The following is a 72,089-nucleotide window of genomic DNA, read 5'->3' on the forward strand; positions in this document are numbered from 1 at the left end:
TTATTTCTTCAAATAGGTTTGCAATTCCTGCTCTCTCTCTTCTCTTTCTGGTAACCCTATATTGCAGATGTTGGTATGTTTGATATTGTTCCAGTGGCCTCTTAAACTATTCTCACTTTTTTTGGATTTTTTCTTGTTGCTATCCTGATCAAGTGTTTTCTGCTACCTTATCTTCTAAATCACTAATTCAATCCTCTGCTTCATCTAATCTACTGTTGATTCCCTCTAATGTATTCTTCATTCCAGTTATTGTATTCTTCATTTCTGACTGGTTCTTTTTTGTGATTTCTGTATCAATTTTTATGTTTTCTATCTCTGTGTTAAAGTTCTCACTGAGTTCATTTACTCTTCCCCTAAGTTCAATGAACATCATTAAACCAGTATTTTGAACTCTACATCTGATAGATTGCTTATCTTCTGTATGTTGAGTTCTTTTTCCAGAAGTTTGTTTTGTTCTTTTGTTTGGAACATTTTTCTCTGTCTCCTCATTTTGGCTGCCTCCCTGTGTTTGTTTCCTATGTATTAGGTAGGGCTGCTATGTCTCCTGGTCTTAGTAGAGTGGATTTATGTAGTAGGTGTCCTGTGAGGTCCAGTGCACAGTCTTCCTTCGTCACTTAAACCAGGTGCTCCATGTGTGTCCCTTGTATGGGTTATGTGTGCCTTCCTACTGTACTTGAGACTTGGTTGTTGTTTGCATATCAGTGGGATGTATTGACCCCTGAGCTGGTTGGTTATGAGGACTGGCTGGTGAGGAGCTAACCCTACAGAGCAGAACTTGATTTAGTAAAGCTCTGATGCCTGCTGAGTCTGCCCTTTAGGTGTATCATCTTCAAATGCAGACCCAGGTGGTGCTCCAACTTAGTTTGAAGCCAGCCACCAAGAGTGCTGACTCCTTGGCCTTCTTGGGGTGGGGGGAGCTCTGGTTGCATTCTGTATGCATCCCAAGGCCACCTGGCAAGAGTCACCAAGCAATCTGCTTGGTGCTGGGTTTGGAGATGGCTTGAGAGACCAATCTGCAAACCAAGGCCCGTTGTTGCTAGTGCTGGGCTTGGGGCTGCTCAGCGAGAGCTACAAGGCACACTGAGGCCAGCTACTGCTTGTTTGGGTTTTGCAAACTTTTGAAAGATTTTAGGAAAGTCCACCGTATGAGCCAAGGCAGGCCATTTGTATGGAAAAGCCACTGGAGATGGGTTGGGTGGGTGTGCAAGTTGAGAGGGGTGGGGTCTCAGAGAAAAACCAAAGTGGGGCAACCAGTGTTAGCCGGGTTGATGGAGACTCATATATGGTGGCCTCCTGCAGCTACATGCCAGGAGAGGGAAGGGCTCAACAAAAAACTGGATTCTACTGGCACTTCTGTTTGAGAGAAAGTTACCCTTCCAGTCTTCTTCCTGAAGCCATACAACTCAGTTCCTCCCTTCTCAAATGTCTCCAGCCTCATTCAACTGCTGCCCTAGTGCTCGAGCTCAGAGCAAATGAATCCATCAGTGAGTAAGTCTGTGTGCAGGCCCTTTAAGAGGAACATCTGCAACTCCAGCAGCCCTCTATTTCACTCAGCCACAACCTCTACTGGTTTTCACTTCCAGAAATTGTGCAAACTTCTCTTCCCAGCACTGAAACCCTCAGCTGGGGAGCCCAGTGTGGGTCTGGGACCCCTTGCTCCTCTAAGAGGACCTCTGCAGACAATATATCCCTCTTGATTTTTAACCACCACATGTGAGTGTGGGACCAGTCCATTCCACATCTCCTACCCTCCTACCGGTCTTAAGGTGGCCTCTTGTGTATGTCCCCAAGTGTAAGACTTCTGTTCAGCTAAACTTCAGGCAACTTCTAATGATGATTGTTCTATAGTTTAGTTGTAATTTTGATGTGGTTGTGAGAAGAGGTAGGCGCAGGGTTTACCTACTCCACAATCTTGTCAAGAATCGGTAGAATGGTACATTTTTTACCAAGGATGAACCTACATTGATAGATCATAATCACCCAAAGTCAATAGTTTACCTTAGGGTTTACTTGTCATGCTATACGATACATTCTATGGGTTTGGACAAATGTAGAATGAAATAAATCCATCATTATAATATCTTACAGAATATTTTCACTGCCTTAGAAATCCTCTGTGCTTTCTGTTTATCTCTTCTCTCCCACTCTGCCAGTAGCCACTGATATTTCTATTGTCTCCATAGTTTTGCTTTTCTTGAATGTTATATAGTTGGAATCATATAGTATGTAGCCTTTCAGATTGGCTTCTTTCACTTATTAATATGAGTTTAAAATTCATCCATGTATTTTCATGGCTCAATAGCTTATTTCTTGTTGTCACTGAAGAATACTTCAATGTCTTGGATGTACCATAGTTTACTTATCCATTCACCTATTGAAGGACATCTTGGTTGCTTTCACATTTTGACAATGATAAATAAAGCTTCTGTAAATATTTGTGTGCAAGTTTTCGTGTGGACATAAGTTTTCAGCTCCTTTGGATAAATACCAAGGAGGAGGATTGCTGAATCATATGGCAAGAGTATGTATAGTTTTGTAAGAAATTGTCAAACCGTCTTCCAAAGTATCATTTTGCATTTCTACCAATGAATGAGAGTTTCTGTTACTCCACATCCTAATTTGCATTTGGTGTTGTTGGTGTTCTGGATTTTGGCAATTCTAGTAGGTACATAGTAGTATCTCATTGTTGTCTTAATTTGCATGTCTCTGATGATATGATGTGGGGCATCTTTTTTGTCAACTGTATATCTTATTTGATGAGCTGTTTGAATCTTTTAACCATTTTCAGCTGAGTTGTTGTTCTCTACATTTTAGAGGTCTTTTTGGTCTAATATTTTCTCTTACTCCCTTCCAGGGTGCTGACTGATGAAGCGAACTCTCCAAGGAGATAGCAAACTGTATTAATGGCTTAGTGGTGGTTTCAGATAAAGTACATTGGAGAATGCAGCTTAGATCTGAAGATTTTTTAGATCTAAGATCTGCATATTCATACTGGGGCTGTGTTCAAGCTGCAGATAAGACTCTGTATCCACTTACCCAGTTAGCTGCAAGGACAAGCCTGCATTGTGCACTGTACTCAGTGGGAACTACTGTAGAATGGGACTATCAAGGTGGGCTTACTGAATGGCCACAGAAGTGAAAGTAAGCCTGTTTGTACCTGAGAGCTCAGGGGGTCACAGAAAAAGGTGGCCTCCTTCTCTGTTAAGCAGAGTCCTTCAGCAATTAACATGACAGATGGAGGGAGGTGCACAAGTTTCCTCACCAGTAATATTCCAAGAGGACAGAAATATTGGTGAATGTATCCTTCTTTCTGGGCCAATGTGAGATTTTGTAAAGAGAAGAGATTTTCCTCCACAACTCTTAAGTTTGAGGTTTTAAAATTGAGGAGACTATAATGGGAAGGCCAGAACTTCAACTGAGTCATCTAATAAGAGAAAGTCACAAATTCGAAAGCTTTCCCCTCAAAATGTCATCAAACTCTTTGATTTTACTATCGATATAATAATATAATGACAACTTGGTTTAGCAATGCTTTAACAAAGCTTTTTCATATTCTAAACATTCTATCCTTGGAAATTCAATCATGTATTTCAGTATCTCTGCAGTAAGAGTATTTGCTCACAGCAGAAACACTCTATTGCTTGTCAAATACCGTGGTTGTCAAAGTAAGATCTGGACCAGCAGCATCAGCATCACCTGAAAACTTATTAGAAATGTGGATTCTTCTAGCTCAGACCACTACTTAAGAAACTCTATTGGGGAACAGCCTTCCAGATGGTCCCAATGCTCACTAAAATTTGAGGACTACTAGTCCAAGAGATACTTGATAGATATATAAATTGATAGAGAAATAAATGACTCATATCCACAGAGTAAATGAAGCCAACACACAAACAAAAAAGTGGTAAAGTCTGGTTTAAAAATAGTAAAATAACTGGTTTATAACATCACATGTAAACAATATCATATATGCCAAAGCCTCAGGTGTCAATGAATCCAGACATGGGTAAATTAGATGCCAATGTGTTTTACTTTAAGAAACAGTTGCATATAGCCAGTGGTATAATTTTTTTCTTTCTTTTTTTGAACCGTGCAAAAAGACAGTAAACATCCTGCTCACTCTCACAAGCATTGCATCACTTCCACTCCCAAGAGTTTAGCATCAGCCTCTCTCTGCAGTGTCTTGCAGGACTGGCCTCTTCTCTTCCTTCATCATTCATCTGAGTCCTCCCTTCTTATACTCTGCTTCATCAAAAGGCATCATTGTTTTGAAATAATATTGGATGTGTTTCTGCCCAAAGTGCCACTAAGAGCGTTGGCACAATAAAGATGATTAGTTATTATCAGACATCTGGGATAACAAATAGTGTTTTCTTATGCCTCTATCTTTCTTTTCTCCTACCTCCTCTACTCTCAGGAGCTCCTCTGGATACAATGTCTCTTCCCTTCATGTATCTGGTTCTAGCTGAGCACTCCAAAGCCAATTTCCTAGTGATATCTTTCTGACTCCATGTTTGCCCCATTTCATGTTTTATTTTCTTTCTTTCCTGTACTGTATATCATTTTCTTCCTTCTTTCGCTTTTTCTTTCACTTATCCTTAATTTTCCTTCATTCCTTCTGTATTCTTCATCAGATCTCTTTTTTTCTTTGTTGTCATCTCTTCCTCATCCTACTTTCTTCTTATTTCTCCTTTTAACACATCTTACTCATCAGAGGCTGAAACACCTGGGAGGCAGACCAAAAATATGAAAGATGTTCTTTGGACACTAAAGACCCTTTGGTGCCCTGAAGGCAAAGGACCTACTCCTGTGCTGGATGCTCCTGGTAGTAACAATGTTTAGCATTCAGAATTGACCTGACATTTATGTTCTATGCAGATTTTTTTTTCCCTAGAGTTTGTCAATTTAATTCTTTCAGTTTCAAGCATTTGCTTTCTCTGGCTTCATTTTTCTATCTCTCAGCCATTCCAATTTCACTATACCCTGGGAATATGTTTTATAAAACAGACAAGATTGTAACCTCACTCCCCTGTCCTTATTAGTATAAAACCATTGCAGAAGAGATAGTTAACATATAAAATGTACATATAGAGCAGACTTTAAATGATCAGGTGACAGAAAGTTAAATATCCCACCAAATTCTTATTCTCCCAAGGTGTGTACTATTTCCATAAGCTCATAAGTCTCAACACAAAATCCAGAGAGCATATCAAAGTTCTACTATTTAGGCTTTCTGGAAAGTGCATTTCTAGGCAGTTGTCTGCTCCTCGTTGTTTCAAGTAATAACTCCTTAGTGATTCTCAGTATTTTTGTCCCATTTACAATAGATTTCTGCTCAGGAAGATCTTGTTTCTTGCTTAATACCACCTTCTTCATCACTCAAATCCACCGTGTAGCCTTCAGTGTCCAGTGACCATTGTTGCCCATAAGGATGGCAGAACTGGACCAAAGTGTGCTCACTTCATCACTTGTCGACAATCTGCCCCTTAGAGTTTTACAAAATGTATTTAATATAGGTCCTGCAACATTTATAGTATAGATCCAAGTTTTACAGTATGTGTCCTATGTGTCCCTTTCTTAGTTATACCCATTGTTTTATGGATTTTACAGACAATAATAATACTAACATTATTGCTACCATACCATTCCATACAATCAGCTCAACCACCCGATAATGTATCATTACACTCATTTACTACGTAAGAAAATTAAATACAGAAGCCCAATAGCTAAGATGTAGTAGAGCTGGGTTAGAAAATCCCTACATCATCTGTCTCTGGATCTGAAAATAAACGTAGTAATAATACAGACTTAATTAAATCTTTTGTATTTTCTGTTTGACCTCTGTTTTCCTTTTCTTCTCTTTGATCTCATATCATGTAAATCTCATGAAGTCAGAATTTTGATAAAAGGCCTTAAAATGCATAAAATTGTTATTGAAAAGAACACCATTAATTAAAGGCCAAATTTGTGTTTCATTGAGCAAAAAACATCAGTAAAATTATCAGAACATTTTTCTTGGGTTGAAGGTAGAGGAATATCCTGAGTACCACACTTCTGAATGGAGTTTTGATCACTAATTATTCTTTGCTTCTTTTTTTAAATATGAATTCACTTCCTGCCTAAGCAGTTAGATTTTTCTTTTTAGTTTGCTCTTGTTATTTTTCAATATGTAGTATCATAGGAACCACCCTATTTCTGCTTATAACAATGTACAGCAAGGAAAAACAAAGTAATCTGACCTAATTTCTTTTATGTCAGGATTGGTCGAGACTCTCAGGGTGTGTCTTAGTCTTCCTGCTACTATAAAAAATTACCACAGACTGGATGGTTTATAAACAACAGAAATTTATACCGTATAGCTCTGGAGGCTAGAAAGCCCAAGATCAAGGTTCCAGCAGAATCAGTGTCTGGTGAGACCTTCTGATTTATAAACTGTCATTTCACTGTATCCTCATGGTGGAAGGACCTAGATTGCTCTCTGGGGTTTATATTATTAGGGCACTAATCCCATTCATGAGGGCTTTGCCTTCATGACCTAATCACTTCCCAAAGGCCCTAGCTCCAAATATCATCACATTGGGGATTAGGTTTGAATATATGAATTTTGGAAAATCACAAAATTATAATACAGTCTCTAGTAGTGTGTAAGCAGACTTAAGTTCATTCCTAGTAGAAGATATTTCCTTGCCTTCTTCTAATGTTATACATAAAGGAATTTTATTCATAAGTATAAGGAGTCTCATATGGTTAGTTGGACTTTATTTTGAATATATATGCAAGTGGAAATTTAAATGCTGAGGGCTTCCTTGGGCTGTGTCATGCCCTGCATGTCAAATCTACATGAGAAAGGCAACTACACATCAGACTGTTAGACTCTTTTGACTTTTAAAACTGAATCTGCCACAGGCATATGTGTCTCTGAGAAAGTCTTTGAAAAATCTTATTTTCACTTCTTCCCTTGCAAACTGGTATTTCACGATCTGCTAGGGAAATTTTGAGGATTAAATATCAAGCAATGGCAAAACACTTTGAAAGTACTAAATGAGAATATTAATAATTTAATAGTGAAGCTAGCCTTCATCTGAGTTGTTGAAAGGAATATGTGGCATATTTATTTCAATCATTTATCATTTCATTGAAACTTCCTCTACCTTGAGTGTTGGGAGCCGAGCTAACTTGGCGAGCTCCGAGATAAGTGGCACTAAACTATTTGAAGCACTCAGTATTTTCAAAGAAGGGAGCTTGATAGCAGAGCAGAGAGTTCTGACTTGTGAGAACTTCATTGTTTTTCAGGATAAGTAATTTGGCTGACCTTGGGTCTTGACTGCTGTTTTCTCATTGCAAACACACTATAAGTAGTGTGTTGTAAATAAACTCAGGGCTGCAGTATTTACTGTACGCCCTCCCGACTCTATCTCTTGCCTCTGTCTTTTCTTTAATCCTCACTCCCCCTCTCAGGTGCTGTTCATCTCAGCCGGCTGGCTCCGGCACTTGAGATACTTAGAAAACATCTGATTCTTTTTAAAATAAGACTTTAAAATTAGTTCTCTTTGTGGTTTTTCAAAGTACTTTCACACTAGTTATCTTGTTAGGTCCCCACAAAAATTCCAGGAATAATAAATAACATTATATAAAAATAACACTACAAGGAATAGAATACCCTACAAACTCTTGTTTAAACAATAGAAGTTTATATTGACCTCAAAACCCACTGCCAGTGCTATAATCAGGAAGCTGCAGCCACCACCTACCACATCGTAGCTATCTGACAACACACATGGAACAAGTGAATGGACACTGCACATCTGCTCCAGAAAAACTCAAAGTCCTAACAACCACGTTTGCCAGTAGAAAGATCCAAAGTAACAGGAAGATTGCACCCATGTCATGTCCACCTTAAACTCTGCATAAATGCATCCAATAGGAGATCCTAATTTGTATCCAACGCCAGCTGTGTGGGAGTTTAGAAGAGGCAGATTTTAGTATGCCGGTCTCTGCACAAGTCTATGCACAGGTGGAGGAGGTTGGAACTGATCCTGAGTGTCAACTTAGCATACCCCTAACATTGCTGCTCCTACCCAAAATAAATGGGAGACAGAGACCAAAGCCTTAACGATAGAAAGAAATTGCTCATTGGCATGCAAGTTTTGGCTGGAACTTGCTCATACTGTATGAATTTAACTTGGTTGTAAGTTCTACTGACAAAGGCTTAATACAGGATAATTCTATAAGATATCAGATCTGGTGTCTGGTATATAAAACAACAGTCATTCTTCATTTGCTGAGGACTTATTTTGTGTCAGACACTATTATTAGTGCTTGGCATGTAATTTATTAAAATTCGCAAGAACCCTGTGTGACAGGAAACGTTACTAGAGCAAATGTTCAGATGAAAGAATTGAGGCACAGAGGGATTACTTGCTGAATGTCATAAAGATACTAGTTGTGGAGCCACATTTAGCAGAGCAGTCTGGCCTCCTAACAACTATAAGGTAATGCTGTTTCATAAAATTCGTTTAAGAAGAAAACTACACTGGAGGAATTTGCCCTTCATAATCTCCCTTTTCATTTACCATTAGGATCCTGCAGGCTCCATAATCTATCAAATTTGATGACTTTCATAGAAATAATCTAAGATGGCACTGTTATAAGAATTCCTGTTCAGCTAATCCTATTTATCACTGATTTCTATCATAAAATTAGAGGCGTATTTTTCCTGATATTCTCTCTCAGATTTAAACTTACACTGAAAGCAATTTATTATTTTCCTAAGAGTTCCCCCAAAGTCAAAAGTGAGGACTACACCTTTTTTTTCTTTCCTTTCTTTTTCTTCTTTTCTTTCTTTCTTTTTTTTTTCTTTTTTCTCTTTTTTTACAATTTACTCTTCTCAGAAAATAGCCTCAATTCTCTGGAGGAGTTTTTAGGGGCCAAATGTTATAGGACCCTCCCTTTGGTGCATTTGATTGGTCCAAAGTTGTTCACAGGGTATGGAAACCTATAACTAAGAGCTTAGTTCTTCTTAGGGAGTCAAGTTATGAACTGGGAATTGGGAAAGCATACCATGAAAATATGGCCAGATAATCTGAATAAATAAATAAATAAATAAATAAGATCCAGGAAAAGAGAAGCAGCAATGATCAATAGAAGAGGAGAAACTGATAGAGAGGTAATCATGGAAGTGACCAATCTAATCCCATCTGTGCCTGACACCAAACCATAACCCTGCTTTATTTCATGAAAGTACCCAGAAGTCTCCTCAAAAATTCCAACAATTTCCCCTCTGTTCTAGTTGTTCATTCATCACTGTGTAATAACAAACCATCTCAAAACTTAGTGGCCTAAAGCAATATATCATTTATTTTGCTTATAAATCCACAATTCAGGCAGAGCTGAGAGGGGACAGTTTGACTCTGCTCCAGTCAGCACCGACTGGGATGACTTGAATACTGGAAACTGCAAAAGTCAAGGCTGGCTCACTCACTCCCATGTCTGGCAGCTGAAGCTGGCTGTCAGTTGGGGCCTGTGTTAGGGCTGGGGTGAGAACATTTTCACAAAATCTTTCAATTGGGTTATTTTACTTCCTCACAAGGGCAAGCATCCCTAGAGAAGAAATGAGTTGGGAGCAGCTATATCATTTTTAATGACTTAACCTTGAAATTCAAATAGTCAACTCCATGTGGTACCAGGCCCACCCAGATTCAAAGGGACTGTAAGCATCATATTTTAAGAAAATCTTATCGGGTGTGATACATTAAAGTAGACATCTTTGAAAAATATAATCTGCCACATACTTTATAAGATGATATTGTGTTATTGTGATGCAGTAAAAATATATGTTTGACTTTTGTCCCGAGTTTCTGGAATGTAGTTCCTAAAACCCTTAGAATCTCTGGAGCAATAGGTGTCTCTTGTATGCTAATGACTTGACTGCTAATTGAGGGCCCCTAGATAGCTTCAGAATGGGGGCTGGTAGCCATAAAAACTAAAACATGATTAGAAGTTTGGAACTTTCAGCCTCATCCCCGACCTACAGGGAGAAAATAGGAGCCAGTGGTTGAGTTAATAATCATCAATGACCAATGATTTGATCAAATATGCCAACAAAGCAAAACCATTAAAAACTCTAAAAAATTAAACAATGAAGTATCCAGAGCCTGCAGGTTGGTGAACACACTGAGGCGCGAAGAGCAGGGAAAGCCCAGAGAAGACACGGAAGCTCCACACACCCTCCCTCTCCATACCTTGCTCTATGTGTCTCTTCCAGTTGGCTGTTCTTGAGTTATACCCTTTATAACAAACAAGTAATTATAAATAAAGTATTTTCCTGAGTTCTGTGAGCTGTTCTAGCAAATTATCAAACCTGAGAAGAGAGTCACGGGAACCTCCAATTTAAAGCTGATTGATCAGAAGTAGGGTGGCCCAGGACTGACTTAAAATTGGTGTCTGAAATGGGGGCAGTCTTGTGGGAAGGAGCCCTTAACATGTGGGGTCTGTGTTAACTCTGGTTACTTAGTGCCAGAATTGAACTAAATTGTAGGACACTCAATTGATGTACGGAAAGTTGAGAATTTGTTGGTTCTGGGAAAAATACAACTGTCAGAAGTGTCAGAAGTGTTGTAAGTTGAACCATCTCATAGTTACTTCAAAATATAAGTGTTTGCTACTTACAAACAAAGTGTGTTTAAGTTTTAAATAGATAATATATTTGTGTGGTCCAAAATTCAAATAAAAATAATTCATGTGTGAGTTTATGTGGATAGACAGAGAAATACAATGAAAAGTGTCACTCCCTCTCTATACCCAGCCCTTCAGTTCTCCTCTGTGGAGGCAACATAAGCTATCAGTTTCCTGTGAGCTTTTCCAGAGTTATTTTTTGCTGCTGTAAGAAAATGCTGTATATATACATAGACCTCTCTTTCAACTATTCTACACAAATGGTAGTCCTCCTTCACTACTTTGTTCCTTTCACTTATATTTAGAGCTCATTATGTACCCATATTTATTTTCTCGATCTTGTTAAGGCTACTTAATATTCCAATGTAGGGATATACTATATTTTATATAACCAGTGACCTATTAATAAACATTTAAGATTGTTTCCAATAAAACTATTAAAAGCAACTCTGTAATAAACAACCTTCTGCATCTGTCACTTTATATGTGCATGAATACATTTATAGGATAAATTTACTATAAGTGGGACCTGGTTTGTCAATGGTTGTCTCCAACATCCCATAGCTAGATTTTCACACATTAAGATCTGACTCTTGAAGATCAGATAAGGAGGAGAAAAGACAGAGCTCAGAAGGAGAAAGTTCATCTAGAAGCTGGAGGAACAAAACTGGTAAGAAAGTGAGTTTACTGGAAGTTCTCAGGAAAGCAGCTTCTGGAAAATTCAAGGCAGTGGGACATATTCCCTTCTTTCCTTATGAGGAACATGGAAAAACTGCCAGCATCCAACCCAGCATGGGTGAGGCAATGCAGCAATGTTTGAGGAATCTAGGGCCTGACCACTCCAGTGGCCTGTGGAGAAGCAGCCAAGTGTTCCTTGAACCGTAAGGAAGGGATCCTTAGGAAACCTGAGGTCAAATGAGAAGACTACAGTGTAAGGGGACCTGACAATTAGGGACAGTGACAAAGTCCATGGACATTCAGACCTCGTAGGCTGTGGGCAAGGTATTTAGTCTTTCTGAATCTCAGTTTACTAATCTATATCTATCTCACAGAGCTGGTATGAGAATTGCCAAGCTAGAATACTTCAAGTTTTTTGAACAATGACCTTGTACAAGGTACGTGCTCAATAAAAGCTAGTTGTTACAAGACTCAGTTGCAAACATTTAAAGATACCAGCATCACTCCCATGGTTTACAGAGCTGGAACGAAGTCACTAAGAAGCTAAATGACACTGTGGCAGAGATGGAATTGGCCAAAGTGAGATACTATAACCAGGGCCAGCAAGGATGAAATGACGCATCTCTAGAGCCAACTCCTGAACCATGTCTCTGAGATTTATATCAACCAGAAAAGAAAGAGATAAAATAACACAGAGTAATTACCCAAAATACAGTATTTTACATTGCATGAAATGGAGACAATTACACCTGATAAATCAAATATTTTCTACCATCAAGAGGCATGAGAGAAAGTAGAGGTACAATGGGACCAGAGAACTTAAATCTTGTATGGTTCTCTGGCCTTGTTTTGTAAATAAATTGATTTAATTTTATGCACATCTGATTCATGTTCATGAATCCACTGATCCGCATCTGTCCACAGAGGTCCTAGAGACCATCAGCATTTATTGACCTGTAGTTTCTCTGTCAACTATACTGGCTTTTAAAATAAATTTTAAATGCTTTTCTGATTCTAAACATAATAAAATTTGAAATTTAAACAAAGAAAATTTAAATCACTGGTCATCCCATTAACCAGAATTAACCAGTTAACATTGTAAGAATTTACTCTAATTTTTTATTGATGCATATGTGTTTTTATTATTATCATATACCTGATATTTTTCATTCTTTTACTTAACACTAATCATGCATATTTTCCTAATAATTATTCAGAAATAAAAATTTGTTAATTATTTTAATACCTACATAATATTTCATCATGTGAGTAAATAAAATGTGTTAAACTTTTCCCCTATTGTTAGACATTTAAACTGTTTCCAATTTTTCATTATGATTAGCAATGCCATAATAAACTCCTTTTACCTAAATCAATTGGTGGCATGTCATATTCTGGACTTCCAGATTTGAAACTACTAAATTTTCAAATCATATGACCTTAATATACTTTATATTTTTATTTCCAAATTGTTTCCCCAAACAAGTCCCAATGTCTAAATGTATACTTTCTCAAGCAGCGTATAAGAATGCCCTTATTGATGAACAGTATTCTTTCTTTAAAAAAAACAAACAAATCTATATTTCATGGTCTTTTTTCTTCTATTCATCCATCCATTAATTCCTTCATTAGACAAAAATTTAATGAATGCTTGCTCTGTGCTAAGCACTGTCCTGAGAGCTCTGTGATAGCCAGAAACAAAGTCTCGGCTCTCACAGAGGGCTAGCATAAAAATAAAGTCAGAAATGCAGCCAGCACTTGATGGCATGGGGCCTCCTATGCCACAGCATATAAGGACTTTGGGTTTCACTTCAATGCAATGGAAAGCCATAAAGAAAATTCAGATAGAGCATGGCATGATCTTGTTTACATTTTTAAATGATTATTCTGACTTGACAGTAAAAGGGAGGCAAGAGAGGCATCCATTAACCTAAATCCTTATTTATGCTTTGGGGCCAAGAAATTGGTAAGAGTGACTTGGATAAGGGAAATGGAGGTGTAAGTGGTGAGATACATGCTCCAGATCATTTGTAATTTTTTACATAATTATTTTTATTACTTGTTATTTTGTTGGAAATATATCCCTGGTTGTCATTTCACTTTGAAATTTGTATAATTTTTGACATACATACAAAATTTTCTGTTTTTGTCTGTGTGGTTAATAGGTTGATGAAACATGATATTAAAACTCTAATTCTGTAACAGTTTTGTCTGAGGCCTAAAAAGTTTGTGACAGAAAAATAAATAGCAGATGCTCCCACATTCCAAAGAGTGGTACCTAAATTTCAGTGTTTCAACAGCACTAGTGAAAGAGTGACAAATACCAGTGTGTGACCCTTAGCCAAACTCTACGAAAAGTTATAAAAGAATTGACAATGAAAAATCCAAGGGAGGGTGGCCTTCTTTGGAAAGAGTAGTGAGTGTGGGTCCCATATCTACTCTGAAGGGAGCAACTGGGAACTCTTCCTCAAGCCCAGTTGGGGGCTTCTAGGAGGCCTCCCTGGGAGTTTGGCATATGGTTCTTTAATGTATAGGGACACAGTGGACTGAAGTGAGACTCAAGCAACTTGCCAATAGTCTCCAGGGACAGATTGGACGAAGTGACCCATGTGAGCAGAAGGCTGAGTTTGGGAAGCAAAAATAGGGATCAAAAGTGTTTATTTCTCAGAGGTGGGCAGGCATGGTTGTGTGGAAATGTTGTTTAAAAGGGTCTTTCTGCAGTGATTAGCCCTCCTGATTCTCCCAGAACTGTTCCAGTGTCACATCCTGGAAAATCCCTTAGTCCTAGGCAAACCAGGGTGGTTAGTTACCCTACACCTTGCCCAAGAAGTCACGCAAAAAGGGGCAAGACAGTACTCAGGAGAAAGAGGCAAAAAACAGCCCATGAGAAGCTCTATCCCCAGAAGCTCTATCTTCAGTGAGAGGCACCCAGCAAGGAAAGCTTAGTGTAGCCCCAGAAAACACTCACATGGTAAAGACCAGTTTTAAACATCTGTGACAGGTAGGGGGAGCCAAGACCAGAGTACCTCAGGGCCTGGCAGAACTTTCTGCTCTTCACCACCCCTATTTTTATGACTGAACATAACCAGAGGGACTTGTTATCTAAAGTGGTTGGATAAATGATGGAAACTTCCTCCCTCATACTCAACTACAAGGAAGAAAGGGGCTGATGCGGCAAGTCTGCAGGGATGGCGGTGAGAAAGTACGAAAGTGACAGATGTTGCCACTTCTCCTTCAATGTTCCAGTCACAGTACAATGTAAGGAGATGTTCTGGATTGTTCCCCAGAAGCCAGTTTTTCGAAGATGCATTTGTCAAGTTCTATCTCTTCTTTTTAGAGTTTGAATGTTAAACTCTGTTCAGGGTTACTTGATTCTTTGTTGGTTCTTATGGAAATGTGCTATTTCTGTTTTGGGGAGTTTTATTGTAAGTAGTCACATGTTTGCTTTTCAAGATACTCTTTAGAAAAATCTCACAAATTCTCCATATTCAGCACATTAGGATTTTAATTGAGATTTTATCAAAATACATTAATCTGGAGGAGATTGACATTTTAAAAAATTCAGTCTTCCCAGACTGCTGAGATAGCTTGCCACTTGCAAGCTATGTGGCCACAGACAAGCTATTAACTTCTCAAATCTAAGTCTCCTCATTTATAAAATGAGGCTAACAATCATACCTACTTTAGAGAATTGGTGAAAATGAGTTAAAGGGAAAACACTTTAAAAAAGAGTCTAACACATAATAAATGTTATGTGTTTACTATTATGTTATTATTTTCCAGAGACATGGTATGTGTATGGTTGCTTTGTGCAGGGTCAACTCAGCTTTGCTGAAACTATGCTTCTCCCACTTTTCTCCCTTATGTGGTTTTGGTTAGGGTTTGCCTCAAGACAAATGTATGCAAGATTTGAAGGGAAGAATTGAAGCAGCAGCTGGGCTTACAGCTCTTTTGGTTAATGCCTGACATTCTCCTTCAGTTCTTTGAATCCGGGTTGAATTCATGTGCTTGGTTCATCATGGTAAAGGGTGCCAGCTTATCCTACAGGTCACCACCTCATTGAGGTTGGAGGTAATGAGAGAAAGATGTTTTCTCCCTACTTAAGAATATCTTTCTTTCCCATTTGCCAACTCTGACACGGGGCCAGCACCAGATGCAAAAACAACTGCTTTACACTGATTTCTCAACTCGTTTTCACAGTGTATAAAGTCTAACCCTTGAATAAATCCCTTACTCTCCATTACTCATAATGGTTCGACCACACTGATAAAACGCTGAGTGATGCAACGTCTCTGTTTATTCAATTTTTTCTATCTACATTCTAATAAAATGTAGTTTTTATCATGCATGTTTTACATATTTTTAATAGGCTCATTCTTAGCTATTTTATATCTTGTAGAGATTGAGAATAAAATCCTTTGTTTTCCTTATCATGTCTTCTAATAGGTAAACTTAGAGAAATTATTGATTTTTATAAATTATATGTTGTGTCTTGGCACTATAGCAAACTCTCTTATCAGTTCTAGAAGTTTTTTTAATGTTATCTTTACATCACTTAGGAAAGGAGAAAGTACAGAAAGCATTATACTATACCCTTTTCCCTCTTCTCAGGCATGTCTCAGCCTGTCCCATAATAAACCATTTTGTTTCCTTCCCATTCTTCCTTTCTTTTTTCTCTGATAGGAAGTATTTCTTCCGCCTTGGCTCTTCAGAAAAAAAAAAAAAATGAAGTTTCTTTATAGTTGTTTTTTTTTTTAGAAAATTGTGTTTATGAAACTCTTTCATGACATTCCACTGCTAAGAAATAAAAAGAAAGCAACTACTGTCCAGACTCCCAATTTCTCTCAGTTTTACCCCAGCTCTCAGGATGGGTTTTTTAGTTTAGCCCACATAATAAAGCTGTATTTCTTTTCAGCCAGTGATAATCAGATCAAATTGCAAACTTGAAATGTAAATGAACTGGAATATGAATGAACTCACCCCTGGTGAAATTTCAGTCCCACAGAAATTGGATCCGCTTTACTCATAAAATCCAGTATTGAGCAAAAGAAGCCAAGAAGGCTGAAAGAGAGAACAAAGATTAAATAAGCAAATCGTAAACACTTCTGAAAAAGAATAATTTTCCTCAGTCCATGAGCCTACTAAAAATTCAATTCTTAATGACTAGAACATAACATCATTGCTTACATAAAAAAGACTATTCTTTATCCACAGCTCTTCTTAGTTAAATCACTCAACACAAATCATACTTTAAAATGTTGTAAGAAACAGATAAGATAAGATAGGAAAAGAAAAGAAAAGAAAAGAAGTGGTTTTGCTGTATGAAAAAACTGTGTTTACTCTAAAACATATGGAAGTAAAAATTTTCTGTTTACTGGGCTAAATCGTACCTACCACCACTGCAGGCTAGGAATGGTTTTTATTTTATATTTTTTAATTGTCAGAAAAAAACAAAGAATAATATTTGGGGACATGTGAAAACTACATGAAATTCAAATTTCAATGTTGTTAAACAATAAACTGAAGCATATTAAAAACTTTAAGAGATATCGAAGCAAAAATCAATATAAATCAGGCCTGCCAAACTTGCTGTGGTTGTCAGTGCTCCACTGACAGGAGATTGGAAAGAAACTTTTATAGAGAAAAGGTGAAAGCAAAGTAAAGGAATTATTGATTGTCTATGGTTTAAATCTTAGTTGGCTGTTTGTGATTGATCTTTGATTTTAATTTTGTAAACTTGAGGCATTTGGGTTTGCTTATGTGGGCCACAATGGCATCAGAGCCACCTCAGCCTAATGTCCTACTTGTTTAATTAATTTAACATTGTCCATAAATAAAATTTTATTGAAACACAGCCACACTCATTTGTTTACACACTTTCGATGGCTAATTTTACATTGCAATCAGAATTGAGGTTTTGCAAGAATATGGCTTAAAATGCTTACTACCTGGTCCTTTATAGAAAAAGTTTGCTGACCCTCCTGGGTAGACCAGTTTCAAAACCTTAGCACTATTGATATTTTGGACCGCTCTCTTTCTGCCCTCTCCTCCCTGATCAAAAATATCTCCACACATTTTTAAATGTCTCCTGGGGGGCAAAATCCCTCCTAGTTCAGAACCAATGTTGTAAATGACGAAAACACCACCCTTATAATCTTCACAAGTCCTTAAGGATGATTCAGATTGCTACAGTTTAAGAAAGAAGAAAGAGAAGAGAAGGAAAAGGGAAAGGAAAATGCTGCTACATCCTTGCAGAGTTTTAAAATACCATTTTTAATTTAAAAACTCCCCAAGCAGAAAACATATAATGATATTAAAAAATACAACTCACTTGGATTATAAATATGCAGGGATTATAAGATTACTTTTGGTTCTCAAGACATCAGTCTTCCTCTTAGCAGCCCTATTAATATAGTGTATTACTTCCTGCTTGCAGACTTTTTACATAATTTTCTAATAAGCTCTGAACTGTATGCTGAGAATACTACACATTTATTTTGTTATAGGCCCTGGACCTTATTTATTTAAATTCCTTAAAGTTCTGTGATGAAAGAGAATTTCCTCAGTCCCCAGAGGATTCACTTTGGGGAGAGCCTTTCCCCTTATGATTATTTTTGGTTTAACTTGTTGAACCTTTCCTGACCTCAGCCTACCTGACTTATACTTGCTCAAACCCCAAAGACAAACTTCTCACCTGTCTCTAGAAGCCCCAGTTTGAGTTTAGCCTGGGATTCAGATACATACGGCATTTCTGGAAATCGTACATTAGGCTTAGTAGCAGCCTATTTTCCCAAGGACTAAGAGTCTCAGGAAAGAGAACTCACCTTGGGGAAACAGATGCCAGACACAGACGGCTTAGCCCAGGAACACCTGAAGGGAGAGAGGACTGTAAACAAATTGAGTTGTCTACTGTGCACATTTGCATTTGGGCTCAGTCCCCACCCAGAAGAGCTATCGCCCTGAAAGACCATAAATATCATGCACTTGTCTTTCTAAATAACAAATTTTGACACCTGAAAAGTGTTAAACTTTCTATTTTAATTTTTAAAAAGTTAGAAATGTAGCTCTCATGCAAATATAATTAGCATGTGTCAAATATTTATTTAATTTAGTAATGAAAGAACTAATGGGATGAGAAGCTGGTTCAAAAACGAATATGAGAAACTAATACAATGTATCCTCATTATTTGTAAATTCTGTATTTGCAAATTTGTCTACTCACTAAAATTTATTTGTAAACTCAAAATCAACATTCGTGGCACTTTGGTGGTCATAATGCAGAGTGTTTGCGGACACTCAGAGCTTATTGTGAAGAAAGACAAAAAATTTGAGGCTCCAAACACATAAATTCCCAGCCAAATTCAAATAAAGAGACATGAGAGTCCATGACCCTGACCTTGACCCCCTGCCCATCCAGCACAGCCCACACAGGTGTTCTGAGGTCAGCAGGGAGGTGGTCTGGTACTCCTGGTCAGTAGACCTTCATTTGCTCTAGAGCTCAGAATCACACTCTGCTGCTATACTTCTGTAAACACTTTTACATTTAAACAGCACATGGAAGCTTTTGCAAAAATCATTATCAGTCCCCAATTCTCCCAAACAAAATGCTATTTTGTATTAGCAAGATATATAAATCAAATGTTCTAAATCAGAAATGTTTGCTGTCCAAACATTATAAACAAAGAAACGTTTCCAGTTTACATGCACTTACCCAAATAAAGTGTTTTCTTGAATAAAGTGTCTTCTAGGAAACATATATCATGTAAATCTCCAAAATATCTGGAGTATGTCATATAATGATTTTTTTTTTTGTCCTTTCAAAATTTCCCGTAATTTTGGATTTGGCTTGTTCTTTATTGACTGAAGTTCTAAGCATAGCCATAAATAATATCTGTTTTTTGAGTTATTTTCTGGCCATTTTCACAGAAACACGGAAGGTGATGGCCACTATATTTAAAAGAGCTGATAGTGGAAAGAGAAGTTGGTATAAATAAAGTTTAAATACTTAGCAGGTAATAACATTGAGGCAAACCTCTATGAAAGAAAGTGGGAACATACTCCAATTATAAAAGCACAATGTTCACACTGGATCATTAATTCATATCTTGCTGTGTATATACCACACAACTATTTGACATAGAACTTGCCATGTTTAGTCTCAGCTAAGTTTTACATTACTATGAAGAGGACAAAACTCCTCACTTTCTGCACACAAAAGAACTCTTTCAGGTCACATACTGTAAGGTTCTTTTTGGTGTGGCATAAATAAAATACAACCTGTAGCACCCCTTCAAAAAGAACAGTAGATTATTATTTATCTACTCTTATAGATTGGTAGCTTTAAAAATAAGCAAACTGCACACTGGGGATTGGTATTGCTTCACAGTTCTAATTTCAAAATATATTAGTGAAAATAGCAGCTTCTGCTACTGTAAAAGCAGCATGAGTCCAAAAGTTTCAACAACAAGAAAGAAATACAGTGTATTGACGTTACTTCCAAGTTAGCTGAACAGTCAGTCTCCATCCACTGAGGTTTCAGGTTCTGTCTTTTTTGGTTAAAATGTAGGGAGCTCTGATATGTGTCATTTTGTTAATATGTAGGGAGTCCTTAGATGCTGTGCTAGGAGATATACGTATATTTCTCATTTATCCCTCTAATAATGCTATGAGGTTGAATGCCGTGTTTTCTTTATTTAAATCAAATTCAATCTCAATGTGTGTCGGAATTGGTCAGAGCTGTTGGGAAACAGTGTCATGTCAGGATTATTAGGCCTGCTCACCAGAAACCTGGGGAGGTACTGGAGACCTGACATGAAGAAGAGCAGAAGAGCATGTCAAAGGGCGAGAAGCAGCCAGGAGTTTGGTTCCTCTTCGATATGTGCGTTAGCAAAACCCACAGGTTCCCTTGAGATCAGGGGCACGGCTTCTCTTTGGGTGAAGGCAGGGTACTTGGATGGCAGCTATTATCTGATATCTCCTTCTAGGTACACCTAGTAGGCCTCAGGTCCCTGGGACCTATGACCCTTCTCAGCCTGAGGAAGTTGTTTTCTTGGGTTGCTTTTGAAGTATTCTTGGGAGACTCTTTCCTGACCTTACCTCTCTCACAGGGGATATCTAAGTGTGATCCTGAGAGCAGCTACAGCAGCAGCACAGGGGGCTGGGGGTGGGGTAAGAGTAGGGAGCTTGTTAAAAATGCAGATTATCAGGCTGTACCCAGACCTACTGAATCGAAAACTCTGAAGCAGGGAGCAAGCAGGAAGTATTTTAACAAACCCTCCATGTGATTCTGATGCAATGATACATTTTGAGAAAGACTGGCATAGCATAGTCATTCAACTAACTCAGATTTTTTAAAGTAAAAGTATCAGGTAACTTCTTTTATCAGCCTTCAATATAGCACCTCCACCCTGACACAAGGCAAGGGAAAAAAGAGGCCTAGCTATAATTAGAAAATAAACACTAAACATAAAACATATACATCTCACAGAGCAAAGAATCTGAATAGACGTTTTTCCAAAGAAGACATACAGATGGCCAATAGGTACATGAAAAGATACTCAATGTTACTAATCATCAGAGAAATGCATATCAAAGCCACATCTATCAGAATAGCTATCATCAAAAAGACAAAATAACACGTTGGTGAGGAGGTAGAAAAAAAGGAACCCTTGTGCATTGTTGATGGGAATGTAAATTGGTAGAACTACTATGGAAAACAGTATGGAGATTGCTTAAATAATTAAAAATAGAACTACCATATGATCCAGCAATTCCACTTCTTAATATTTATCAGAAGAAAATGATAATACTAACTCAGAAAGATATATGCATCTCCCTCCATGATGATATACCATATAATCTCATTTATATGTGGAATCTAAAAAAGAGAGAGAGAGCTCATAGACACAGAAGATACAGAGAACATATTGGCGGGAGCCAAAGGTGGGGGTTTGGGGGGTGAGTGAAATGGGTACAGAGGATCAACAGGTAAAACCTTACAGTTATAAAATAAATATGCCATGGAGATGTAATGTATAGCATGGTGACTATAGTTAATAGAACTGTATTATATATTTGAAAGTTGTTAAGAGAATAAATCTTAAAAGTTGTCATCACAAGAAAAAAAACTTTGTGTCTATGTATGGTAATGTATATTAACTAGACTTATTGTGGTGACTATTTCACAATATATACAAATATCAAAGCATTATGTTGTACACCTGAAATTAATGAATGTCAATTATACCTTAAATAAATAAACAAGTAAACAAATAAATAATAATTGCTCAATAAACACTTGGAGAATAAAAAAATAAAAACATAAGCATCTTTTTTTCTGCCTTTTCTAAAACAGAAAACAAAAACATCAATTAAGACCTCAGTAAATATTTTAACAAACTATCCTACCATGCAAGGATTAACTTTAACAATAATACATTTCTGGGCAAGTAGATTCCAGGAACAAGGAGATGTGACAGAGATGGGGTGGTATGGGGTCAGGAATTCAGAATGAGATCAGGAAAGTGAGATTATATGTGAAGGATGGAGAAGAAAAATGTTTTCTTAGACCAGCATGAACTTCTAGAGAAGTTAGTTAAAACCTTTATTTTCAAAAACGAGGCCTTAGAATGGCTTTGAGGTAGAGATTGAAAAAAGCAGTGACTTAAACTGTTCAAAAAAAACCTCCACAAAACGTAAAGAGTACTGGGTTTCCTGAGGCTGTGACACAACAATTTGCACTCTCCCCTTCTGGTGTGTAAGTGCCTTGTGCCTCCACATGTAGAACCTTAGCTAAGGATTATCATGTCCCTGGCCCCTTTGCATCTCAGTTTAGCCAATGAAGTATGAACAAAAGTGATATGTGTCACTCCAGGCCTGGGCTTTAAACGTTGCAAAGCATCCACTTTTCCTTTCATGAACTGGAAGGGAAAGGTGTTTGTGACCCACCTTCAGCCATGCAAATGAATGCTGCTACCTGGAGTGGAAGCCAGAGGAAAGTAAGTTAGGTCCTTGAATGGCCACGTGGGATGGAGGAGCCCACCTACCCATCCTGGAACACTAGGTAAGAGAAATCATCTTCCTTAATGCACTGGTTTGTTGGTTCCTTTGTTACAGCAACTCAGGTTTTCATGTAACTAAGGCAAAAACCAAGGGCCCATGTGAAAAAGATCAAGGCCATGCTTACAATTAATCGAAGCCCAAATGTCACAGCACCTGGCAAATGGCAGATGCTTCATAAGTAGCTTCTAAATGAATGAGTGTGGCATCATTATGAGCTGTTGGGACAAGAGATGCCAACTCTCTCATAAAATAATGTTCCTGAAAGGAAATCTAAGAATCTTTTTGCAATCTACAATGAGGAAAGTGAACACACAAATAGCAACAATGGGTTAAAATCCTATGGGAATCTTTTTGTGTACAATGTAGAAATGTTTGCTAATTACATAGAAGTCATTTAAATGATTTGCAGATAGTAATTACAGTAACTGTCATTTTCCAAAATAAAAGATTTGTACATGCACAGACATATACAGACAGGTAAATTTCTTTCCAACAAGTTTGATGAGACATCAAGATTGCTATGCTGTACATGATCCATAAGAAAATGAAAATCCATTGCTACATATGCAGAGTGAATACAAAGTAGTTTATTACCTACCCTGTAAAAAGCAGCTTTTGGTAGTTTATGGCATATGATTCCAGCTCAATTTGTTAAATATTTTTGAGGACCTACTATGTGAGAAGTATTGCATTAAATACAATAAAGAATTCAAAGATACCAACAAAAACAGGAATAAAGATATGAAGAAGAGAGTGTTGCATAAAATAGAGGTATAAGTTTCTAAGAAATACAAGTAAGAGGTGACTGAAAAGCTCTGGCTATGTTGAAACTTTTTGCAGTGTCTTTTAAATGCCTATCACAAAAGTTGTTCTGAAGTTTAAATAAAATAATGTACATAAAGCACATAGTATCTTGAGTGACCATCAGCAAATGTTAATTTCTCCTTTCATGCCCTGTAATATACAAAATGTTTGGTGATTTGGAGACATAAAAAATACTTTTGCCCAAGCCCCTATATATACATGTATGCTCTCATACATTCTCTATTCAGAGCAAGTAAAAAGTGTTACATATTGTAAACCAAAGGATAATTGGCTATGTTGGTGATCAGGGGTTTCAGATGCAAGCAAGAAAACTCCACTTTGGTTATTTATGCTGAAAGCTGGTTTATTGGAAAGAAATCCAATAGCTTAAATAAGCTACAGAAAGCTCGAAAATGATTGCCCATTTCCATTTTCTCTTAGCCATGGGGACTGTTATTATGATGTCACTGTTGACATGGCCTCCTTGGGACACTAGATGTTCCCTTAAATAATCTTCAGTGGTTTTCTTGACTATCTACTGGTGTCAGATCCAGTCAGTTTCTGTACCACTGGGCCCTCATGCCCTCAGGCCTGGACTGCTTGACTGGCTTCTTAGACAGCTCCAGGGATAGCTCATGCTGCTTCTGTTGTGCTCAAAGCTCTGCTGCAAACATCACCACATCTCCTATAACACCTTTATCAGTCTCCTCTGAGATGTGTTAGGTTTTACATGGTCAAAACAGCTCCAGGGCCAGTTCTTTTGTTTACACCTACAGCCTTTCCCAGAAGCTGCTCCTGAGGGCTGGTTAACACAGCCTGGAAGTTCAGGAGAGTTAACACCCAAGTGAGGAAGACTTTGATCAACAGGCAGTGGAAGAAAGGAATAGGCTGGCAGGCAACTCTTACTCCTCTCTGCTCCTACTATACTGTTCTGAGACAGGGTTCCATGCACATGGTGTAGACATGTCTCATATAACTGAGCTACCAACTGTGTCTCTTTGAGGATCGTGGCCATATTTGTAATCATTGCTTTGTATTTCCTTTCCTTCCTGCTCTGCTTCACTTCTCTTTTTTCCTCACACTCGTTTCCCTGGGATTGTACCTCCTCAATAAAAACTTGGCATCTGGGTTTTTTTTTCCTAGCTCTTTTATCTAGGGAACCAGTACTAAGTCAATGCCATACCCTTAAATTCTAAATTTCTAGGCTAGAGGAGTCAGTTGGCTGATACTGGGCTACAATGCCCATCTTGTGCCAGTGAGCTGGGAAAAGGAATATTTGCCATACTTATGATGCTATTATGATGCTATCATGACAGGTGGAGTTCTGCCTTTCGTCTACTTGGAATTAACCCCAAGAGGAAGAGTGTTTGGATTCTGAATAGTCACAAAGGTGACAAATGTCTCCTCTCAACCAGCCTGGCCTTAGTAGCTCTCTCCCTGTTATTGGGTTTCTACATGCGGGATATCTCCTTTGTGCAGCATTGCCCAGAGTAGCTCTTTCATTTCCACCTCCTGACCCTGCCATATCAGTCCTTATCTACTACTCTAGACCCTCTGCTTTTGATATACTGATTGTTCCCATCTTCCCCACTAGACCAAACAATCCACTTTGACCCATTCTTCCTAGCTTCCCTTATTCCCATATTCAGAATTTAATTCTCCTTTGAATTTCACAGTTCACTGGCCAACCAGCCAACTCCAACACCTAATCTTGGTATTGGGTCCCCTGTCTGGTTTAGCATTCCATTTCCTTGCTTCTTGCAAAGTAAGAGAAGATAGTTGAGCTATATACAGAAAATGCTAAACATCTTACATCTCTCAAGGTAGAGAAAGGTTAAGCCAGAATCAGCAAAGATCCAATTCTTTGGATTTAAAAAAAGTGACCAGACATCTCAGCCTTTCTTTTTTTTAAAAAATATCTGGGGTGAAGGCAAATCTTGGACTGGTTTCAAAGAGGAGTTTCCTATTACTGTAGATATACTAGACTACAGTTGTAGTCATCTACATTGCTGCCTAATTTGGTGAAAATGTACACATTGTGTGATTGTTTAAAAATATTATTCATTCATGCAGATGGAAATGGTAATGTTCTTCCTAGCAAGCCCTCACCTGCTCTGATCAACAGGTTCTACTCTCATATCCTTTTGGGGATCACCAAGGCATGCCAACATATTGCATCTGTCACTCATTACCATAGATGCTGTGTATGGTTGTGCAGGTCTGTAAAATGCATGAGAGCACCATATATAAAGGGACATCATTCCCATTGTGGACACCATAAAGTCACGGTAGCACATTTTCTGACAGATGAGAGTGAAGTGTATTACGTTAACAAACTAAGTTGTCAAGAGTTTAGCTAAGCTACTCCGTTGTATTGCTGCCACAAAATCCATTTTGCTTGGCCAAGCACCTGTAGTAACCTTAAACTGACACTAAACCACTTGTCATCAAAGCAAGGGCCCATTGTCCAAAGCACATAGAAGCCAATACTAGGGCACCTGCTTCTGAGAAAAGAAAACGCTTTTATTGAGAGGTCAGCCAGCAAGGAAACAAAACTCAAATCTGTCTTCTCAACTGGGGTTTGGGGGTTAAAAGTAGAGAAGTTATGCATATTCATTGGAACTACATCACCTGGTATAATAAAGTCTTATTGTGCAAGCAGAGATAGTTCATACAACTTCATGGAGTACATGTACAAATTCGGGAGGAAATTAACTTGTAGTTTCCTGGTATTTCAGCCTCCTGGTGTCAAAAGGTCTTCTTCGGGCAAGATTTTTCTTTGTATGCAGCCTCCACAGACCAGTTGAGACAATTAGAGTCTTGTGGCTCCCAATTCAGGAGAAGGGGGGATTATTCAGTTGCCCATTGGCTCTAACCTGAGACCTTTTTGTTGCATTCTGGTCCTATGGAAAACAACTGATTTAGGGTTGATAGGAGCTAATCTCTTAATCTGCTGTTATACCCTCACACAAGTGCATGCCCTAGATTACAGCCCCTGAAAAGTCAGAAGCAAATACAAATTCCTGTTAAGACTTCCCCAACAGCTCTTTTGATCAATAGTGTTTCCCCACTCCCGGCAGCAGTAGGCCTTATCCACCCTTGTGGGACTAATCAAAACTGGCTTTTTAAATTTGAATCGATCAATCCAGACCTAGCCTGAGAATGCCAAAGCACTCCTCCCAAGGACCTTAATAAAGACATGTGCTCCAGGTCCCGTCTCTCTCTGTCTTGACATTGTTGTGGTGCGAATGATTCTGAGATCCATGGAGCTAACTGAGATTAATTATGAGCCTTTATTAGCCAGCCGGCAACTGACTCTCTACCACGCAGGGTTAGAGGAGATCAGCCCCGAGCTCCCAAAAGAGGCAGTTTATGAAGCCTAGAACCATACCCTGGTTTAACATCAAACAAGCAAACAGATTAACCACACCCTAGTTAACATCAAACAAGCAAGCAGATTACAGAAGCAGAAGTTGGTGATTAGCATATCTTTGCCTAGAGCCATACCCTTAACAATATCCCTCTGTGGCCCCACCAGACATGCCTGGCACTTCCTTCAGGAACTATGAGTAATAAACTTCTCTATTTGAATTACTCTTGTAGTATCTTGTTGACCTGGGATCCACCATCTGCAACTCTGTGCCACACTTAACAAATGTTACTTTAACAAGGTGATACATAACATAAGTTTATTAGATCAATTTCCTCAAAGAAGTAAGGGCTACTGAAAAATGAGCACCTTCTAATTTTAACAAAGGTGTTGTAAGAGCTAGCAGCAGCTCTGTCATTCATGCAGCCGTTTTTTTCTGAACCCAAAACTTTTAGGGAACATCTTGTGGTGCCCTGACTACTCCTAACTAAGTTGCTTTGTCCTGAGTGGATATCACAATTCACTAACATTTACATATGTCCCCAAAGCTCAATTAAATCCAAACTAGAGTGTTTAATTCAACTAACGGCTGGAAGCTTACAGAAAAAAATTAAAAAACAGGATAGGAAAAAGTAGAATTCTCTTAATATATCAATGTTCTTCCCTTCCCTTGGGGCAGTCTGCTACCCAAGTATCTCTTTAGACCTCAAGCAGATTCCATATTTTAGGGACCAGCCTACTGCCCACACCTATAAGTATCTTTGACCATGTTCTAGGGAGGGGATATATTATTTCCTTACACCAGTCTGTCTCCAGCCTAATGCCTCTTGAATGCCATGATAATCTCTGTAAAAAAATCCATTCTGATCAAAACAAAGACACTCTACTGCATGTGCTAATGCAGCTCATTGTTGCTTCTCTGTGTCCTGACTTGAACATTCTGGAATTGAATTTGTCTTTTGCATAACAAAAGGTCCATTAATAGATTTTCTTAAAATAAATTAGCCTGCCTCTCAGCTAAAATAACAAATTGTCTACATTTCCTGAAATCATTTCTTCAGAATCACTGGAGCTCAGTCTTGAAGCATCTTGCTGCACATTTAACAAATATTTAAGGAGCTTGTTTTAGGGGCCAGGCTCTTAGCTAAGCACTAAGAATATCAGTCAAGTGTGAATCACACTTACCTTCCAGCTTGGAGAAGCTGACAGGTAAATAAATAGGTTCAAGAAATTGGCAAAGGAGTGACAATAAAAGAAATATACAGGTTAAAATAGTAGCATGAAAGAGTAAGTGGTTCTTTTCAACTGAGGTTTTAGGGCAAGTATTACAAAAGCTTCAAAAAGCAGGTAGTTACAAGCTGTTGGCCTGGTAAATAAGGGAAAAAAAGAATATTCCTGTTGGAATGGCATGTGCAAAGATGTTTTCAGAGCACCTCGAGCAGCTGAGAATGTTAAAAGTGTAAGGATGTGAGGAAACGCCTACCAAGAAATTAAACTTAAAAGCCAAGAAGTATCTAGGTGATGGAGGGCCTTCTATGCTGTGCCAAAAAAAAAAAAAAAATGACTTCAAAAGAACTAAAAACTGAGATGGAATATTTTAAAGATAAGAGAGTTATGGTTTTATTCCTGCCATTTGGAGAATTGATTATTGGAGGCACCAATTCTTAGTGCGTCATGGTAGTTCAGGTGAAAAATCATGGTGGCCTTCACTGGGCAGCCCCGGAGCATTCCAAAAGCTGGAAGTAATAAATACAGAACATGTTAGAAATTGGAGTTTAGTAGAAATTGGTAACTTTTTGAGAGAGGTCTAGGTGAAGAAGAGAGGGAGGTGAGCATGTTGGTATCCTGAATTTGGGGTGAAGGAGGAGCTAAGAAATACAGAAAGAAAACGAGTATGGAGTTGGAAGGGCTTTAGATAAAATGAGAGCAGCGCAGTTTCTAAAATTATCATCATCCCCTTGTCCTGTGCACCTGAATCCCTCTGGATATGTACCATCCTCTGCCTAAGGAACTCTTGATAAAGCTTTCTCAACTGCATGGGTGTTGGGGCAGGAAATTGCTCTAGCCTTCACCTTCCTACTTCAGGCCGAATGACACCCTCATGCATTTATTCCTCCAATTCCAGATTCTCCTGGCTTCCGACTTCAGCTGGCACTCCTCACCAAGGAATTGACTGGAAATCCAGTCTTCATGATGTTCAATCACAAACTCCAGGTATTCCACCAGGAGAACCCCAGTAAAGAACAAGTATATAGTCCCAAATTCTGTATAAATTAAATCACTTAGTAAAGAAAGTATGAGTGATATACATCCTTCTGACTATGAAACAATGGTCTACACTCTGGAGTCAACTGTCACCCTTACAGACAGTGTGTCTCAAACAGTGCCAAAGAGAACTCAGAAGCAGCCAGGTATCCCACAGGATGGAAGTCTTCAGGATTACCCTTGGTTTATGGAAGGATAAGCACAACAGGGAGCAAGGAAATAGGGATCTCAGGACACACAGGGAAAAACTAGACCCTATTGTTACCCAAGTTTGAAAATAAAAAAATAAAAATAAAAAATATGCGGAGAAGTAGATATCAAGAAAAACCCCAAATCCTCCCCTACTGCAGAAATATTTTTTGTGTGTGAGAGAGATTAAACATTTCCTATTTCTTGGAATAAAATGCATTCAGAAATTTTATCTTAAAGCCAGTAAGAGTCATAGCTATTTCTCTTCCCATACAGTTTCTCTGGGTTGGTTTAGACATTCTCTTAAAAAAAAAAAAAAATTGTTCCAGCAGGTGTCTCTCTCTGCACATGATACAAAAAACTCGTAGCCATTGCAATGGAATATTTTTGTTTTGCCTATCCATCTTACAATGTAAATGAATGTGGTTTCAAAACTTTTTTTTTTGCACTATTAAAAACTACTTAAAAAGGTATAATGTTCCATATCGTGATTTGGGTGTTGATTAAACAGGTGTGTTCACTGTGTGATAACTCATCAAGAAACATTCATAATTTTTAGGCACTTTCTGTTTATATACTATGCTTCAAAATTTTTTTATTTTTTAAAGATAAAATTCTTAATTTGACTTCTACTTACATGTTTTCTTGCTTTTATGTTTCATTTCTCAAGTATACAGGACATTAGAAATTGGCTATTTTATTTACATATTTCATTAAATATGATACATATTTTGTAAATAGTGATACTTGTGTGTGTGTTGGAAATCAAAATAGGGGAAACAAATTAAAATGTAGCTGTAACATTCAAAAGAAAAATGAAACTTGTTTCAGTCAGGATTATCCAGTAAAGCTTTGCATGGTTTTCGAGTTGCAAACTTTCAGAAAGAGGCATTGTCATCGCTGGTATCCAAACTTTTGGGATGAATCCTAAATGAACTGACAACTTGGGCCTTCTTGAAGAGATATTGTTCATTCTTGATGTCAACTAGTTGACTCATTCTGAGCAACAGAGAAATGGCTGTAAACTACTCCTTGCTAAGTTAGCAAATTACAGCTACAATACAGTGTTTGAGAGAAATGCTTATCATTAAAATAAAAATAGAAAACAATTAAAATCCTATTAAAATTCTTGGGACCAGATTTCTGCACAACACTGACTGCTGTTTTTATTTCTATGCTTTAATCTCAAGCTTTTATTACTTTTATTTTTCTTTATTTTTTTATGTCTGTACCTATCCCTTTTTTTCTCTGCCTCTATTTTTATTACCTCTTTAATCTCTCATTTCTCAAATCATTTTTTAATTCTAAGGAAACAAAAAAAACCAACATTTTGGTGTCACTTTTTAATCAAGTATATATTTTCCCTTCACAAAAAAATTAATAATGGGCCATGTAAAACTTCACTCTGTCTGACCACTAATAGAACAGACAATATAAAGTAAAAAAAATTTCATTCTAAATGACATTGCCACTTACTTTTTAATAGTATTAGAGTAATTATCTTAATTCTCTCTTGGAAAAAAAATCCATTAAGATTCTTTAATGAAAAAACATATATTTGTAATAGACAAAATGGCAACATGCCCTTGTCTGAAGCAATCACACTGTCCAAAAAGGAAGATTCACATTCAAATGTGATGTCTCTGAATACCAAATGTTACAAAAATTCCTAGTCAGCAGGGTGCTATGCCAAAAGTACTCCACAAATTGCTTTACATTTTCTTACTATCTTGTGGCCTTATTCTAAATATATATATATGAATATATATATATAGATACATATATATGTATATATATATAAAAATATATATATATATTTTTTTTTTTAATATAAATGGTAGCATACTGAATAGTCCTAACAATGTAGAGCTTCACGTCCTATGCTTATTTATCTCTGGGTCTCTGGGTTATTCAAATCAATATTACAAACCTTTCTCATAGAAAACATTTTTTTATTTTTTATTTTATGTTCCTGCCTTCCTCTTTTCAATGCCAGCCACATTTTTGCCCTCTGTTTTGCTTATTGTTTCCTTTCTTTCTTCTTTGTTCAGCTTCTGTACAATCATTTCTCTTTGCTCTGGCCTTTGCTCCAGCTTCATGTTCATTTCAGCCTTTGCCTTTTTTCCTTTGCAAACCTTTTGATTCCAGTTGACAGTTTAAGATTTTTTTCTTTTACTTTGCAGAGGCTCTTGTTGCCATAGTGATACTTGATGATGACGAAGACCATGACTGCTTCCATTGGCACTCTCGTTGCTATAACAATGCCTGTCGGCTGAGAATTCTGTGGAAACTTGTGAGAAGGATGCTAGTTCACACCTTTCTGTGGGACAGCCTGCCAGGAAATGTTTCTTAGTTAATAGTTGTTTGTAGAAATGAAACTCAAGGCCATAAACTCAGGAGCAGCCCATACTTCAGGAACTAAAAAAATCAAGACACCAATTGTCACACCCGAAAAATTAAATTCCCTCCCCTGCCTATGTTTCCCTTCTTTCCTACTCTATTTATTTTTTGATATTAAAAGAAGACCTGGACTTCTTTTATGGACTGAATTGTGCCCTCCCAAAATTCATATGCGGAAGCCTAACCCCCAATGTGACTGAATTTGAAAACAGGGCCCTTAGGAGGTTAACTAAGGTTAAATGAGGTTATAAGAGTGGGACCCTAATCTCATAAAATTCATAGCCCTAAAGAAGAGGAAGACAGAGATATCCTTCTCTCTTCTACCACATGAGGATGCAACAAGAAGGCAGGCATCTGCAAACCAGAAAGAGGGCACTCACCAGGAACTGAATCTGCCTACACTTTGATCTTGTATTTCTCAGTCTCCAAAACTATAAGAAAACAAATTTTTGTTGTTTAAGTCACACAAGCTGACTAATACGATATCTTAATATTAAGTGCTTTTGATTTTAGAGACCTCAATTTCTGTAAATAAACCCAAAGAAGGGAATTATACAATATTGCAATATGAATTATCAATATTTCATTCTTGAATACTAGATGAATCAGAAGAAAAAAATAACATTTATTGCAATTATTGTGATTCTTTTTTTAATGTCATTATTACAGCTTATTCTCAAAAAAAATATAAAGAAATGTGTAAGTATAGTCATTTTATAGATACTATAACTCACTCATGAAAAGGTGGACAAAGTTTTTCTTTTATTTATCTACCTTGACTATAAAGCTTGCAATCATTCACACTGGTATTCCCACTTAAGCCAGCTCGTGTCGGGTAAGGAAACAGATTGCATCAAAGCATCAAAACTTGTTCGGGATTGATGTCAAAATACCCAAAGCTGCTTTTAAAAAACAAAGTCTATTTAAAACAAACAAACAAACAAACAAACAAAAACCTTTTTATTGACAGATGTTCTAGTGCATAAAAGGCCAGGAAAAGGTCAAAACTGACCATGCACAACCAGAAAGAAAGAAAAAAGAAAAGCATCTTAAAGTGTGTTAAAGTAAAGGATATCAACACAGAATTGAAGAGGTTAAGCCTTGTTCATTGGTTCCTGCATTGGCTTCTACCTAAGGTGTCAATTCAGACGACATGAGTTTATTTGAGCAAATGCGAGGCACCATCATGTTGAAAAAAAAAAAACAGTGTCAATATACCATACTATCGGCACATAACTTTACAGAAAATTTTAGAGTATAAATACTCTGAAATTGAGAATTCCTAGGGAATGTCAAGGAAAGTGAAAATGCTGCTTGTAGAATGATACGGAAAGTAGTTTCTAGTTATAATTGTCCTATTTGTGCTATAAAATTAGCTGACCTTTTTAATATCATGGCAGAACAAGAGCCTCTGTGCTATAATAACAATAACTTCTTATTATGTGCCGGGGTACTATGCGAAGAGACTCATATCTATTATCCCTACTTTTTACTACAAACTTGAAAGATAAAAAACGAATAGATGGGGAAATGGGTTCTGAAAAGTAAAGTAACTTGCCTAACTTGGTCACATTTCCAATATTTCGCTTTAAGGCTCAATGATTTAAACTGACACCATGGCCCAAACAAGATCAATCTAAGTTGCAGAACAAGAACCCTATGGTTGTCCCTATATTCAGTTGTATAAATTCTGGAATCACAACTGATTCAAATTATTTGAATAATTGCTACCAATGCATATCACCTTGAATTTCACTTACGGTTTATTTCTTGAACTATCTAAACATTAAACCCAAGGGCTTTTCTCACCACTTTCCCTTGAAAAAAGCAAATGAAACTTATAAAAATTTAAGTATTTTCAGGCTGGGTTTAATTATTTGAGAAATGAAGCTTTGATCTCCAAATTGCTGTAACTTTGAGTAACTGAATTGCTGTGTGTGTGTGTGTGTGTGTGTGTGTGTGTATAGATAGAACAAATGAACGAGTGTGCCAGAATGAGAGCAAACTGACTCAAGAGGAATCAGGTCTGTTGCTTTATTGTGTAATTTCACTAGTCATTTTATAAGTAATAGATTAGAATTATTATAATATATAACCATAATCAATTTTAGGACACATATATATTATTAATTGACATATAATATAAATAAATTGCCCTTCTGAATGTTGTGATTTTTCCACACACTGAAATCCCTAAAGCATGAATGATTCAATCTAATATCTGGGCTTCTCAGACCAAACCTTTCATGTTTCTTAAGGAGAAAAATCCCATAAATAAAATGGTCTTCAAAGAACTGTTTTCTCTTTGAAAATGCTCTTATCATACTGAGCTTCTCCCCAGAAATATGAGAATTCTTATATTTCTAAGAAATGTTCCCACTGAAAGGAGAGGAGAAATTGAAATTTGGGGGATGGCATGGAGGAGGCCCAGATTAACCCAGAGGGCTATGAGGCAAAAGCTTTTGGACTTCTGGGCTGTTTAACACCTGGTCACTCTATGGCCCCTCAGCTTCTAAACCCTTTCATGTTCTACTAGTGCTTATGTCATGGGACACCCAGAGTTCAACCCTCAGGTTAGTGTTTAGAATATATCTACTTGAAATGAGAAGCAATGACTCTCCTTGAATGATTCTTAGAAATTAGGAAATTAATAAGTGATGTGTATATTGTGTAATAAGAAAAGGATAGAATAAAATCAAAACATTTGCTTTTTTATCCCAGATTTCTTGCTCCCCAAATAACTGTGGGTCAATAATTACTATTCTTCAGTCTCAAATTCTTATAAATATTTAGGAGTGTTTCAGATAAAACTCAGTTTCTGCTAAAAATTTAGAGGTGTTATGGTATCAGCATAATAAATGTTATGGCTAATAAACCAAGAAATAACCTACATGCATTTCTGCTCTTCAGATAAGGATAATGTACATTTGTCCCCTAGGGACATTGATGCCATAATACATTCAAGGCAGCAAAGGCACAGGACTGGATGAAATAAGCCTCTGGTTCCTTGACTCCAGAATGCTGATACTTTAGGCTAAGATTTTTCATATTAAATTATTTATATACCCTTGTTGCAAAAAGTATTTGAAGCAACTTACAAAGATAAATGATAAGCAGAATAAAATAAATTGATGAGATAATTGGAGTAAAAGAAAAATAAGTTTAGTTTAACACTAGCTCATCACATATAATTGAGTGGGAAATTTGGTTTTGACTCTCCTGATAGATGAATTAAAGAAGAAAAAAATAATCAGTTATAAAATTCACTGTCTTAAGTCCTGTCTTTGTGGTGGTTGAAGGTAGATGGGAATGGGATGATCTGCTCAGAATAATTGTTCCTGGAACTGGGGTGAGAGAGATGTTTCCCATAGTTTCTTATAAAGGAGGAATGTGTGATGTAACATAGTGGTTTTTAGCTAGGACATGCAATAGAACAGGACCTTTGTTAACATGTAGAATTATAGGCCAATATATAGAATCACAATCCCATACCCCAGTGTTAAAGTTATGATTCAGTAACTTTGCATCTATCTGTGCATTTGAAAAGAGCATCAGGAGTTTTTTGATGAAGTCAGGTCTGTGGACATGTTTTTGAGAACCACCTCTACAATAAAGATGTTGTTATTTCAAGAGTTGTTTTTTCAATGCATTCTTCAACAGAGGAAGATGGCAAAATACAAAACGTAATCAAATAAAAGCAATTTTATGAGGACCAAAGAATACATCCTGGGTACACAGCTCTAAGAGGTTTATGTGTGATCCTATGTTAAAATTAAAAACATCAAGAAGGTTCAAATACAGATAACTCTCTACTACAAGTTTCCCTTTACAGTGAAGATGGGCTGCTCCCAAACAACTGCACCATTAGACAGATAGGGAGGCAGAGCGAGTCCACAAGCATTTGCAAAATTGTCTCTCTTTTTGGTTCAAGTTGATTATCCCAATCTCTACATAATTCACAGAGGGACTGAGATTCAGCTTTGGTTTCTTGATTCTTATTTGTCTGTAGTTTCTTAAAAATTTGAAGCCTAATTTTTAAACTGTCACAGCATCTCTATGTGGTTATTCTTTTGAGGCTGGAGGTTGAAGGATAGCCAGTAAACTAATCCCCTTTTGATCTTCCCTTTCCTGCCTATCCTTTTCCCTTCCAATTCTTGGTCACTTTTGCTCTTGGTATGCCTCATCTTCCTTTTTTGTTTGTTAACAACTTTATTGAGATATAACTTATAAGCTATAAAGTTCAAAACATATACTCCTATGCTTTTTAGTATATTTACAGATTTGTGCAACCATCACCACAATCAATTTTAGGGTATATTCATCCCTCCCCCGCAAACCCCATACTCCTTAGTTGTCATTACATGTGTGGTCCCTTCCACACTGGCAACCACTAATTTATTTTCTGTCCCTATAGAATTCCCTATTCTGGACATTGCATATATATGGGATCATATAATATCAGCTTCATTTTCTTTTAGGAAGTCTATCCTCTTCTACTTTTGGATTAGCCTCTTCTGCTAGATTGTTTCTAAGCTAGGGATGGGAAGAGCTAATCCCATATTAGAAGGTAACTGTAAGGTAATCATATTATCTGGTTGAGATCTTTTTGACAGCTATTACAGTCAGCTTTACTAAAAAGCCTTATCTATCATCCTCACCTCAGTAAATGACTGGGTCTGAGGAGGATAATGAATGCATGGGGGGAAAATAAAACCCTTGGGCAGCTGAAAATATTTTTAATTAATAAACTTCACTTTTAGAGCAGTTTTATGTTTACAGCAAAATTGAGTAGCAAGTACAGAGAGCTCCCTTGTATACCCTGTCCCCACGCACATATAACCTTCCCATTATCCACATCCCCCACCAGAATGGTACATTTGTTATAATCAACGAACCTAAATTGACCTATATTATCTCTCAGAGTCTATAGTTTACATTAAGGTTTACTTATGGTCTTGTACATTCTCTGGATTTTGACAAATGTATAATGACAAATATCCACCATTGTAGTATCATACAGAATATTTCTGCTACCCTAAAAATCCTCTGTACTCTGCCTATTCATCTCTCCCCAACCAATCGCAACCCCCAACTAGCAACCACTGATTTTTGTTACTGTCTCTAAAGTCTTGCCTTTTCTTGAATGTCATATGTTTGGAATCATATAGTCTTTTCAGACTGGCTTCTTTCACTTATTAAAATGCATTTAAGAGTCCTGCACATCTGGACTTGACACATTTTTATGGCTTGATATCTCATTTTTTGTTGTCACTGAAAAATACTCTGCTGTCTGGATGTACCATAGTTTATTTATCCATTCACCTACTGAAAGAAATCTTGGTTACATCCACATTTTGACAATTATGCATAGAGCTGCTATAAACATCCATGTGCAGGTTTCTGTGTGGACATAAGTTTTCAACTCCTTTGGATACATACCAAGGAGCAGGATTGCTGAGTCATACGATAAGAGTATGTTTAGTTTTTTTAAGAAACTGCCAAACTGTCTTCCAAAGTGCCTGTACCATTTTGCATTCCTACCAATGAATGTGAATTCCTGTTGCTCCACATCCTCACCAGCATTTGGCGTATTGGTGTTCTGGATTTTAGACATTCTAATAGATGTGTAGCAGTATCTCACTGTTGTGTCAATTTGCACGTCTCTGATGACATGATGTGGACATCTTTCCATATGCTTATTTGTCATTTGTATATTTAGTTTGCTTAACTGTCCAAATTTTCCCATTTTTAATTTGGTTGTTTGTTCTTTTATTTCTGAGTTTTAAGAGTTCTTTGTATATTTTAGATAGCAGTCTTTTGTGAGATGTGCCTTTTGCAAATAATTTCCTCAGTCTCTGGCTTGTCTTGTCATTATCTTGACATTGTCTTTTGCGAAGCAGAAATTTTTAATTTTAATAAAGTCCTGCTTATCAATTACTTCTTCCATGGATACTGGCTGTGGTGTTGTATGTAAAAAGTTATCACCATATCCAAGGTAACCTAGATTTTAGAGCTTTTTGTTTTACATTTGGGTCTCTAATTCATTTTGAATGAATTCTTGTGAAGAGCGATATGTGTCTATATTCACATTTGTACATGTGGATATCCAGTTGTTCTAGCACCATTTGTTGAAGAGACTATCGTAGCTTCGTTATATTACCTTTGTTGCTTTGTTAAAGATTAGTTGACTATATTTATGGGGTTCTATTTCTGAGCACTAAATTCTGTTCCCCTTTTCTATTTTTCTATTTTCTCACCAACACCACACTGTCTTTATTTCTGTCACTTTATAGCCAGTTTTGAAGTTGGGTAGTAGTGTCCTCTGACTTTGCTCTTGTCCTTCAATATTGAATTGGCTATTCAGGGTCTTTTGCCTCTCCATGTAAACTTTTGGATTAGTTTATTTATATTTACAAAATAACTTATTGAAATTTTGATTAAGATTGCATTGATTCTCTATAGATCAAGTTAAAAAAAAAGCGAACATCTTCACAATATTGAGGCTTCCTATCCATGAACATGGAATATCTCTCCACCTATTTATTTATTTATAATATATTTTATCAGAGTTTTGTAGTTTTCTTTATATAGATGTTGTACATATTTTGTTCAATTTATACACAAGTATTTAAATTTTAAGGGTGTTAATGTAAATGGTAATGTTTTTAATTTCAAATTCCACTTTTTCATTGCTGGTGTATAAGAAAGCGATTAGCTTCTGTATATTAACTTTGTGTCCCACACTTTGCTATATCTGTTAGTAGTTCCAGTTTTTTTGTTGTTGTTGTTGATTCTTTTAATTTTCTACATAGATGGTCATATCTTTTGTGAACAAAGATAGTTTTATTTCTTCCTTTCCACTTTATATACCTTTCATTTCCTTTTCTTATCTTATTGCATTAGCTATTACTTCCAGTGTGATGTTAAAAAAGAAGTAGTGAGAGAAGACATCCTTGCCTTAAGACTGATTTTAGCAAGAAAGTTTCAAGTTTCTTAATATTAAGTATGATATTAGCTGTAGATATTTTTAATCAAATTGAGGAAGTTCCCTTCTTTTCCTCATATGCTGAGTTTTTATCATGAATGGGTATTGCATATTGTCAAATGCACTATCTGCATCTTAATTGTCATGTGATTTTTCTTCTTCACCCTATTGATGAATTACATTTGTTGATTTTCAAATGTAGAGCCAGCTTTGCAAAACTGAGATAAATCCCACTTAGTCAAAGTGTATAATTCTTTTTATACATTGTTAAATTTGATTTGTTAATATTTTGTTGAGAATTTTTTTAATTCATATTCAGTGATACAATGACCTGTAGATTTCTTTTCTTGTAATGTCTGTCTGGTTTTGCTTTTGTGATAATGGTGTCCTCACAGAATAAGTTAGGAAACATTGCCTGTGCTTCTATCTTCTAGAAGGAATTGTAGAGAATTGGTATTATTTCTTCCTTAAATCTGTGGTAGAATTAACCAGTGAACATATCTGGGCCTGGTACTTTCTGTTTTCAAAGGTTATTAATTAATGACAATTTTTAATAAATATAGGCCTATTCAGATTGTCAGTTTATTCTTATGTGAGTTTTGGTAAATTGTATCTTTCAAAGAATTGATCCATTTCATCTAGGTTTTCAAATTGTGTGTCTAGTGTTGGTCATATTATTTATTTATTATCCTTTTAATGTCCCTGGGATCTGTAGTCATGTCCTCTTTTTAATTTCTGATACTAGTAATGTGTAACTTCTCTCTTTTTTTTCTTAGTTAACGTGGCTAGAGGCTTATCAGTTTTATTGATCTTTTCAAAGAACCAACTTCTGGTTCCTGTTGATTTTCTCTATTGATTTCCTATTTTCAATTTCATCAGTTTCTGCTCTAATTTTTTATTATTTCTTTTATTCTCCTTTGGATTTAATTTGATCTTCTTTTACTTTCCTAAGGTGGAAGCTTAGAGGACTGATTTTAGATCTTTCTCCATTTCCTTCCTAACATATACATTCAAGGCTGTAAATTTCCTTCTAAGCATTGCTTTTATTGGGTCCTACAAATTTTGATAAGTTGTGTTTTCATTTTCATTTAGTTCAAAATATATTTAAATTTTGCTTGAGATTACTTCTTTAGCCCATGTGTTATTTAGAAGTATGTTGCTTAATCCCAAGTATTGGAGATTTTCTTCCTGTCATTGATTCCTACTCCATTTAATTTCATTGTGATCTAAGAGCAGATATTCTTTATTCTTTTCATTTGTTAAGGTGTAATTTCAGGCCCAGAATGTGGTCTATCCTAGAGAATGCCCCACATGAGCTTGAGAATAATGTGAAATCTGCTATTGTTAAATGAAATAGCCTATCACTGTCAATTATGCCTAGCTAATTGATGGTGTTGTTGAATTAAACATTTATCCTTACTGATTTTCTGCCTGCTGAATCTATGCATTTCTGAAAGTGGGGTGTTAAAGTCTTTGAATTCTTATATTTCTCTTTGTAGGTCTATCAGTTTTCATCTTGCCTGTTTTAACACTGTTGTTGGATGCATACACAGTAATAATTGTTATTTTTTTCTTGGAGTACTCAACCCCTGTATCTTTATGTAATGCCCCTCTTTATAACTTTACTTACTCTGAAGTCTGCTCTATTTGAAATTAATAGCAACTCCCGCTTTCTTTTTATTAGTGTTAGCATGATACATCTTTCTCAAGTCTTTACTTTTGATCTATATGTGTCTTCATATTTAAAGTGGGCTTCTTGTACACAAAATATTTGGACCTTGGTTTATGATCTACTCTGGAAATCTCTCTTTTTTTGGTGACATACACCATTAAGAATTAAAATGATTATCGTTATAGTTTAATCAATATCTACCATATTAATTAGTTTTCTATCCATTGCCTTTGTTCTTTGTTTCTGTTTTTGCCTTCCATACTTTTTCTGCCTTTTGTGGTTTTAAGTGAAATCTTAATATGATTCCTTTATTAGCATATAAGTTGTACTTCTTTTTTACTTTTTTATGGTTGCCCTATAATATACATTTATACCTAATCCAAATCCACTTTCAAATAACATTGTAGCACTTCTCAGATGATTTTTCCTTCTATCCCTCTATCATTGACAATGTATTTTATTTACACATAAGCATACATAAGCATTCATAATTTAATACACGTTGCTATTATTTTAAACAAACTGTTATCTATTAGATCAATTAAAAATAAGAATAAATTTTTTATTTTATCTTCACTTATTCATCCTCCAATGCTTTTACTTTCTTTATGCAGATCTGAGTTTCTGTCTATATAATTTTCTTTCTCTCTAAAGAACATCTTTTAATATTCCATGCAAGGCAGATATACTTGGCAACAAATTCCCTCATTTATTTTTTTGAGAAATAATTGGCATACATCATTGTGTAAATTTAAGGTATATAGCATGATGGTTTAACATATATATTATGAAATGATTTTCATAATAGGTTTAGCTAACATCCATCTTCTCATATAGATATAATAAAAAAAAGAAAAGAGAAAAAAAGAGGAGGGGCGGGGGAGAGTTCTCCTTGAAATGAGAACTCATAGGATTTACTCTAACAACTTTTTTATATATTATGCAGCACTGTTAACTATAGTTATCATGTTGTATATTACATCCTTAGCAGTTATTTACCTTATATCTGGAAGTTTGTATCCTTTGACAATTTTTATCCATTCGTCCCGCCCCCACCTCCCCACACACCCTTCTGGTAACCACAAATCTGATGTCTTTTTTGAGTTTTTTTGTTTTTGTTTTTCTGTTATAAGATTTCACATATAAGTGAGATCATACAATATTTGTCTTTCTCTGACTTATTTCACTTAGCATAATGCTCTCAAAGTCCATCCATGTTGTTGCAAATAACAGGATTTCTTTTTTTTATGGCTAAATAATATCCTGTTGTATATATACCATAACTCCTTTATCCATTCATCTGTTGATGAACACTTAGGTTTTATCCATGACTTAGTTATTATAAATAATGCTGCAATGAACATGGCAGTACAGACATACCTTCAACCTACTGATTTTTGTTTCCTTAGAATATGTCCTAGAAGTGGAATTACTGGATCATAACATAGGTCATTTTTAATTTTTTAAAGAACCTCCATACTATTTTCCATAGTGGCTGTACCAACTTACAGTCCCACCAACAGTACACAAGGGTTCCGTTTTCTCTACATCCATGCCAGCATTTGTTATCTCCTGTGTTTCTAATGAGGTTTTTTCAATTATAGTTAGCATATAGTAATATATTAGTTTCAGTTGTACAGTATAGTGATTAGAGATCTATATAACTCACAATGTGATCATCCCACTAAAGCAAGTACACTTCTTCATCCTTACATATTTATTAAACATTTATTACAACATTGTTGACTATTTTCCTTATGCTATACTTTACATCTCCATGATTATTTTGTATCTATCCATTTGCATTTCTTAATCCCTTTGCCCTTTTTTACTCCCAACCTTCCCTCTCAACTAGTAACCCTCAAAATATTCTCTGTATCTATGAGTTTGTTTCTGGTGGGCTTTTTTGTTGTTGTCGTTATTGTTTATTTTGTCCCTTATATTTCATATGTACATGAAATTGTGTGATATTTGTCTTTCTCTATCTGACTTACTTCTTTCAGCATAATACCTTCTATGTCCATCACAGCAATATCTTTTTCCAATCCCTTCCTTTTAGCCTGTGTGTCTTTTAATCTGAAGTGAGTCTCTTGTAAGCAGCATATGTAGGGGTCTTGTTTTCTTATCCATTCAACCATCCTATCTTTTGGTTGGAGCACTCAATTCTTTTCTTCTTAAAGAAGTCCCTCCAACTTTTCCTATAATACTGGCTTGGTGATGATGAATTCGTTTAGCTTGTTTTTGTCTGGGAAGCTCTTTATCTGTCCTTTGACTCTAAATGATAATTTTGCTGGATAAAATATGCTTGATTGTAGATCCTGGGTTTTCAACACTTTGAATATTTTGTGCCAAGTCCTTCTGTCTAGCAAAGTTCCTTTTGAGAAATTGACTGCCAGTCTTATAGGTGCTCCCTTGTAAAGTAACTAATAGTTTTTCTCTTGCTGTTATTAAGATTCTTTCTTTGTATGTAAACTTTGGCATTTTAATTATGTGTCATGGTGTGGGTCTCTTTGGATTCATCTTTTTTGGAAGTCTCTGAGCTTCCTGGAGTTGTATGTCTATTCCCTTCACCACATTAGGAAAGTTTTCCACAATTATTGCTTCAAATAGCTTTTTGACTTCTTGTTCTCCCTCTTCAGGTACCCTATGACATGGATTTTGTTATACTTAATTTTGTCACATAGACTCCTTAAATTATTCTTATATTCTTTGTTACATTTTTTGTGCCATTCTGGTTGGGTGTCCTTGGCTTCCCCACTCTCTTTACCAGTGTTTCAATCCTCTTCTTCATCCACTCTGTTGATTCTCTCTATATACTTTTCATTGCAGATAATGTATTCTTTATTTCTGACTAGTTACCTTTTATAATTTCCATTTCCATTTTTACGTTTATCACTTTGTTAAAAATTTCACTGAGTTCATCTATACTTCTCTTCATTTCATTGAGTATCTTTATAACCAGTGTTTTGAACTCTGCATCTGTTAGATTGCTTGACTCCATTTTTCTTGGATCTCTGTTCTGTTCTTTCATATGGTTGCTGCTTCTTTGTCTTCCCATTTTGGTTGCCTTACTTTGTCTGTTTCTATGTACTAAGCAAAGCTCCTAAGTCCCCCGGTCTTATTAGTGTGGCTTTGTGTAGTAGGTATCCAGTGGCACAGTCCTGAGAGAGATCTAGCTGCAGGCCAAGTTAAATTTCAGGCTGTGCCCCTCCAGGGCCACCTGTTAAGATTCAGCAAGCAATCCAGAGATGCTGTGCTTATAGTTGCCTCAAGAAGCCATGCCTGAAATCGAGGTCAGCTGCCACCAGTGTGGATCCTGGAGCTTGCTCAGCAAGTAGCACAGGACTCACCGAGAGGACACAAAAATGGATGTGACTTGGTTGGGGTTGTGAGTTGGGGGAGGCAGAGTTTCAGGGACTCTTCTGGGCTCAGTGACCTCCGTTATCCAGTTTGATAATATCTCAGCTACGGCAGCACTGAGTCCACACACTGGGAGTGGGGAAGACTCAACAGAGGAGAATTGGATACTACCAGCTTTTCTGCCTGGTGGAAAGCCTCACCTCTGGCTCTCCAACAACTCAGTTTTCCCTTATAAGTTCCTAGTGTCGCCCAAGAATCTGACCTGGTGCTGGACTCAGAGCAAGCAGGTCTGTCACTGCTGAAAGTCTGGTTGTGGACATGGCCCCTTTAAGAGGTGTCTGCAGCTGATGTAACCTCTATTCCACTCACCTGCTTGTGACTGGGCAACCTCATGTCTTCGCCCCCTTCTACCTCCTACCATAGCAGATTGAGTTCTTAAAAACTAGTTATAGTGATTCTGTTCATCAAGACACCCAGATGACTCTGCTGGCTGTTTGCTCCATTTCCATCTCAACTTTGATGTGGTCGCAAGAGGAGATGAACAAAGCTTCTATCATCTACACCATTTTGCCTGATTCTCTCTCCTGTGTTTTTCATGATAACAATTCTAATAGTTGTGAATGATATCTCATTGTGTTTTTAATTTGCATTTTCCTAACGACTAGTGATATTGAGCATCTTTTCATGTCCCAGTGTCTTTTCACATATCCGCTTTGGAGAAATGCCCATTCAGGTCTTTTACTCATATTCTAATTGAATTATTTGGGGGCATTTTGCTATTGAGTTGTATGAGCTCTTTACATATTTTGAATATTAACCCCTCATCAGATATATGGTTTGCAAATATTTTTCATTTTCATTTCATATGTTGTCTTTTCATTTTGTTAATTATTTCTTTTGCTGTACAGGGGCCTTTTAGTTTAATGTAGTCTCACATGTGTATATTTGTTCTTTTGTTGCTTATGCTTTAGGTGCTATATGCAAAACAATTATTACTAAGATCCATATTGAGGAGCTTTATTCCTATGTTTTTTTCTAGGAGTTCCATAGTTTCAGATCTTATGTTTAAGTCTTTAATTCATTTTAAGTTAATTTTGTGAGTGGTATAACATATGGGTTCAGTTTCAACCTTTTACATGTGAATATCCAATTATCCCAGCACCATTTATTGAAAAGACTGTCTTTTCTCCATTGAGTATTCAACAAATTCCCTCAATTTTTGTTTGTCTGAGAAAGTCTTTATTACTCCTTCACTTTTGAAGAATAATTTTATAAGGTACAGAATTCTAAGTTGGTGGGATTTTTTGTCTTAAGATTTTAAATATTTCACTCCATTTTCTTCTTGCTTGCATGGTTTCTAAGAAGTTGGGTAAACTGTTTTTCCTCTGCCTTCCTTCAAGATCTTTGCTTGTTCTTTGACTCTCTGAAGTTTAAATGTGATATATCAATGTATAGAGTCTTTTTTCCCCAACATTTACCCTGTTTTGTGTCTCTGAGCTTCTTGACTCTATGGCATGGTGTTTGACATTGTATTTTTTGCCTTTTGCTATGTCTTGTAATTTTGAAAAGTGGATATAATGTATCAGATAAAAAGAATTGTGATAAATAGGCTTTGAGTAATGTAGTTGTTACCATTTTGGGGTAATTTGAACTCCAGTGTCACCCCAGCGGCATCGGGGATAACGATGTAGAAGAGCAATTAGCATTTTTCCTCAGTTCTTCTCCACCAATGCAGCAAAGAGTTACAGGTTAGCAAGATTTAGAAAAAGTTAAGACTTATTAAGGTACATTTTAGAAAGAGATGGGCCATGCTAAGGAAGGCTGAAGCCCTGTGGAATTCAGGAGGTGAAAAGATAAAAGAAAAGATAGGATACTCCCCAAGGAAGGGGAGAGTTTTCAGGTAAGAGAACTGTAACAACCCAGAAGTGAGAAGGTCTGTATTATATTTTGGATGTGATGGGTGGTTACAAAGGCATTCCTAGGTGAGGTCATTTTGATTAACACTTGACTGCTATGTAACTCTTTGCCTAGTGTGCATGTGCTTACCTAGAATTCAATCTGTTATAATTAAATTCATGACTTCTGGGTATAAACATATTATACTGATGGTATAATGAGGCCAAGGTTGTGGGCAGGTTAGGGTAGTACCTTCTGCAAAGCGTATGTGGCCAGAATAAACTAGCTATAGGTTATGGCCCTTCTGTCCTTTGTCTCCTGGGATGCAGGAGGGATTCTTTAACTACTAATGGGATTTTCGTTAGGCAGTTTCCTTTGTTCCCCTCTCTCTCATGTCTGACTAGCTACTAACATAGTGGTAAAGTGTGTGTGTGGTGAGGGGAGAGCATTCTACAGTCTTATGATATAGGTAAACCTATAACCCTGGACTGTGAATTTCACCAGTCCTTCTCAGTCCCCCCATCATGCCTTAGGTGGGATAAAATGGCTAGAGGGGCCAGAAGTTTTACATTTCCCTTCTTTGATATGGAAGCAAGAGCCAGCTGGAGTGGCATATTTCCTTTCCCCATATAGGAAGCTAGAAATAGCTGAATTTAGTGATTTCTCTTCCCTCAGGTAGATTAGGCTCTGAAAAAAGTCCCAGCAGGTTAGTCTCTGGTAAAATAGTTTCTGGGAAGGATTTGTTAAGAGGAATAAAGCAATATGGTGTATTTAAAAATGATTTTTTTTCCTCTCCCCCTGCTAAAAGCTGGGGGTATTTTTCTTTGATATTTATTATGAAGACTTGGTTGAGCTCCTTGTGGTAAATCTCACAATAGTGTAGGGTCTTCCCTATGACTGGGTCTCCTTGGAATTTTTAATTCTCAGACTTTTCCACATTGAACCTCTAGCAATTCATTAATTACAGTTTAAATTTTCCTACCCTGAATTTGGTTCCCATGGTTTTTTGATCTAGTAAGTTGTGATTCTCTATATCTCTGTCTCTATAATTGTGATGGCTAATTGTATGTGTCAATTTGACTCTCCATAGAGTACCTGGATTAAACATAATTTCTTGGTGTGTCTTTGAGGGTGTTTCTGGATAAAATTAACATTTAAATCATTAGACTCAGTAGATTACCCTCTCCTATGGGTGAGCATCATCCAACCAATTGAAGTCCTGAATAGAATAAAAGGCAGAGGAAAGAGTAATTTGTCTTTTTTTTTTTCCTCACTGTTTTAGCTGAGACATCTCATACCATCTTCTGCATTCAGATTGAGATTTACATCATTGCTTCCTCTTTTTCTTAGGTCTTCAGATTCAGATTGAATTACATCACCAAGCATTCTTAGGTCTCCAGCTTGATGACTGAAGACTGTGGGGTTTCTCTCTTCCATAATCACATGAGCCAGTTCTTTATAATAAATAGATAATTGTATAGAAATTGGTACCAATAAATGGAGTGCTACTGTTACAAATATTCAAAAATTTGTAAGCAGTTTTGCAGTGAGGTAATAGGTAGAGGCTGATAAAGTCGAGGTACATGTTAGTTAAAGGCTACATTTAACAATGGAATGTTAAAGGAGATATTGGTGAAAGCTCAAAAAAAAAAAAAAGAATAGAGCTACAGAGGAATCTTTCATCTTAGAGAAAACCTAAGAAATACTAATGGAATATTAGTAGAAATATGGACAGTAAAAGCCATACTGGGAGTTCCATTCAAGATAGCAGGGTAAATAAACACTGTGCATGCTTCCTCGCATGACCACATTAAAATTGCAACTAAATTATGAAACAATCAACTTGAAGAGTGATTTGTAGACTAGCTGAACAGAAGCCTATAACTGAGGACATAAAGAAGAGGCCACATTGAGGCTGGTAGGAAAGGAAGAGATGCAAAACGGGCTGGTCCCACACCCACATGTGGTAGTTGAGCATGGGGAGAAATAAGTTGACTGCAGAGGTCGTTGTTGGAGAAGCAAGGGGCCCCAGACACATACTCAGCCCAGGGTTCCAGTGCCAAGAAGAAGAGTCTTCACAAAATCCGGCTGTGAAAATCAGTGGAGATTCTGGCCGTCCAGGAGAGATAGAAGTTCTCTGGAAATCCAGACATTCCCTTAAAGGGACCATGCACGGACTCACTTGCAGGCACTTACCCTGGGCTCTGGTGGAAGGACAGCAGCTTGAGAGGTGCCAGAGACATACAGGGAAAGTTTGAGTTGTGTGGCTTCAGGGTGAGGGCTGGAGGGACAGCCACCTTTGTTGAGACCTCCTCCTGAGCAGCCAACAGGCAGGCACTATCTTGCTTGTGTTGAACTCTCTCCCAACACTGCCAAAACTGAATCCGCATTGGCCTGTTGAGATCTGCTCCATCTATCCCAGTGACTCCCTGAGGCCTTGCCCCACGCAACTCACAAAATGCCAGTGGTAATTTTGGGTGATTACTGGGCAACCAGTATCACCCCATGCTCTCAGCAGGAGGTTTCACTGGTAGCAATCAATAGGCCTCCGTTCAAGCACTTTGGGAGACACTTTCAGTGGCAGGGCAACCAGTTCTAGCCTTAGCTGCGGTATTTCTTGAGCAAATCTCGGGCATCTGCAAGCCTGAAGTGGACAGCGGCTGGCCTTGGTGTGAACTGAGACTTTGCAAGTTGCCACTGACAATAAATCTGAATCTGCACCAACATGGAGAACCCTGGTGGCTCCCTGAGACTCTGCCTCATCCAACTCCAGTACTGCCTCAGGCCTGGAGCTGCCCTGGGCCCTTTGCTGAGCTGCTCCAGGCCTGGTACTGGTGGCATTTGGACTTGGTTTGCCACATGGCCTCTCTTACATACCTCCAGGTCCAGTTCAGACAGCAACCAAATACGAATAGGTTTGTAGCACCTATCAGGTAGCCCCGGGCTAGTCACAGGCAGTAGCTACCTTAGCCTGGAGGCTGGTGTTAGCCCAACAAGCAGTACACAAAAATAGTGCTCTCAACAGGTACACAAACCCACTGGGGCAAATCTCACATAGCAACTCATACATTCTGGGCTTGGCCAATTCCTACAGCCTGAGAATCAATCCCACACACTGCTGTGCCAACAATAATCAAGGCTCAACTATAACAGGAGGGAGAGCACAGGCAACCACACAAGGGTCACTCCTGGCACATCCAGTCCAGGTGATCAAGGAGACTGTGCCACTGGGTCACACAGGACACCTACTACATAAGGCTGCCTGGCTAAGATTGGAAGATTTAGCAGATCTACCTAATACATAGAAACAAACATATGCAGCCACAATGAGAAAACAAAGAAACATGTCCTAAGTGAAAGAAAAGGAAAAAACTCCAGAAAAAGAACCAAATGAAATGGAGGCAAGCAACTTACCAGGTACAAAGTTCAAAACGCTGGTTATAAGGAAACTTAATGAACTTAGGGAAATAATAGCTGGTCTCAGTGAGGACCTCAAAAGAGAGAGAGTAAGCACACACACACACACACACACAAACACACACACACACACACACACACAAAAGAACCAGTCAGAAATGAAGAATACAATAAATAAAATATTTGGAAAACAAAGTAGCAGAAAACACTCAATCAGAATGGCAAAAGGAAAAAAAAATGAGAATAGTGTAAAAGACCTCTGGGACAACATCAAGCATAATGGCATTCACATCATAGGAGTACCAGAAGGAGAAGAGAGAAAGCAAAGGATTAAGAACCTATTTGAAAAAATAATGACTGAAAACTTCTCTAAACAAGTGTAGGAAATAGACATACAAATCCAGGAAACACAGAGAGTCCCAAACAAGATGAACCCAAACAGACCCACACCAAGACACACCATAATTAAAATGGCAAAGGTTAAAGACAAAGAGAGAATCCAAAAAGTAGCAAGAAAAAGGCAGCTAGTTACTTACACAAATACTCCCATAAGAATGTCAGCTGATTTCTCAATAAAAACTGCAGAGCAGAAGAAAATGGCACAAAAAATCAAAGTGTTGAAAAGCAAGGACCTACAACCAAGACTATTCTATCCAGCAAAGCTATCAATTAAAATTGAAGGTGAGATAAAAAGCTTACCAGACAGGAAAAAATAATGAACTTCTCCACCACCAAGCCAATATTACAAGAAATGTTGAAGAGACTTCTTTAAGAAGAATAAAGGAGAAAAAATAATATAAACATAAATAACAAATTGACAATAATTATGTACTTATCAATAAGTACTTTAAATGTAAATGGTTTGAATGCTCCAATCAAAAGACACAGGGTACCTAAATGGAAAAGAAAACAAGACTTATACATATGCTGTCTACAAGAGACCCACTTCAGATCTAAAGACACACAGACTGAAAGTAAGAGGATGGAAAGGGTTATTTCATGCAAATGGAATGAAAAAAAAAAAAAAAGCTGGGATAACAATACTTGGACAAAACAGACTTTAAAACAAAGGCTATAATTAGAGACAAAGGATATTACATGAAGATAACTAGATTAATCCAACAAGAGGATATAACTCTAGTAACATTTGCGTACCTAACATAGGAGCACTGAAATATATATAGAAAATTTTGACAGATGTAAAGAGAGATCAACAGTCATAGTAGGGGAATTTAACACATTATGGACACCAACGGACAGCTCTTCCAGACCAAAAATCAACAAGGAAACAGCAGCCTTAAATGATACACTAGACCAGATAAATTTAATTGACATTTTTAGAGCGTTTCACCCCAAAGCAACAGAATATACATTCTTCTCAAGTGCACAAGAAAGACCACGTTAGGCCACAAGTCTCCATAAATTTTAGAAGACTGAAATCATATCAAGTGTCTTCTCTAACCATAATGGGGTGAAACTAGAAATCAATTACAAGAAGAAAAGTGAAAAACACAAATACTTAGAGGCTAAATAACACACTACTAAACAATGAATGGGTTAACAATGAGATCAAGGAAGAAATTAAAAGATAGTGTGAGACAAATGAAAATGAAAACACAATGTCCCAAAATTCATGGGACACAGTGAAAACAGTCAAAAGAGGGAAATTCATAGCAATACAGGCCTACCTCAAGAAACAAGAAAAAAAAAATCTCAGATAAATATCTAACCTCACACTTAAAGGAACTAGAAAAAGAAAAGCAAACAAAGCACTGAGTGAACAGAAGGAAAGAAATAATAAAAAATTAGAGCAGAAATAAACAAAATGATACAAAATATCAATAAAACCAAGAACTGCTTCTTTGAAAGGATAAACAAAATTGATAAACCTTTAACCAGACTCATCAAAAAAAAGAGAAGACCCAAATAAATAAAATCAGAAATGAAAGAGGATAAGTACTACGGCCCCCACAGAAATACAAAGGATTATAAGAAAATACTATGAACAATTATATGTCAACAAATTAGACAATCTAGAAGAAATAGGTACATTCCTAGAAACGTATAATCTTCCAAGACCAAGTTAAGAAAAAGCAGAAAAGCTGAACCCGGTGATTACTACTAATGAAATCAAATTAGCAATCAAAAAATTCCCAACAAACAAAAGTCTTGGGCTGGATAGTTTAACTGGTGAATTTTATCAGATGTTCAAAGAAGAATTAACACCTGCTCTTCTCAAACTATTTCAAAATATTCAAGAGGAAGGAAGTCTCCCAATCTTATTCTATGAGGTCATCATTACCCTGATTCCAAAATGAGACAAAGAAATTACAAAAAAAGAAAATTATAGGCCAATATCCATGATGAACATAGATGAAAAAGTCTTCAACAAAATATTAGCAAAGCAAATTCAGAAATACATTAAAAAGATTATACAACGTGATCAACTTGGACTTATTTCTGGGATGCAAGGTTAGTTTAGTATTCTCAAATCAATTAATGTGACACAGCACATCAACAAATTGAAAGATAAAAATCAAATGATTATACCAATAGATACAACAAACTCATTTGACAAAATCCAGCATCCATTTATGATAACAGCTATCCTCAAAGTGGGACCAGAGAGACCATACCTCAACATAATAAAGGCTATGTATGATAAACCCACAGCTAACATCATGCTCAATGGGGAAAAGCTAAAAGCATATTTAGGAACACAACAAGGATGTCCACTTTTACCACTTTTATTCAACATAGAGTTGGAAATTTTAGCCATAGCAATCAGACAAAAAAAAAAAAAAGAAGAAGAAATAAAAGGCATCCAAATGGAAAAGAAAGAAAACTGTCATTATTTGTAAATGACATACCATATATGAGTGCACCAAAAAACTATTAAGACTGATAAATGAATTCAGTAAAGTAGAAGGATACAAAATTAATATTCAGAAATAGGTTGTATCTGTATATACCAATAATGAACTATTCAAAATTGAAATAAAGAAAACAATCCCATTTACTATTGCTTGAAAAATAACAAAATGCCTAGAAATAAATTTAACCAAAAAAGTAAAAGACCTGTACTTGGAAAATTATAAGTCATTGAAGAAAGAAACTGAAGGAGATACAAACAAATAAAAACATATACCATGCTCATGATAGGAAAAATCAACATCATTTAAATGTCTATAATATCCAAAGCAATCTACAGATTCCATGCAATCCCTATCAAAATACCAATGGTATTTTTCAGAGAACTGAAACAAATAATCCTAAAATTTACATAGAACCATAAAAAAACCTCAAATAGCCACAGCAATCATGAGAAAGAAGAAGAAAGTTGGAGGTATCAGGCTACCTGATATCAAACTATGCCATAAGGCTATAGTCATCAAAACAGCATGGTAGTGGTATAAAAACAGACATTTAAATCAATGGAACAGAATAGAGGGCCCACAAATAAATTCACACCTACATGTTGACTTAAACCATGACAAAGGAGGCAAAAATATATAGTGAGATAAAGACAGTCTGTTCGAAAAATGGTGTTGGGAAAATTGGACAGATATATGCAAAAAAATGAAACAGGACTACCTTCTTATACCATACATTAAAAAAAAGTCAAAATGAATTACATACTTAAATATAAGATCTGAAACCATAAAACTCATGGAAGAAAACACAGGCAGCAAACTTTCTGACATTGCTCTCAGTAATATTTTTCCTGCTATATCTTGGGCAGTGGAAACAAAAGAAAAAATAAATACATGGAACTACATCAAATTATAAAGGTTTTGCACAGCAAAGGAAACGATCAACAAAAAGAAAAGACAACCTCCTGAATGGGAGAAAATATTTGCCAATTAACACCATCTGATAAGGGGTTAATATACGAAATTTATAGAGAACATATACAACCCAACACCAAAAAAAACAAATATTTCAATTAAAAAATGGGCAAAGGACCTGAATAGGCATTTCTCCATAAAGGACATTCAGTGGTCAATAGACATATGAAAAGATGTTCAATGTCTCTAATCATCACAGAAAGGCAAATTAAAACCACAATAAGATATCACTTCACGCTTGTCAGAATGGCTATCATCAATAAATCAAAAACAACAAGTGTAGGTGAGGGCGTGGAGAAAAGGGAACCTGTTGGTGAGATTGCAAATTGGTATAGCCACTATGGAAAACAGTTTGGAGATTCCTCAAAAAATTAAAAATAGAACTACCTTATGACACAATAATTGCATTTCTGGATATATACCCAAAGAAAACTAAAACATTAATTTGAAAAGATATACTCACTCCTATGTTCACTGCAGCATTATTTATAATAGCCAAGATACAGAAACAAGCTAAATATCCATCAATGGATAATTGGATAAAGTTGAAGTGGTAAATATATATAATGAGATATTATCTGATCATAAAAAATAAAATCTCACTATTTGCAACGACATGGATGGACCTAGAGGATATTACGCTAAGTGAAATGAGTCAGACAGAAACAGACAAATACGATATGATTTCTCTTATATGTGGACTCTAAGGAACAAAATGAATGAACAAAGAAAACAACAGACTCATAGATACAGAGGACAAACTGGTGATTGCCAGATGAGAGGAGGGGCGGGGAGTGTGGTTGGGGAGCTGAGTGAAAAAGGTGAAGAGATTAAGAAGTACAAATTGGTAGTTACAAAATAGACACAGGATTTGTAAAGTATAGCATAGAGAATGTAGTCAATAATATTGTAATAACCATGTATAGTGCTAGGTGGGTACTAGACTAATCGGAGAGATCACTTCATAAATTATATAAATGTCTAACTACTATGCTGTACATCTGAAATATAAAATATAAAATAATGTTGAATGTCAACTCTAATTTAAAAATAAAAATTTAAAAAATAGAAATAAAAGACAAAACAGATTTAAGAGAAAAAAAGGCATTTTGATGAGCTCTCAGATAGAAATGAAGAATATGTTATATGAAACCAGAGGAAAGGGGATCCATTATAAAATAGCTAAGAACTTGGCTGCTTTGCTTTTATGTTCTATTGTGTTGTAGAAGTAAGACTTTGTGAGAAATGACATTGAATGTTTGATGAGGGAGATCTCTAAGCAAAGTGTTGAAGGAGTGGCCTGGTTCCTCCTGACTGTTTACATTACAGTAAAAATGTGACAATAGAGAAGTCTTTTGAAGATGAACTCGTTAAGCAAAAGAATCTTTGACTTGACCATAGGCCTCTTCCTCATAGTAAAATTATAGTGAAACTATATGCTATATGCACATGCTCATAACTGAATTGGCTGAAAAGACTTTTTTAACATTGCTACTTAGAGTTTTAATAGAAGTTAACACGAGGAAGTGGGGAGCATTTGAAGATGTATGAGTGGTTGGGCTTGGAGTGGGAGTGAATTCTTCCCTCAAGTAACAGCTAAAAACTACAGAATGAGTAGAACACAGGGCAGCAGAGAGATGGGAGGGATATGAGGAAGTGGCAAAGAAAGGGAACTAGAAGAGGAAAAGCATTATTTATATAACAGGCATGTGACTGGCTGTACCGCCCATGTCACTTAGACCTGAAAATTTCCTTGTTCTTCAGTGCACTTTCACCTGTCTGTATCTGCACGTCCACCTGACAGTTTTCCCTCATGAGTAGAATTCATCCTTCTTGTAGGAAATACTGGTAAAAAGCTTGAGAGGAATGATACTCCCAAGAGTGGTGTAGTTGATATGTAAATATCCAGTTCCTTTCTCCCGTCAGGTGGGATAATTTTGAGTATATTTTATGGTGTTTTCCACAATTTTCCCCCAGGGATTCAGCTCTAGTCACCAGCTGTGGATACTGGCTTCCTTTTCCTTCATCATTTCCCACTTCCTACCTGTGTTTTCTGCACCTCCCAAATACAGTGCTTACACTCCAATCTTTGTCACAGAGTCTGCTCGGGAGAATCCAGACTGAACAGCCCATTTCGGAGAATTGCAAGTAGCTGAGCAACAGAGAGAATTTGTAATATGCAAAGAGGTAGAAGCAAGGTTCTGATTTGCCAGATTTAACACATAAAAATAAAGGACACGTAGTTAAACATTAGTCTCATGTAAACAGCAATTTATTTTTTAGTATAAGTATGTCCCAAGTTATACTAAAAAATATTCATTCTTTACCTAACTGGGTGTCCTGTATTTTATCAGGCATTGCGATGAGTTCTAGAAAGGATTTGGAGCTTTATCTGCATAACACTTTGGCTCCAGCATGGGGTATAAATTTGAGCAAGGCCAGGGAGACAGACAAAGAGGCATTGCCAATACCCAGAGATGAGGCCTGGGCTGGTGTTGTCAGGAAAATGGGAGAAAGCTATCTGTACTTCTCAGACAAGCTGCCAGGGCCACTGAACCATCTCATTGGATAGAATGAGAAAAGACTGCCAAAACTGAATTCAAGATGTCCTGAAAATGCCCCCAGACTGTTTAGAGAAAGAAACCAGACTAGCAATGCAGGGTCGCCTCTCCTCATCTCCTCGATGTCCTTACTCCTATGAAGTGAAGTAGCCTTCCTCAGGCCCAAACACCTAGACCTCTGAATCAGACTGCAGAAGTGGCTCTGGACCACTCTTGAGCTGCAGTAGAACGTGCTCAGCTCAGCCATCATCCGAGGAGTAACTCAGCTGAGCTTATCAGTTGTGCATGGCAAGGGGAACTAGGAAAAAGCAAATTTCCTTGCAGCTCATTTTCTGTTCATTGTTGCTGTTTTTCCCTGAGAGGGAGTTTGCCCTATTTGATAACCCCAGTCATGATACCCACATTCCTTAGAGCAATGTCACAAAAAATCCATTCTCATTATGGAGATGAATAAAAAACACGTTTGGAATCACACAGCCTTCTCTGTGTGAAGAGCTCTTCAGTTTCATTTCAACTTTTACGAAGGAAATTCTATTCCTATGGGAATTCACTTCAGAAACAATATATTAAAAAAGAAAAAAGAAAAATGAAACCCATTATACTATTGGTAGATTCTCTTTTCTGTTTTGTTCCATTTCTTCAATTTGTAAAATGCATGCCAAAGACCATTAAGGAACATCATATGGATTGGTTCACTCCAAAGTTAAAATGTTAAAAAAAATTAAAAAAAAAAAAACTGCACCAAAATGAAAACACCTTTCATTTTCTAACACCTGATTTGATGGTAAATTTTATTTCTGAAATTTTATAGAGCTATTTCCTCAAACTAAATTATAAATATTTATATCAGACACTAAAAAGTCACATACAAGAGTGGTTATCTAAAAGTCACGTTTTCTACCCATATTCACATATACACACAAGCACATGAGTGACTTGTGCAAGTAAGCCAAGCAAGCTATTGATTACACATTCAGCCATCCCACAGTAGTCAAGTTGGCATCCTAGGGTTTCTTGGTCTACTCTGTGCCAAGGATCATTTTTTGTTATTTACATATAGTATATGTTTGATCCTCAGAATAACCTCACAGGGTTATTCCTCTCCTCCACCTTACCTTTGTAGAAACTGAGGAAGGTTAAATAACTTTACCAAGGTCGCGTATTCAATAAGTGATAATTATGGGCTGAATTGTATCCCTTTCCAAATTCATATGTTGAAGTCTTAACTTCTAGGACCTCAGAATGAAACTGTATTTAGAGATAGTCTTTGAAGAGGTAATTAAGTTAAAATGTCATTAGGATAGATGCTAGTCTAATATGACTGGTGTCCTTATAGGGAGAGACACAAGGAATACGTGCCCACAGAGGACACTGCCTGAAGGCAGCCATCTGCAAGGCAAGGAGAGAAGCCTCAGAGTTAAGACAGAATTGACCTTACTTAATATGCAATATCCCAAAGCAAACGAGTTTAGCTCAAGCTGACCGAGTTAGCTGCGATGGCCCAATGTGGTAGTTGTGGTGGTGATGTGGTAATAGTGGGTTTCTAGGGAGGAAGGGCATAAAAGCAGAAGGTTCTGAACAGTAACAATGCAGACTCAGAAGTCTGGCAGTAGCATTGTTTTTCTAGGTAATCAGTTTATTGAATCAGACCCCAAACCATGACCAGAGTCTGAGATACAGGATCCAGTCACCCGCATGTAACTCGGAAGAGGGTACTGGCAAAAGTGTGGTGTGGGGCTCCAAGGTGAAAAGATCAGGCCCTCTCTTGGTTCAGTACAGATCTGGTAGGGTAGGGCAGGGCAGGGATGGGCAGGGATGAGGCACCTAGTGACCCGGACAAGATCCCCAGAATGCTGAAGGGGGCTGGTTCTGCATTCCACAATGAACTTTTCCTTCTCAAAAATTTTAATACCCTCCCAAAGAGAGTTATCTAGTTATCTATGAATCCTATTTGCTTAGAGGCCACTTTGATTGAGCAGGGGCTAGCTTCAAATAACAACTACTCCCTCTCTCTGGTTTCCAAGGGCAGAGGCTCTGATTTTCTCTACCCACTCCTCCCCGCCACCACCACCACTCTCACAGGTGAGCCTTCCCAGCCCTATATCTTCTGGCTTGGATGGACGCCGAACTCAGCTCATAAATCCCTCTTTTATACTTCCCATTTGTTTTATCAGTTACCGAACGTCCAAAAACATTCTCATATTTTTTGTAAGGATATCTGTGGTATTTAGGCTGTCCAAAGACCATTTTATAAAAGAGTAAAAAGGGCAGTATAAGGAGAGTGATTTGTGCACTGTTACACTAGAGATCAAATTCTAAACTTGTACCCAAACCACTGTTCCTTGCACAACTCTTAAGCTGCTCTCATAATGATTAATCTTCACACCATGGTGTCACCTGCAAACATGATAAGAACATGTCAACATCTTCACACAAACATCAATAAAAGTCTTTAAGGGGGGAATTGTTAACCTGAAGATGACAGTCGAGTTTCAACTTATAAGCCAGTTGATGATTTCTTGGCAGCAGCTGCCAGTATTATGTATTGCCAAGGATTTGAGGTCATGTTAGGAAAGAATACCTGGACTTACTAGCAATGTTGGCCACGGGCACAGGAAGTAGGGTGTGCAGCATGTGAATTTGGATTATACATTCTATTCCAACCCCCAGGACAAAATGGAGTCCTCATGGATGAACAAAAGAGCTTTTCAGTGTGAAGAACAAAAATATTATAAACGAGGTTAGCCAAGGACATATTTTTTCTTAGAATTCTTTTTTTGAGTTACTTCTCTCTGATTGTCTCTCTCTGACTTCTCATTCTTCTCTGTTGATATGGAAAGTTTGGTTCTCAAAAATAAATTCTAAAATAAAATTCCTCACATGAAGCTTCATTATAGAAAATAATAAGTGTCTGAGGGACAAGTTCTTCAAAATTTTACAGTAAATGCAGAAGCAGATTTCATGGACTGATAAGAGGAGAAAAATTGGTTCTCAAGAACATTCTTAGCAACTGTTTCATGGTTGGTAGAACAATTGGGTATATAATCAGGGAGTACACAACTTTGATTATAGAGGATTATACCAAGAGACATAATGATACTGGTATAATTATATATCAGCAGTTAGGCCTCGAACTTCTTTTTTTAGAAAATAGTTACTACAAGTTTTACAGAAATAGATCCAAGATAACAAGAAACAAAAATCACAGTAAAATTTTTTGTGACTAAAAAAGTAGCCTGCCCCTCCCCACTCACTCCTCCATCTTAAACCTCCTCAAATAGAAGTCCTTACTTCACAGGACAATAAACTACAAAACATATTCAGATTTTAACTTGATTTTTTTCTTAATTATTCAGTCCCGCATAAGCTAGATTCACACTTTCAAAACATGTTTAAAATTATTTAGAAGTAAAATGGCTCAAATGAGACTAACTTAGAAATATTAACAGAAATAACTTTATATGACATTTCTTACCAAAGCTTATAAAATTCCACTTTCATTTACCAAAAATGATGAAAGCTTTTTTATTGTAATAGAACCAGAAATATATATAAAGATCATTTTATAATTGTCAGCACTGAGCTGATGGAGAAGGGAAGGTTTCAGTGGTGAGACGACAGTTGGAAGAACGCACAAGAGGCCAACATGAGAATGAAATGGCAGGCATCAACTTTATTGCAGGGAGCACGCTTCTATTGCAGGGATCACACTTCTGCACTAAGGGACCGCATGGGCTCCACATATGTCAGAGTACAATAGTAGCATTCTGCCACACATGCATGATACAACAAGCTGAATCATGCTTACATATGTTAGGCGCAGGTACCCTACTACACTAATGTAACATTCTAAATTTGGGGTCTTATTCCTAGCCACAAGCTTGGATCACAGGCAGACCTGGGAATCTCCACACCTAGGACCCACACTCCACCCTGCAGGGTCATGGTTCAGGATTTTGTCCGGAGGGCGCTACCTTGGGTCCACAATTCACTTGCCATTCCTGGAGTGGCTTAGCCCTGCAGAGCAATGCCCTCAGGGTATTTTTTACCCACTGTCTCTCTGGGTGCTGCTCAATACACCAGGGGCATTGTGACACAGAGTTAGACCTCAAAACACAGCCCAACTGTTGGTGCATATGTGCACTGGGCAAGTTTCATTCATGAGGACCAACCACACAGTGCGAAGCTTCCCCCATTGGCTGGACTGCCCAGCACTAGTCTCATACCAGAAGGTTTCTGTGGACGGCTGTAACACCATGGCAGCCCAAGTTGGGGACTGCCCATGGCACGAGCCTTCTGTGTACCAGGTCCTCAGGGATTGGAGCCTGATCCTCTACATAGGGACTTGGCACATCTCTCGTCTCAGCAGGCTCCACCAGGAGCTCTGCTTGGAGCTGCACTGGTCCCAAAAGAGAGTGCAGTTGACCTGACAGGGGCCTCTCAGAGAACTGTGCCCACTGCTCCAGGTACACCCCCACTTGGTCAGTGTAGGGGTCTGGGAAATTCACGTATGGGGAGTCTTCACCCAGGACGGCAGCCACCTTTCCATGGGGTACATGGACTGCACGGTAATAGGATTAGGGCCAGTGATGGCCTCATGGCCGGAAGGGCTGCATATACGGCAGCCAGTTGCTTCTCTAGCAGAGAATACCACGCTTCGGCACCTTTCCATAAATGAGACCAGAAGCCTATTGGCATCTACTGGGAATTGTGCTTCTGCCACAAGCCTCATCCAAACCCTGCATCATCCACCTGCACTGTAAACAGGAATGGGAGGGCTGGATCTACTATACGTAGTTTGGGCTTGTGCTACAGCTTGCTTTGTAGCCTTAAAGGCCTCTTCTATCTCGGGGATCCAATCCCATTGGGCACCCCGTCTCACCTGACAGTGTAGGGGTCACATCAGGGAGGCCAAATGGGGAATGAACGCTCTCCAAAACCCCAGCAATTTCAAATAGGTTTGGAGTTGCTTCACAGTCTCGGTTCAGAGATATGCCTGTATCTTATCAATCACCGCCTCGGGCATTATTTTTGTGTTACCTGACCAGACAATACCCAAGAATCTGACAGAGAACTCAGGTCCCTGGACCTTGTCCTCATTTACTGTCCAACCCCAGTCAGTGACAGCTTCTCACTTGCCGCTGCTTCAAGTTCTGTAAGAGAATCAGAGGTTAGCATTATATCATCAATGTAATGATACAAATACACTGCAGGTGGTCGTTTCCATGTGGCTAAATCTTGAGCCATGAGATCATGGCACAGGGTAGGGCTGTGCAGATAGCCCTGGGAAAGAATGAGGAATGTCCACTGTCACCCTTCCCAGGTGAAGGCAAACTGTTTTTGACTTTCTGGGGCTATGGCAATAGAGAAAAAGGCATCTGCTAAGTCCATCACATACTGGTATTGTCCAAGTTCATGTGACAACCAGTCCATAATGTCCATGACGTTCAGCACGGCAGCATACAGGGGCGGTGTAAACTTATTCAGCTCCTGCAGCCTCAGGTCAACCAGCTCCCCTGCTAACTGGGTGTCCTGGCCAAATCCCTAATCAGGGAGATAATTGGCCAGCTGCATTGTGGCTTTCCTGGGAATAAGAGTGAATTGCTGGTCAGGGCACAGCTAATTCTATAGCACCAGCAGCCCTTCATTAGATTGCTGCTTAATCTTTTCTGCAGCGAGCCCTGCCACAAGGAGATCAAACCACATCTGCCTACGGCTCACTTTCCCTGCCAAACCGGCTGGGGGCTGCTCTGCTCCTCCTTTTTGGCCACATCTCTGTCTGTGCACTGGCCAGTCTGGGAGTGCGGGGGGCATTAAGGCAAACACTTGGGTGGAACACTCCTTGCATTTCACTTTCACATCCCCCAACCTAGCCATAGCAGATGTCATCTCATGGATCTGCCTATACACGTAAGGGGCCAGCAGTGCTGCCATGGAGCCAAAAGTACCAGCCGGGCCAGAGGTCAAGATCAAGTCCTTCATACAGGGTGTAAATACCTCTTCGTCGGGGCTAGTATACTGGGTCCAAAATATCTGTCGCATGCCTATTTCCTGAATTATCTGGACCAGATCTAAATACGTGGTCCATCTGCTCACTGTCTCTGGCAGCTCCCCCAGATCGGCCCACACTGTCCATGCAGTGGACATGAACCAGTTAATCAGAGAGTGATTGCCTATGCCTTATGCCACATTCTGGAGGTGCTGCCTGAGGGACGATATTACCATTACAGAGGCCAGATGAGCCATCTCTTCCGGAGATAATTCAGTCCCTTCAACCTTGTCATCTCACAGCCGCAGCAGCCACCCTGGAACCGTCTCCCCGGCGCTCTGCCGTACCTGTTTCGTTAGGTCCTGGAGTTCGGCGGGGGTGTACTGGATCAAGGTGGTTTGCTTTTTAACCTGGGAAGGCACCTTCAGGTGAAGTCTGGGAGAGACTGACCTGACCTCTGGTGAAAGCTCTGAGCCTTCCTCCAGTTTCCCACAAGTACAAGGTAAGAGGAGCGGGAATAGTCTATTATTAAGGTCATTCCGACCTCCAGGCTCCTTCTGCCCCAGTCCCAGTGTTAATTCAGATGCAAAACATCCCCCTTCTGGAGCTCCATAAAAAACTCTGCTCTCACAAAATATGAAAATATATAGAATTTTCTGAAGATTTGAGAGTGATAGGAAGGGGCTTACATTGCAGCACACAGGTAATCTAAGATGAACATATTCATCTGTTCTTTTCCCATCCTTTAGGCTCTCCGTCACTGGGAATGTGCATTGGCCCTTCTCCCCATGGAGATTCCTGCTCCATACCTTTAGGTGGTTCTAGCCTCCCTCCTTTCTTGCACTCTTCTCTCAGGGGCAAACTATACTTCTCTCTTCATCTCCAGAGTTAGAAGTTCTCCAGCAAGATGGTCATCAAGATACCATATGTGCCTTAATATAAGAGATCTAATAATGTATTTTCCAAAAGAGAAGACCCCCTTTAAAAAGTCTGTGGCCATACATAAATATGTATGTAAATAATTATATAGAAAAAATAGCCAAATGTCTCCTTATAGTATTGAGTTTATCAATTTAATCATTCAATTACACTTAAAAGCACACATTACATAGGACCTATGTTGCTTTTTAAAATATAGATTTTTTTTCCCCACTCTCACAGTTTATGAAAATTCTTCACATTTAACGCAGATGTCTTTGCCATCAATAGAGCTATTGTTGAGTCATCTAACATAGTTCTCCAAAACCACATCAAGTTTCTTTCTTTCTTACTAGTTTGAAATATAACATGTTTAATCCAGGCAGGCTGCTTGTACTAAAGTTTTATTTCAAACCATAAGAATCAACTTGTTATTTATGTTCTCCATAATAACCACTTAATTTACTGTTTTTTAAAGTGAACTTTAAGCCTTATTTACAATGATATTCAACTCTTGCAATTGAGAGGTCGTACTGGGGAATAATGACTATGGCTGGGTTAATTTCTTTGCCTCCTTTTATTTTATTTTATTGTTTTTACCAATTCTCTTGAGTGAACTTTATAAACAATTGAAATTGATTGAAGCTGTTTTAAGCAGATCTTCCCCAAATGATTTTTTGTTTCCCAATATGAAACTATTGAAAATAATGTCTTATATTTTGAAATGACTGAATTTAAGGTCACTATCTTTTTAGGAGGGATAAATAATTTTGAGGGGGATATTTGCTTATTTTTAAACAAAAATAACACATCATTTTAAAGACTGTCTTTCCAAGGAAATTTTTGTTCTCAACCGCTGTATTAAGGTAAAGGATTTTTTTCTCCGGAATCTCAGGGGGTGCTGCTCAGCAGGAGAAGAGCACTCAGAGACAAGACAGACTGCTCTTCTCAGAGGAAGGCAGTCCAGATATTAGGCAGAATTTTGAAAGGGGCAAGGTCTGACCTGAGGACTGTGAGAGCCCAGAAGAGGTAGATAAACTAAGTTCTTTAAGCGGAGGCAGCTAGAGCTCATTGGACTACCAAATCCTGGATTCAGGCCAACCTATTATCATTTTTAAATGCCAAATACTTTGCTTTTGGCCTCATTCAGGAATGATAAGACCTGAGCAAGGTTCATGGTTCCTATAATGAATCTGAACTGGAGGAATACACCAGTTCATGCATAACAAGAATTCTTTCTCATAGATTGGAGTATCAGCATCTTCAGCATGGTCGCTTTTTCATCTTGAATTCCAAATATCATCAGAAGCCACTTAATTGGTTCGCTTTAAGAAACCACTATCACAGGTATCAGAAGGACTCAAATTCATATTCAGTATATTTTTCTCCTTGTAGATGAGCCCATGTGAGCAACCAAATCAGAAGTCCCCTTGTATAAGAAGGCTACTTGTTGTAATAGAATCAGATCAAGCAGAAACACTAAATTGAACCTCAGAATAGGGAAGGTCTTGATTTAAAAACAAAAACAAAAACAACGCCCTTGGAAGTCTATTGGTAACGCTGCCTTCATCCATAAATAATTACTCTAGGAATCATCTGAGGTCAACACTCCGAAGTCCTGCCACTGGGTCAGTGGGTGCTCCTTGACTGAGCAGCCCCCACCTTACTGGCAATGGTCTTTCTTTGGACATGGTGATTCATTCAGTCTGGGGACAGCCAAGACTGTTGCCTTTCTAGTGACTTTGTATACATATGCATTTATCCCCTCTGCTTTGATATTCAGGTTTAACTGTCAATAAACAATCTTATTTTCCTCACTTCCTACACCTTGCTGAAGCGCACGCTGTAGATTCTTCAGAAAATACTACCACACCCTCCAAAATAATGGGGCTATGATTTCTGTATGAGAAGCTATGCAGTCACTCATTTCTTTAAAAAAAAATTCTTCCCTAAATTTCTATTTCTCTTTGTTATTTAATTTTAAAGACTTTAAATAACCTATATAAACAACGGTATAAAGTCTCATAAAAAATTTTTTAAATGACATTTATCCTTACATGTTCAGGTTTTGAACATTAGTAGAAGATATGTCTTTGTAATTTTTCTTGTCAACACTTCATTTTGCTCCTTTTCAAGATTTTTAGATTCAAGAGTAAATTCTTCACTAATCCTTCATTGTTAAGTCAAACTGCAGTCCTAGCATATCAACCACTTATGTGATTTATTTGTTTTTGTTTTTATTTTTGTTCTGCAGTAAAGCTGAAAAAAAATGGGGGAATGCATTTTAGTAGGCTCTGTGCTTCCTAGGACAACCCAGCATCACAGCAATCGTTAAGCGTAAGTGTCCTGGAAAAAGCAGATCTGGAAAACATTCACTCTAGTATTTATATATTGGGCCTGTTTCCATGGCGTTCCAAGAATTAAATAATTCATGGAGCTCTTCCCTATCCATTTTGATTAATTATTCATTCACAAGTATTTGCTGAGCATCACTACTCTGTGTCAAGCACTGAATAAGGTATGTGCCAGATAAGAGAGAACAATGAAGTTTATATCAAGAATTCACATCTACAATCTTTTATAATTGAGCAATGCTATTAGAATAAAAAGGCAGTTCACACATTAAATATATTTATAAATTATATACATGTGTTCCTGTACTAATAGTTTATATATTATGAGAATTCACAAAAATTGCTATTTTAAATAGATGAGAGTTTCGAAAATTAACGAGAAATGTATGTTCTAATATTTTCTTCCCACACTCTGACTAGGTCAGTTTGCATCCAACTAAAGTGTGCTTGCATTGCCCTTTGAAGACCACCGAACCTGTTGACCAATGTTTAATGCATCTGTTATTAATATTTAAATAGTAACTATGTAAAGTAGAACTGTATACATTGAACTATTTTATAGATAAATAAATCTCTTTAAAAATATAATATGAATTTAAGAATAACATGTCAATATAGGAAAACGATTTAAGAAGAAATATATTTTTCTTCAAACTTTTGCAATTTCCCAGACACAAAATTATGTTATGGTTTTAGATTGGTAACTTAATATATGGCATAAAATAAGTATCCCAGCTTGGAATTCTGACAGAAAACATAAATATTTATCTTATTGTTCTATTTCCTTACCTTTGTGCTAATCAATTTGAATTAAATTTAATGACATGCCGATACAATAAATATAGTCATTACATAGTGTTTATTTTACAGTTGATAAAATAAAATAATGACTAATTAATGTGATCCTTTACCAAATTTGTCTTGAACAAATAATAGAGGTTATTGTTTGTTGTCACAATTCATCTTACTGTTACACTAATAACATTTTTTTAAAAACTTTTTGGAAGATGAATGAAAAAAGTAACAGCTACAGATGTAATTGCTAAGTATATATTACGTAAAGAGGAACATCTTGTCATTTTTAAAGATACTGAAATCTTAAAATAGATACATATTTGTAAATAAATGTATGTGTTTGTTTTTAGCTATAATCCACAGGGTATGAAAAGAGAAAAAAGTTATGTTACATGGAAAACTCCCTTAGTAATGAAACTGAGGATCCTGATTTAATGTATGTCTTTGATTTAACGTTTAACCAACACTCAATTCAGTTTCTTCATAGTATGCCTTGTGAGCCTCAGCCTTTTTCTTTACATTTATTAACTCCTGGAGGCAGCAAGGAATGATGGCCAGGTCCTGACTAATGGTCACAAGGTATGGGTTTGTTAAGCTAAAGATAACATCATACCCTAACTTGTGTTTCAGCTCCTGAGCCCTAAAACTGAACGACTCCCTGGCTACATCCCATGAAACCAGACTGAGGGATGCCGAAGCTGACGTCAAGACCTGAAATCATGATTTACTGCTCTTACCTCACTCTCGACCATTTGGTTTCACCCACAATCCCAAACCCCTTACTCATAACGACTTATGATTTTTGCTCTATCAAACCTCTTGTCTGTAAACCATCTGAGAGCTGGGTTTTCTGGAGCATGAACTGAACCATTCACCAGATTGGCACCAGTCGTAATAATCTAATTATTTTTTCTCCACTGCAAGCTTGCTCATATAATTTCTTTTGGTCAGTGTGCACAAAGTGGATGAACGCTTGTTCATCTTGGTAAAAGTACCAAAGCAAATCTCAGAGATTACAGATGAAAATACAATACTGGAAGTCAAAAGGGAGAAAACATTTTCTCGGGAAACCTCAGGGAAACCCCAGGGAAACCCCATTCCCCAGAGCTTTTACATGCCTCACTTTAGGTCTAATGTGGAATCAGAATATTTTAAATGGAAAAAAAGAAAAATTACCTGTAGTGAAAAATTTCAGCTAGACTATTAAAAAAGGGATGGCTATGTTTGAGATCTCTTGATCTTAAGAAACTTTAACTGCATTATACTAAGTGAAAGTAGCTTATTCAAAAAGGTTACATATTATGATTCCAACCACATGACATTCTGAAAAAGGCAAAACTACGTAGACAGTAAAAGATCAGTGGTTGCCAGGAATAGGAAGGTGGCAAGGATTAATAGGCAGAGCACAGGTAATTTTTAGGGTTGTAAAGCTATTCTGAATTCTAGGATAGTGGATACTTGTCATTACATATATGTCAAAACCCACAGAATATACAACATCAAGAGTAAACTTGAAACTATGGACTTTGGGTGATAATGTTGTGTCAGTGTAGGTTCATTTATTGTAAAAAATGTATCACTTTAGTGGGGAATGTTAATAATGGGGGAGGCCGTGCTTGTGGGGGAGCGGAGAATATGTGGGGAGAATGCTCTGTACCTTCCCATCACTTTTGCTGTGTATCTAAAACTCTAGAAAAATAATGTCTTTTAAAAAAAATCTATAAGCTCTGGTGTGCTGCCATTTTTTAATAGGAAGTAAATTTTTTTTTTCAAGTAAAATTGTAACATCATTTCCTTGGGTTTTAACTAAAACAGTCCATTATTACAATTTTATAATGAAATTATATGACTAAAATGAGCTACTTTCATGCAGATGGCCCAATAAGTATAATAATCATTGACCAAATTTTTGTTGGTTAAAGTATTTTTCTATAAACACCATTGACTATTTTCGTACTCTTGTTTGAACAAATAAGAGTAATGATTAATGGAAAACATTTTTAGTTCTGCATGTGCTCAGAAAGACAATGACTCAACATACTCAATAAAAGGCCATTCTGGGACTACACTTTGAAGTAAAGCAGGAGACTGAATAAAAAGCAGATAATAGATCAGGTTAGAGGGAATTGTGAGACAATGGACCAAAAAAAATTATTGGACATCCCTTTTATGGTTTAAATCTTTCATAGAAGTTTAAATTAACCTTCTAATGGCTTAAATGTGCCCTACAAATGTTGAAAGAAATAGTTTCATAGAACTACAATTTTAATCCTTAAGGTAAGACCTATGGAGGAAAATGCTTCACTTTTTGTGCTTCTCCAGTACCTACCTCATTACATACAAAGATTAACATGGATGTCTCTCCTTATAATGTTTCATTTAAAACTTTTGATGTTGTAACAGAAACTAAATTTAAATTGAGTGACAGATTGTTAGCTGTCTCCTAAATATATTTTCCTGTCCTTCCTTAGTAATCAAGTTTTAGCTAGGCATACAGCTGGAGACTACACTTCCCAGTCTGCTTTGTAGTTACGTATTGCCATGTGATTATAATTTAGACCAATGATATGTGAATAGATGTTTGCCATTTCTAAGTTTTGGTCTTAAACCATTGGGAATGGTTTTTGTTGTTGTTGTTGTCGTTGTTTGTTTGTTTGTTTGCCTTACCTCTCTTTCCAGCTTTCCTTTAGACTGAAGTATAGACATAGTAGTGACACAGCTTCACCCATCCCAAAAAGGAGGTCACCCTAGTGATAGTAGAGGAATATGATGAAGTACTCTCAATTCTTGGATGACCTCATGGAACAGAACTGCTTTAGACTTATATGGTCATGTCAAACTATAACACAAGAAATCATAAACTATCATTTTATTTTAGCAACTAGTTTTTTGTTTTGTTTTGTTTTCCGGTCTTTTTGTTACAGCAGCTTAATATTTACCCTGAGACAAAACACATTTAAAAATAAAAGGGATCTATTGACTAATTTATGAAAAGTCTAGGGCTTCAGTGGGCTTCAGAATTAGTTTGATAGAGGACTTATTCTTTTCCAGTTCTCTGTATTCTATGTATTAGCCTCATGTTGAGGCTGGCTTTCCTATGGTGGTACAACCCTTAAGCAATCACTGAGATCAGAACATAAGAATATGGTACCCACCTTAAGCATAAACTTCATATGCCACCCTAGAACTAGGGATATACAAAGTATTTGCGACTACCAAAACGAAAATTCAAGAAAGTTTCTAAGAAAAATTCCCACAGTGGGATTTTTTTTTTTTTTAAATAAATACTCCAAGTACTATCCCTTCACCTTAACCCAAACTCCTCTAAGAACCTCTGTCTTATAAATTATGAGCTTCTTATTTGTTGTTGCTGCCCCAGGACTTTGGCTTTTGTTTAATTGAATTCATTTAAATTAAGTTTAAAAAGAATAATTAAGAGATAAGAGGAATCATATTAAGGCAATGTTTTTAATTTGAAATATTGAGGGTACTAGATTGAATCAAATATCTCTGAGGGAAAAAAACCCAGAAATTTTCATACAGAGTAATAATTTAAAAGAAAAACATATTAAAGTAAAGATACAGAAATCATTATCCTTTCTTTCATGAAGCTTTTGTTACACTGTACAAGGGGAATAGAGAAGTAGGGAGGGGTGTGATGCTGAATGACAACAGCAATAGGCAGTATAAAATATTAGATAAAGGAATTAAAGTTACAGAGGGTCTAGTATGTCTTTAACCTGGACTCCAGCTGACAATTATAGATGGAATTTTGGTTTCAGAGTTGGGGAGCAAGCCAGAAACACAACCCCAAAATTGCTATCTTCAGAAGCTTATTCCCTTCACACTCTGCCCCTTCTTACAAGCAACTAAGAAAGTAGGAAAACTCTAGACTATACAAGTATAATCATTATCATTCCGGCCTCTGAAATCCATCTTGTCTGTGAGGAAACATTGAAGAGCATCCTGCCCTTCAGGTTTCTGGTTTCCCAGAAACTCTCTGATTAGGGCCTACAAAGTTTCACTTGAGCAAGAACATTTGGCTTTGTGGTCTACGGTCAAAAGAAACATCTTTTATTTTTCTTTAACTAGGCCGAGCTAACCATAGGGTAAGAGTTGTGGAGAGCCAGATTCCAATCTTAGACTGGCTTTAAATATGCTACTTTGGGGAGAAGGACTAATAAAGCAAACAGTGGTAAATGATGAAAAACATGCAAAATCTATAGATATTAGATTATAAACTTCTTGACAGAAGTGTCTATGTCTAATCCATACTCTTGGTCCTCTAACAATGACCTTAAACAATATAAAAAATTTTATTTTTATAAAAAAGTTCTTCATACAGAACAGCCATGTTGTTTAATTGAACTGTAGGCAAAAAGTAAATAAAATCATAGTAGCTACTGACAACTCCTAAACTGTTGAAAAATATTTTAAAAATCACTTTAGGTACTTATTGCAAATCCTAATAAAGTATTGCTAGTCCCCTGAAAGTAAGACTTAATTATTATTATTAAATATATAATCACTAATCTGTTTTATATTTATTTGCCCCAAAGTAGTCCCCAAACAGTAATCATTTCTTTTGATATATTTGTTAATAACCAAAAAAAAAATACATTTTTAAAAATATGTATTTTACAGGTAAAATTAATCCACTGTGGTTGAAGTCAGAATAATGGTACAGGAAGGATGAGCATCAATAGGGAAGGGGCAGAAGGGAACTTTCTGGCAGGTTGGAAACCTCTACATCTTCATCTGGTGATGGTTACCGAAGTTTGTATGTATATAAATATTTATCAAGCTTTATTTTTAAGATGTGTGTATTTTACTATATGTAAAATATATCTTAATTTGTTTTTAAAATATGCATTTGCTTAGGTGAAATTCTAGATTTAGATGCCTTTGACTTCAAAGATTCATTTTACTTATAACATCAGCATAAATACTACATGGTACACTGTGCAAGCAGCATTTTCTTCATGTATGGTCAAAAACTCATATTGAAATTCTTATAACATTCCATATAATGAATTAGTTCATGAGGCTGACTAATATCCCTGATAATTAATGGTCTTTTATAGTAATATTTTAAAATGAGAAATTAAGGAAATTCTGCAACTATAGCTAATTTTGCTGCAGTTTTGTGGCAGTAAAAGTATGTCTTTGTCTATAGTCCAAACACAATTTTTTATCCCTGAGATTATAATTTTGTAGCTATGATTATGTCACTAGTTTTGATATAACTCTTTCAATGTATTTAAATTTTAAAAATAAATATAAAATTAGAAGGAAAAAAAATAATATATGTTATATCCAAAGTTCTGAACATAAAGTTTAGTGTTAGGATCAATTCAAAACATTTTCTTGTATTTTTTCATTCCTTTTTGACTCTCCCATCTCATCCCACCACTGTCCACTGCTCAAAACACAAACCCTATTTAGAACATCAACCCCTCCACATACAGTTATTGAGTACTTAAAGTTCCTAGGAACTGGGACAACAAAGTAGAAGAAAGTAATGACACTTTCCCCAGAAAATTTGCAGTCTAAATGAGAAAACAGAACAACTCATTTAAAAATTATTAATTTTAAAACATTTAATTTTTAAATTTCATTATTATTAAATTGCTATTTAATAAAAAATAACAAAAAATATCATATATAGTGGTATGCTGGTAAAAAGAAAAGCCTTGATTTGTAGCTTTTGACAATTTCTGTGGTATAAATACTCTTGCCACAGCCTGATATGAAGGCGCTAATGTGAAATCAACTGGCTTGCAAAATTCTCAAATTTTGACAATCTGCTCTCATGAGTTGGTACATACCAGTTCCAGTATACCACTGCTTAAATATCTAGTAAGAGTGCAAATTATTTCTAAAGCAGCCTCAAAACCATGTAAAATTGTCATAGAAATTCACTTTAATAAGCATTATGAGATAACAGAAAACATATATGTTGGTCTCCTCCCCTGGTTCCTGGCACAGAGCTCCTAAAACACTTGTAATTTCCTAAGTGATAAGAGCACTAGGAGAATTTAACGTTCTAATATTTGTCTTTGACCATACCCCTGACATGGCTCCTAAAGCCCTTGTAAGTTCCTACACAATATCACTAGGAGCATATTTTGTTTCAGTGTCGCAATTCTGGATGGACTTCTAGATGGTTCCTGGATAGGGGCTAGTCACCAGAAAGACCAAGCCACAGTTAGAAGCTTAGAATTTTCAGTCACATCTCCCTCCCATTCCTCCAGAGAGAGGAGAGGGGCAGAAAATTGAGCTAATAATTGGTCACACCTATGCCAGGAAGCCCTCACAAAATCCCAATAGTAGGGGATTCTGAGAGCTTGCAGGTGGGCAAACACATCCACACCAGGCAGATGATATATATACCCCAACTCCGTGAGGACAGAAGCTCCTGCACTCTGGGACCTCCCAGACTTCGCCTTATGTATCTCTTCATCTGGCTGTTTATCTGTATCCTTTAAGAAAATGGTCAACATAAGTGTGTCCCTGAGTTCTGTGAGCCTTTCAGGCAAATTAACTGAACCTGAGGAGGGGGTCACTGAAACCTCCACATTGGTTAGAAGTGTAAGTGCTTTCCGCTGGCGTCTGAAGTGGGAGACGAAGTGGGGATAGTTTTGTGGAACTGAACCCTTAACTAGGTAGACAGGGTCAGAACTGAGTTAAATTGTAGCACTCCAGCTGGTGGTGCAGAGAATTGCTTGGTGTGGAGCAAAACCTCACATATTTGGCAATCAGAAGTGAAGTGTTTTGTGTGAGTAGTAAAGGTAGACTCACAGGGAAGATAAACATAGTAGGAAAGAACTGTTTGTTTTGTTTTGTTTTG

This window comes from Pteropus alecto, unplaced genomic scaffold, assembly GCF_000325575.1.
Source record: "Pteropus alecto unplaced genomic scaffold, ASM32557v1 scaffold75, whole genome shotgun sequence".
Taxonomy (NCBI): domain Eukaryota; kingdom Metazoa; phylum Chordata; class Mammalia; order Chiroptera; family Pteropodidae; genus Pteropus; species Pteropus alecto.